Source organism: Indicator indicator, chromosome 20 (assembly GCF_027791375.1).
Source record: "Indicator indicator isolate 239-I01 chromosome 20, UM_Iind_1.1, whole genome shotgun sequence".
NCBI lineage: Eukaryota > Metazoa > Chordata > Aves > Piciformes > Indicatoridae > Indicator > Indicator indicator.
Window position 1 is genome coordinate 20432676 of NC_072029.1, and position 61231 is coordinate 20493906.

Genomic DNA, 61231 nt, shown 5'->3' on the forward strand with positions numbered 1-61231 from the left:
AATGTTCTTAGCAGGGGTAGGGCTGTTAGAGCATGAGAGATCACAGCTCACAAGCTCACAGGATGGTAAGGGTTGGAAGGGACCTCTGGAGATCTTCCAGTCCAACCCCCTGCCAGAGCAAGACCATAATATCCAGCACAGGTCACACAGGAACACATCCAGACAGGGCTGCAAAGACTCCAGAGAAGAAGACTCCACAACCTCTCTGGGCAGCCTGTTCCAGGGCTCTGCAATCCTCACAGTGAAGAAGTTCCTCCTCGTGTTGAGGTGGAACCTCCTGTACTGGAGTTTATATCCATTGCTCCTTGTCCTATTCCAGGATGCAACTGAGCAGAGGCTGTCCCCTCCCTCCTGACCCCCAGCCCTTAGCTATTTATAAGCATTTATTAAATCTCCTCTCCAGACTAAACAGCCCCAGGGCTCTCAGCCTCTCCTCACAGATGATTTGCATTTGGCAGACATGCCCCTCAGCTCTTCCAGCTCTCCCTGTCCTTGTGGCACTCACACGGTGATGATGTGTGGTGGGCTGCCCTGGATGCTTTGCTTGCCACCAGCTGCTCTGCAGGAAGGGATTGTGCAACAGTCAGGCTGCTGGGCTGCAGGAAGAGGCAGGGATCATGCAGTCAGATCTCCAACTCCAGCCGAGGAAGCCTCTTGGTGCAGTGAAAGAAGCTGCTTAAAAGATGGATAATCTGCTGCCTGAGTCTGTCTGCTCTCTCATAAAGCTTCCCCTCCATCCAATCTGGAAACTTGCATTGAAGGCAAGAGCCAAGAGGACTGAAGAAAAGGTAAAAGCAAATGAATAAAGCCCTTCAATTGCCACCCTGGGGGTGCCCCAGCTCTGTCTTATGGGGAGAGGGTCAGAAGTGGAGCTGATTTTAGAATGTCAGTATCTAGGAGTGTGGCTAAGATTAAGTTTTTGAGATTTTGCCCTGAGAATAAATCTTTGATTCTGAGGACATCAGTGGACACTTAGAGCAATTGGGGGCTGAGACTGTGAAGCTTTCAGTTGCTATTACCTGTCTAAGGATGCCAAAGCCTGTACTTAACTGCTGTCATCAGCTGGCTTTGGTCTAATTCCAGTTCATCTTCAATTGTTCCCAGCTGGCTGAAGAAATTGTTAAGCTTCCTTTTACTTATCATCATCTTGAGCCTGGTTTGTGACATGAAGTGGGGTACATTTGAGAGTATGAATTCCTGGGCATGTACAGGAGACAAACCAGATTGCCCCTCTCAGCTCTGCTCTTGGCCATAAACTCCATGCTCTGCTGTTCTGTGGGCTGCAAGGGCTTCGTCTGCTGAGAGGTGAGGAGCAGGGACTGAGCTGGATCTGAGCTCTTTGTGTTCAACAAAAGGCTGAACTCTTGGCAGTAGGGCTTCTAACAGGGCCTTAAATGTTTTGGTGGATCTTGATTGCTGGAACTGACTGCAACATAAGTATCCCCAGGAGAATTGATTTGTTACCTGGAGTATCCCCAGGAGAATTGATTTGTTGCCGGGAGTACCCCCAGGATCACTTTGCTACCTGGAGTATCCCCAGGAGCGCTTTGTTGCCTGCCTGGGCTGCAGTTTCACAAGGCAATGGAAGTGGCCTCGGGAGGTCGAGGGGTGCGTGTGGAAGGGGCCAGCTCTGCTGAGTTGCTGTTGCTGCCCCCAGCGCCTGCAGGATGTTTCAGTGCTGTGATGAGCGCTCAGGGGCAGCCTGTACCAGGAGCTGCAGTCCTGCACTCCCTCCCCACCGCTCAAGCCCTCTCCTCTCCGTGCTCCCAAGGCAGTGGGAGCTGCTGCTTCTCCAAAGCAGCGGCCAGCCGGCGGAGCCAGCCACATTCCTTTGGCATGAGATCCTTGGGAAGGGAAGGACCCGGGCAAGCGCTGGTGGGAGGCTGGGGGTGGGGGAAGGTTGCTTTTGCTGGCTGGCTGCAGCGATGGTCACTATTTCCTTTGCTGCTGCTGAGGGCTCCGACGCCTAGCAGGCTCAGCGCTGCCCAGAGAAGCAGCACCTTCCTTCTCCTAGGTTTTGCTTGGTCTAGGCAGGGCTGGCACTCAGCCAGCACCCACGCTTGCTGCTTTGACTCCACAAACATTGCAAGGGCTGGGAAGTGCAGCTGAGCTCAGCAGGCTGCCCTGCATGGTGTTGAGATTAAGCTTTTCTCTCTGAGGCTCACATTCTTTCATCCAGCAGGGTAAGTCCTTGGGGCTGTTTGCCTAACACTGGCTCCATGCCTTTTGATAAACATTACCAGCAGATCAACTGCTTTTTCTTTGAGAGTTTCTTCTTGTTTTCTCAATGTTCACCCACTGCTCATCTGGACAGCTGTTAAATTAAAGCTCAGAAGGGCTGCTGGCTCCATGGTAACAGTGTCATTGTCAGGTTCCATTCAGGTCGTTGTTTGGTGCTCATAGTGCTGCTTGCACAGTCTGAGATGCTTGCAGGGCTAGCTGGATAACAGGATCATAGAAATCGTTGAGTCAGAGAAACACAGAAACATAGGATCACAGGATGGTCAGGGTGGGAAGGGACCTCAAGGATCATGCAGTTCCAACCCCCCTGCCATGGGCAGGGACACCTCACACTACAGCAGGTTGCTCACAGCCACATCCAGCCTGGCTGCAAAAACCTCCAGGGATGAGGCTTCCACCACCTCCCTGGGCAACCTGTGCCAGTGCCTCACCACCCTCATGGGGAACAACTTCTTCCTAACATCCAATCTGAATCCACTCACTGCTAGTTTTGCTCCATTCCCCCCAGTCCTATCACTACCTGACACCCTCAAAAGTCCCTTTCCAGCTTTGTTGTAGTCCTCTTCAGATACTGCAAGGCCACAAGAAGGTCTCCTCAGAGCCTTCTCTTCTCCAGACTGCACAACCCCAACTCTCTCAGTCTGTCTCCAGAGCAGAGGAGCTCCAGCCCTCTGTTCATCCTCGTGGCCCTTCTCTGGACAAGAAAGATCTGGAGGTGCTGAAATGTGTCCAGAGATCCCTTCCAACCCTGACAGTTCTCTGATTCTGTCTGAGAATATCTGAGGGCTGGGGGTCAAGAGGGAAGGGACAGAGACAGCCTCTGCTCAGTTGCACCCTGGGACAGGACACAGAGCAATGGATGGAAACCACAGCACAGGAGGCTCCAACTCAACATGAGGAGGAACTTCTTCACTGTGAGTGTCCCAGAGCACTGGAGCAGGCTGCCCAGAGAGGTTGTGGAGTCCCCTTTTCTGGAGCCTTTCCAGCCCTGTCTGGATGTGTTTCTGTGTGACCTGTGCTATGGTCACACAGAATGGATGTTATGGTCCTGCTCCTGCAGGAGGGTTGGACTGGGAGATCTCCAGAGGTCCCTTCCAATCCCTGACATCCTGTGAGCCTGTGAGCTGTGAGCTGTGATCTGTGAATGTTTTTTGAGAGCTATTACCAAAAAATGAGGCAATGTTAGCAACCAGCTGTCCTGTAGAAGAAAGAGCCTTTATTATTTTTGCCTTAGAAACAGGAAGAAAATCTTTTATCTTGTAAAAGAAACCATGAGTTGAAAGTTCTGACCCTGACCTGTGCTGGATCCTATGGTACTGCTCTGGCAGGGATGTTGGTTCCAACCCCTACCATCCTGTGAGCCTGTGAGCCTGCCAAGCTGGCTTCCCACCCCACCAGCTGTACTGAGCACTTGCTGCAGGGAGCAGTCCTGGGCTCAGGGGCACTCAGCAGCATAGGTATCAACTCATGTTTCTGACCCAGGAAATGAGACACAAGTAGAGCAGCCTCATTTCTTTACTGTGGTTCAAGATCAATTAGAGCAGAAAGTGCAAGTGCATAAGAGGCACTAAAGAAGTCTAGTTGAGAATGCTGCTGAATGCTACAAATCCCAGCAGTGTCAACCCCAACAATCACAAAAGTGGTTTAAGCCTTGAGGGTTCAGAGTTCTTTTCACTAATTCTATTCAAGTTTTGAGCTCCATGCTTAAAGATTGTTTGGGTTTTGTTTTTTTTTTAATGCAACTAAATGGCTTAGAAACTCTTTCAGCATAGGCAAACATCTTGGATCCAACTGAACAGCTTCAAAAGCAAACATGTAACACCACATACATATATAGGGGTCACAACAGCCCCATGGGGAGCTGCAGGCTTGGGGATGTGTGGTTGGAAAGCTGCAGCTTGCAGAGGGACCTGGGGGTGTTGGTTGGCAGTCACTGCCCATGAGCCAGCAGTGCCCAGGGGGCCAAGAAAGCCAAAGGCATCCTGGCTGGGGTCAGAAGCAGGGTGGGCAGCAGGGCCAGGGAGGAGATCATCCTCCTGTGCTCAGCACTGGGGAGGCCACAGCTGGAGTGCTGTGTTCAGCTCTGGGCCCTCACTGCAGGAAGGACATTGAGGGCCTGGAGCCTGTGCAGAGCAGGGCAGCCAGGCTGGAGAAGGGCCTGGAGCCCCTGGGCTAGAGGAGGGGCTGAGGGAGCTGGGGGTGTTGAGTCTGGAGGAGGCTGAGGGAGACCCCATTGCTCTCTACAGCTCCCCGAAGGGAGGTTGCAGTGAGCAGGGGGCAGCCTTTGCTCCTTGCTGCCAAGCCACAGGAGCAGAGGAAATGGTTCCAGGCTGTCCCAGGAGAGGTTCAGGCTGGATCTCAGGAAAACTTTCTTCCCTGCAAGGGTTCTCAGCCGTTGGAAGGTTCTGCCCAGGGCAGTGCTGGAGTCAGCATCCCTGGAGGTGTTTCAGCAGTGTGTGGAGCTGGTGCTTAGGGACATGGTTTGGTGTTGACCCTGCAGTGCTGGGTGGAGGGTTGGCCTGGGTGAGTTTGGAGATCTCTTTCAAACTGATGTGTTCTGTGAGTCTGTGATAATGATCCTGAGGAACACCACTGCACTGCACTGTTGATCATGACCCTCTGAGCTCTGTGGTTCAGCCAGGTCTCAACCACATCACTGTCCACTCTTCCAACCCACACTTCCTAAGCTTGCCTATGAGGATGTCATGGGAGACAGTGTCCAAAGTCCTGTTGAAATCAAGGTGTAAAACATTCACTGCTCTCCCCTTATGTAGGCAGTTGGTCAGCCCATCACAGAAGACTTCAGACTGTTCAGGCATGACTTCCTCTTTGTGAATCCGTGTTGACCATTCCTAATAACCTCCTTCTCTTCCATGTGCTTAGAGATGACCTCCAGAATGAGCTGGTCCATCACTTTCCCAGGGATGGTGGCCTTTCAGAATGCCGTGTGGCCTTTTCAATGAGGGCTAGCACAACCCCACACCTCTGCAACCATCCTAGATCCAGAGGCCCTGGCACTCGAAAATCCAACAGATCTGACATAGCTGCTCCATCAGTGGCAGTGCTGCAGTGCTGATCTGCCATGGCTGGACAGGATGTTGTGCCACAGCTGCTTTCAAATGACTGGACTTGTGCAGAGTCCTGCAAACAGAACAAGCAGCCAAAAACCTGTGTAAAGCTACATCCTGTGGAGCTTGAACACCTGCAGCAGACCTGCAACTCACCAGAAAACCTTCACCTTGGGATCAGAAGCAGCAAGTCTTAGAGACTGCAGTGTTAAAAGGCTGAAGATTCATTGAATCACACAATCACAGAATGGTCTGGGTTGGAAGGGACCTCCAAAGCTCATCCAGCCCAACCCCTCTGCACTCAGCAGGGACATCCTCCACTAGATCAGGTTGCCCAGAGCCCTCTCCAGCCTCACCTTCAATATCTCCAGGCATGGGGTCTCAACCACCTCCCTGGGCAACCTGTTCCAGTGTTCCACCACCCTCCTGGTGCAGAACTTGTTCCTCCCATCCAATCTCAATCTGCTCTGCTCTAGTTTGAAGCCATTGCCCCTGGTCCTGTCCCTGCAGGCCTTTGCAAACAGTCCCTCTGCAGCCTTCTTGTAGCCCCCTTCAGGTACTGGCAGGCTGCTCTTAGGTCTCCCTGGAGCCTTCTCTTATCCAGGCTGCACACCCCCAGCTCCCTCAGCCTGTCCTCATAGCAGAGATGCTCCAACCCCCTGAGCATTTTCATGACCCTCCTCTGGACCCTCTCCATCAGGTCTATGTCCTTCCTGTATTGAGGGCTCCAGAGCTGGACACAGCACTGCAGGTGAGGTCTCCCCAGAGCAGAGCAGAGGGGCAGGATCCTCTCTCTCCATCTCTGGCCATGCTGCTTGGGATGCAGCCCAGACTACCATTGGCATCAAGCTGTTTTTTCTTGTCTTCAGACTGGAGGCTCTTCAAGTGGCCTAGCATTCAGGAAAAAGTTTTGGGTTTCCTTTGGTCACAAACTGCACCAGAAAAAGCTCTGTTAAAGCTTTCTGGCAAATCTGGAAATGGACCTTATCTTTTCTCCCTGATTTCAGTCTCTCTGTTGCAGTTCTGCTTTCTTTGTGTTTCCATCCTGCAAGCAGGCTCTTGATTGACTCTGTAGGGTGTGGTGGCTTAATTGCTGCAAAGCTTCAGTTCTTCCAACCTAACTCTCTCTTTAGGCTTAGAAAGGACAGATTCATTAACAGGAAAACCCAAACCACTAAGGTTAGTTTATGTAAAATCTTTTGTAGTCTGTTCCAGCAAGTGCAGCCAGCATCACACTGCATCCTCATGCTGGAGGTGTGAGGCTGCCAGCAACCAAAGAGCAATACTTCAGAAAGAAGAAACAATCTGGGATGAAAACTATGGAAGGCATCAAGCATACATTGATAAAAGCCCCTGGTGCACTGGGATCTGTATCTACTGGAGAACATTCCTTAGGAGTCCTGTGCTGCACGTGCAGGATCAGCAAAAGTCAAGTTTTTGGTTCCCAGTGCAGACAGACATCAGTAACTTCTGATCCATCCATGTTATCCCTACAGTGTCAGAGCCTTCCAGGCATAGCTTTGTTTTTTTTCCCCTGGATGGATGATTGTCCACAGATTGAGGGAAACATCAGAAATGTTTAATTCAGCATTTTAAAGGAAACATAGATACATGGCTGGATAGATATATGATTAGGTGGAACTTACTGATAGACAGAGACATAGATTCATGACTAAGTCAGTCATAGATGAGATAGAAATCGTGGAAATGTGAAATGTAAACTGTCTTCAAGGTGATAAGATATAAACCATGATCTCATAAGGTAGTATCATGATATATCTCATAATATGGCAATATCATCATCTCCTGACCTTAAATATATCACAGATTGCATTGCCTTGGAAGGAACCCTCCTGGGTCATCTTGTCCAACCCTCCTGCAGACAGCAGAGACACCTCACACTCCATCAGGCTGCCCAGGGACACAGCAGGGCTGATCTTGAATGTCTCCAGGGATGGAGCCTTCACCACCTCCCTGGGCAACCTGCTCCAGTGTCTCCCCACCCTCATTGTGCAGAACTTCCTCCTGATGTCCAACCTAAATCTGCCCTGCTCCAGTTTCAAACCATTGCCCCTTGTCCTATCCCCACAGCCCCTTATGAACAGTCCCTTCTCAACCTTCCTGTAGGTCCCCTGCAGATACTGAAGTGCAGGTCTAAGGTCTCCCTGGAGCCTTCTCTTCTCCAGTTGGGAAACCCCCAACTCTCCCAGCCTGTCCCCATAGTAGAGGTTCTCCAGCCCTCTGATCATCTGTGTGGCCTCCCTTGGATCCACTCCAGCAGGTCCAGGTCCTTCTTGTGTTGGGGGCCCCATAGCTGGACACAGCCCTGCAGGTGAGACCTCAGCAGAGCAGAGCAGAGCAGAGGGGCAGGATCCTCTCTCTCCATCTCTGGCCACACTGCTTTGGATGCAGCCCAGGCTGCCCTTGGCCTTCTGTGCTGCCAGTGCCCATTGCTGGCTCCTGTCCAGCTTCTCCCCTACCAGCACCCCCAAGCCCTTCTCTGCAGGGCTGCTCTCAATCTCATCACCCCCAGCCTGGACTGATATCAAGGGTTGCCTTGACCCAGGTGCAGCACCTTGCATGTTGCCTTATTGACCCTCATGAGATTTTCCTCAGCCACCTCTGCAGCCTGTGCAGGTGCCTCTGGATGGCATCCCAACAGAAGTTACACTTTTGCTTAGGTATAACCAGAGTCCAGGTTGTTTTCAAACACTATGTTGAGTCTTTAGGGTTATAACTGACTTTAGGCTGAACAAGCTCCTGGCTGATCTCTCACTACCAGTTTCTGTAGTCTATAAATAGGGCTGGGTGGTCAGAGCACCTCAATAGGTCTGGATTCCATTGGAGGCCTTTAAAGATGGGATGGGAGCTGCCTAATATTTTCGCTGAATGAGAAACTTCCTTTTTTTCCCTTCTGACTAGGCAGTTGGCATGCTGAATTTGTACAGAACATCCCCAGCAGGCAGGTGGTGGGGAAGAGGGCACACAGGTACAAGTTTCAAGCTTTGCCTTTAAATCCCCCTCTGGTACTTCCTGGCTTGTTGCAGATGTACAGAATCCAGCTGAGGCTAGTCCCTGATGAACTGGAAAGGAGAGACAGGGACAATTCAGGGCCCTTTTAACCCTCCTGCTGTGAGTGGCTGGTGGCATAAACCCTCCCAGTTCATCTGATACAGCAGTAGGGTTTGGCCCTCTCGTGGTCACTCCTGCCAGAGTCAGCTGGGGCTGTACCCAATGCTTGGTACTTGAGTTTCTGATCTAATATTTCAAAAGCAAGGCTAAGATGTTTCATAGGTTCATGGAATGCCAGGTTTGAAGGGACCCCAAGGATCATCCAGCCCAACCTGCCAGGGTAAGAATAGAGTTGAAAGGAGCTGGCCCAACACCCTGTCAAGCTGGGCCTTGAAACTGTCTCATGTAGGGAAATCCACCACCTCCCTTGGGACTTTATTCCAATGGTGAAAAAAATGTTTCTGGCATCCAGTTGAAATCTCCCCAGTAGCAATCTGTCCCCATCACCCTTGTCTTTGCCATGGGACTCTGTCCAAAGGGAGTCTCCCTCCTCATGATAGCCACTCTCTGAAGGTCACCCAGTCCAACCCCTCTGCACTCAGCAGGGACATCCTCCACTGGATCAGGTTGCCCAGAGCCCTCTCCAGCCTCACCTTCAATATCTCCAAGCATGGAGTCTCAACTGCTTCCCTGGGCAACCTCTTCCAGTGTTCCACCACACTCCTTCCAGTGTTCTGCACCACCACGGTGCAGAACTTCACATCCAATCTCAATCTGCTCTGCTCTAGTTTGAAGCCATTGCCCCTGGTCCTGTCCCTGCAGGCCTTTGCAAACAGTCCCTCTGCAGCCTTCTTGTAGCCCCTTCAGGTACTGGAAGGTTGCTATTAGGTGTCCCTGGAGCCTTCTCTTCTCCAGGCTGCACACCCCCAGCTCCCTCAGCCTGTCCTCATAGCAGAGCTGCTCCAACCCCCTGAGCATTTTCATGACCCTCCTCTGGACCCTCTCCATCAGGTCTATGTCCTTCTTGTGCTGAGAGCTCCAGAGCTGGACTCAGCACTGCAGGTGAGGTCTCCCCAGAGCAGAGCAGAGGGGCAGGATCCTCTCTCTCCATCTCTGGCCACACTGCTTTGGATGCAGCCCAGGCTGCCATTAGCCTTCTGTGCTGCAAGCTCACACTGCTTGCTCCTGTCCAGCTTCTCATCTATCAGCCCCACCAAGTCCTATTCCTCAGGGCTGCTTTCTGTCACTCATCCCCCAGCCTGTACTGACAGTGAGGATTGTACCATGGTTAGGAGGTCTCCTCTAAGCCTTCTCTTCTGCAGGCTGAACCAACACAGCTTCCTTCATACGGGATCATAGGATGACGATGCTGGAAATTATTCTGCCACCTCTTTCCAAGGCAGACAGAAGCCTTTTTGTGCCTCTGTGAAATGGATGTTTGGGTTTTAACCTCCTTGTGTTAGAGTTTGCTGTTCCCCAGCAGTGGTATGTGTATGCTTGCTTCCACCTTCACTTTGTAGCTGGGTAGGGAGCCAAGGCCAGAACAGCCTTGTTAAACTTGGGTATTTTTACTACATGTACTTTACTATGTGTTACGTAACCTGCGTGTACAGCCTTTGCTTCTCCCCTTGCAGCCTTTCTGTTGGGTGCCACTAAGAATGCCTCTGAGCACAGCTTTAGTCTTTCTGTGCAGCACCTGGGGCTACCTGCAGGTCTATTGTGCCAGTTGCAAGAGGAACTCGCAGCATTAATTGCTTTTGTCAATCACCTCTACCAGCCTTAAAAATGTGACCTTGAGCTACTTCCTTTTTTTTTTTTTTTTTGACATAAGGGAGTAAAAAAAGTCCTCTGAATGCCTGCCTTTCATTTACTTTCACATAGCAGAGGCTATGAAAATAAAAAGGCAAGTGGAACTCTCTTGCAAACCAAAATTTCCTAATGGGTATCTCCCAAGCTGAAAAGCTACCACATGCTTTCACCTGATAAAGCTTTTGGCTCAGAGTCTGAGCAAAATTACACAGCCTACCACATTAAGCTTCAGTGTCTTACCAAACAAATTATCTTATCGTTGCCAGGAGCTGAAATCTTGTAACTGCATAAACATCTGTTTGGTAAGTGCCAGCTCCTTACTGAGCATTACCTTCACCCTGCTTTACCCCACTCAGAGTCTCGAGGAAGGATTTCCAAGTGCAGAGAGACTTGGCAACCTTACCTGGCTGTCATGGATTCAGCATTCCTGAAATTCTTGGCACCTTGGTCTTGAATCAGGTCAAACTAAAGTTCTTCTCTTTCTCTGGGTTTTTGAACTGTTCATAGCTGCATTGTTGGTATGTCTTTGGTCTCCACCATAACTGACAGTGTGAGCCTGCAGCACAGAAGGCCAAGGGAAGCCTGGGCTGCATCCCAAGCAGCATGGCCAGAGATGGAGAGAGAGGATCCTGCCCCTCTGCTCTGCTCTGGAGAGACCTCACCTGCAATGCTGTGTCCAGCTCTGGAGCCCTTGATACAGGAAGGACATGGACCTGATGGAGAGGGTCCAGAGGAGGGTCATGAAAATGCTCAGGGGGTTGGAGCATCTCTGCTATGAGGACAGGCTGAGGGAGCTGGGGGTGTGCAGCCTGGAGAAGAGAAGGCTCCAGGGAGACCTAAGAGCAGCCTGCCAGTACCTGAAGGGGGCTACAAGAAGGCTGCAGAGGGACTGTTTGCAAAGGCCTGCAGGGACAGGACCAGGGGCAATGGCTTCAAACTAGAGCAAAGCAGATTGAGACTGGATGTGAGGAACAAATTCTGCACCATGAGGGTACTGGAACACTGGAAGAGGTTGCCCAGGGAGGTGGTTGAGGCCCCATGCCTGGAGATATTGAAGGTGAGGCTGGAGAGGGCTCTGGGCAACCTGATCTATATATATACAAGCTGTGTGGTGCTGCTGACAGGCTGGAGGGAAGGGATCCATCCAGAGGGACCTGGACAGGCTGCAGAGCTGGGTCCAAGCCAACCTCTTGAGGCTCAACAAGACCAAGTGCAAGGTACTGCAGCTGGGTCAGAGCAATCCCAGGCACTGATATAGGCTGGGCAGGGACTGGCTTGAGAGCAGCCCTGAAGAAAAGCCTTTGGGGGTGCTGGGGGAGGAGAAGCTCAGCAGGAGCCAGCAGTGAGCACTTGCAGCCCAGAGAGCCAAGCAGAGCCTGGGCTGCAGCAAGAGAAGTGTGGCCAGCAGGGCCAGGGAGGGGATTCTCCCCCTCTGCTCCACTCTGCTGAGACCACACCTGGAGCTCTGTGTCCAGTTCTGGAGCCTCTGTTCCAGGAAAGATCTGGAGGTGCTGGAAGGTGTCCAGAGAAGGGCCACGAGGATGAGCAGAGGGCTGGAGCTCCTCTGCTATGAGGACAGACTGAGAGAGTTGGGGTTGTTCAGTCTGGAGAGGAGAAGGCTCCAAGGAGACCTTCTTGTGGCCTTCCAGTATCTGAAGGGGGCTACAGGAAAGCTGGGGAGGGACTTTTTAGGGCGTCAGGGAGTGATAGGACTGGGGGGGATGGAGCAAAACTAGAAGTGGGGAGATTCAGATTGGATGTGAAGAAGAACTTCTTCCCCATGAGGGTAGTGAGAGACTGGAAGAGGTTGCCCAGGGAGGTGGTAGAAGGAGGTTTTTAAGGCCAGGGTGAGATCATAAAATCACAGAATTGTTAGTGTTGGAAGGGACCTCAAGGCTCATCGAGTTCCAACCCCCCTGCCATGGGCAGAGATGTGACTGTGAGCAACCTGCTCTAGTGTGAGGTGTCCCTGCACATGGCAGGGGTGTTGGAACTGTATGAGCCTTGAGGTCCCTTCCAACACTAACAATTCTGTGATTCTATGATTCTCTCTATAAATGTGTATATGTCTGTATATATATATGCATATATATGTATCTACATGTATATTACATATATATATCTATAAATATATAAATATTTAATATGTATTTCTATTTTATAGAGAAATACATTTTATATTTATATACAGATATATAAAACTATGAAAAATTTAGGTGGAATTACCATGTATTTTATATATAATTTACATATATATATACACAAACATACACCCCCCCCATATATATATATATATATATACAGACATATAAAGCCATTTATATATTAGGTGAAATTACCATGGATTTTCCTCTGAATCCATTTCAGATTTGAGGTGTTTGCTTCTCTCAGCTATCAGTTGGGCAGCATGGATGCGAAGGATGTGGGGAGGAAATAGGCAGGGCAGGCTTTCTTAATTACACAGAATATAATTGTGTAAAGGAGAAGCTCCAGTGCCACCCCTGCCTGTCCTGACTCCACTCACACAAGCACTGTGTAGAAGACTGGAAGAGCACTGAGGAGTTTCTGATATCAAGATGAAAGACAAATAATCGTCTTAAATCCAATGAATGTCCATCTTCCCAGGAGGTAATTTTTTCCTTCCAGAAAAGCTAATTTGTGCTCAGCATCTTGGGAGTGGCTTTAGAGCTGCAGCGAAGGAAGCAAAGAGCTGAGAGGCCCATTTGGACAGGGGGATCACATCTTAGCCTTTTCTGCCCCAAACTGAAGTGCTGCTGTAGAAATAAACTTGAAATGAACAAGTGACAGTAGATTTCACTGGCATTAGTCATCACTGACAGAATTTAAACACAGCAGTCTTGAAAAGGATCCTTTCTATCCTCCTTCCAGAGGTGGAAAAAATACTCTGTGAGAGGTCTCACCAGTGCAGAGTAGAGTGGCAGAATCACCTTCCTCAACTAACACTGTACAATGAGGCTGGTGAAACACTGGAACAGGTTGTCCTGAGAGGCTGTAAATGTCTCATCCCTGAAAACGTTCAGAATCAGGCTGGATGGGGCTCTGGGAAACCTGATCTCGTTAAAGATGTCCCTCCTCACTGCAGGGGATGAGCTTCAAAGACAAAAAATAGCAAAGTCAGAAAATAACTTGCAGTAGATTTCATTAGCATTACTCATCACTGACACAATTTAAACAAAGGAATCTTTTAAAGAGTCCCTTGGAAGGATCTGGAAGCTCACTTTGGAGCAACCAGTGTTTCAAATGGTACTATGGTCTGAAAAGTGACTTCACCAGAGTTCTGTATCATAAATCATAGAATCACAGAGTGGTCTGAGTTGGAAGGGACCTCCAAAGCTCATCCAGTCCAACCCCCTGCACTCAGCAGGGACATCCTCCACTTGATCAGGTTGCCCACAGCCCTCTCCAGTCTTACCTCGAATGTCTCCAGGGATGGGGCCTCAACCACCTCCCTGGGCAACCTGTTTCAGTGTTCCTCATATCCAATCTAAACCTATTCTCCTCTAATTTGGAGCCATTGATCCTCATCCTGTCACTGCAGGCCTTTGTAATGAAGTCCAAATATGCTGTGGATGTGAAACAGTATCAGGGTCTGTAGGCTTTGGGGTTTTTATCCATGAAGACATTCAGGTTTTTCATATTTAACAGTAACATCTGATACTGAGAGCAAGACCTGCCTGTTTTAACAAGGTGACTGCACGTTTTCTGCACCAGTTTTGTGTTCAGACTGGGGCATCACAGAATCACAGATTGTTAGGGGTTGGTAGGGACCTCAAAAACTCATCCAGTCCAACCCCCCTGCCAGAGCAGGATCCCCTAGAGCAGATCACACAGGAACACATCCAGGAAGGTTTTGAATATCTGCAGATGGGGAGATGCCAAACTCCCCTGGGCAGCCTGTTCCAGGGCTCCAATACCCTCACAAGGAAAAAAACCTTCCTCCTGTTTCCATGGAACTTCCTATGTCTCAACTTCCACCCCTGCCCCTTGTGCTGGCATTGGGCATCACCCAGCAGAGCCTGGCTCCAGCTTCTGGGCACTCACCCTGAACATCTTTATCACCAGCAATGAGCTCACCCTCAGGCTCCTCCTCTCCAAGCTCCGGAGCCCTCAGCTCCCTCAGGCTCTCCTCATAAGGAAGATGTTCCACTCCATCATTTTTGAGGCTCTGTGCTGGCCTCTCTCAAGCAGTTCCCTGAGATCCTTCTTGCACTGAGGGGCCCAGAACTGGACACAAGACTCCAGTTGCAGCCTAGCAACTCAGAGCCAGCATCACAAGTAGCTCAACACAGTTCTTTGCCTTTACAGACAAGTTAACAGTGGTGTCTTGGAGAAAAGCCACTGCTACAGTGACAATGCTACCTGCTTGTAGTGGGATCCTTCCTGGAGTAGCCATGAAGATGGCATTCAGGTGATATGGCAGCTCCCTGGGGCAGGTCAGAAATGATGCATTAGGCATTCTCAAGCAATTAGCCTGCTTGGTATTTCATTTTCCCACATGCAAATAGCTGAAGCCCACACTTTAAATCACCACTAGGGACTTCTCTTTACCTCTCAACACTTAGGTAAATTCATATTATTTTAGCACTCATCTTCGTCTCCAAGAGCTTCAAGAGAAGGCAGCAAGCTCTCTAAACTCGCCTTGTTCAGCTGAGGGATTCAAGAGGCATGCTATTATGGGTTGGCAAATTAAAGTGTTTAACATTTAGTTCTGCTAAACGAACTGACAAAGACTGATTTGGGTTCCTTCTGCTCCTTAGAGAAAAACCAAGGCAAGGTGACAGGTCGTTAATCATCAGCTGTCAATGCAGCTGCACTTCTCCACGTTGTCACTCTTCCTTGGAAACCTGTAAGGCCTCCAATTAGCATGTCTCCATTAGATTTTGTCCTTGAAAGGCAAAAGGCATTTTGTTCTGATTGCTGTGCATCATACCTGGATATAAAATGCATTATCTCAGTGGAAACTACTTTTGTTTAAAATCTCCCCCAGCAGTGGAACTGTAGTTTCAAAACGGGACCCTTTGGTGCTGGGTAAATGTGGTGGTAAGGTCATGACACATGGCCCAGTACAAATCCAGACAGGTCTCAAGATGTCTAGACAGGTCCTTTCCCTCCCCTCCTTCCCACCACAACAACAGGGCAAGGCGGGAAAAGGAACAAAGGGGACAGGCTCTTGCCTGTCTGGTAAACAAGATGCCTGCTGGGGTCAGAGCACGAAAGCTTCCCCAGATACGAGGTCCTGGCCTCTGCCTTTGATGGTCATAGCCTGGCAGAAGGCTTCCCATTGGGCAGCTCCATGTTAGCTTTAGTGCCCCATTGGCCCAAGTGACCTCTGGCATTTTGTATATATGCAAGTGGCTGGGGAGCCTGGGGGCTCCTGCTCAGATCTGCCCTTGCTGTTGCTTGCTCAAGCCTTGCTCAAGCCCTGCTCACGCCTCTCCTCACTTCAAGCCTTGTCATCTTGAGTGTCCTGCCTTGTTTCGAGTGCCTGCTCCAGGGCCCTGGGATAAAGCCTGAACCTGGAACTGGATTACAAACCGACAGTTTCTGGAGCCTGTCAGCAGAGAGAGCGAGCTAGGGACCACCTCCAATTTCTGCTCTAATCCTCATGAGTAAATCCTGGCCTGCTCCTATCTTCCTAAGGGTTATTGGTTGGCCTTTGGTTTATAAGTGGGTGAAGCTATTTGTGTCATAGCTTTTTCCAGTCTCTGAACTCTCTAAATTGTGTCAAAATTGCCATAAGCATCCTGGAAGAATTCACGACCCAATAGAACCTGTAAATAATTCTATCAGTTTTGTACAGAGTTTTGGGGTGGGGTTTTGGGAAAATAAAAATAACTATATTTTATAATTCCCACCTCGTTAATTTAACCCAAACTAATACAGTAAAGAGTGGAATTGGTAAAGTTTTGGGTTTTTTTTCTCCACAGTACTTCAGCAGCAATAAGGGCTGGTAGGTACATTTGTGGTAGCTAAACCCAGGTTTGACAAGGAATCACAGGAATCCAGCTTAGGCTGGAAGAGACCTTAAAAACCATCTACTTCAACCTTCCTGCCATGGGCTGGGACACCTCTCAACCCAGGTTACTCAAGGCCTCATCCAACCTGGCCTTGAACATCTCCAGGGAGAGGCCATCCACAACCTCTCCGGACAACCCATTCCAGAGTCTTACCACCCTTGTAGTGAAGAATTCCTTGCAAAAATCCAATCTAAACCTATTCTCCTCAAGTGAGTGCAGGACACCACACAGCTTTGGTGTCAGTGCCACACCTGCTGAGCGTGCCCCTGATGCCCCTGTCCATGTGGCTGCCGAAGAGCAGCACCAGACCGAGCACAGACTCCTGAACTGTTGAAGATCTTGTATTGAATCTCGGGGGTTTCTTTTATTGTATTTTATTTGAAGCGCCCTGATGAATGTCTGGTGATTCAAACCTGGCCCACTCCTCGTCTGGGAGCAGTGGAGCTCAAAGCACAGCCGCTGCTCTCTGCGACGCCCAGCTCCACACCTGTCCCGCTGCGGGGCACGGCGGGCAGCGGGCAGAGCGCTGCAGCCAGCAGCCGTTACCGAGCCGGGGCCGCGCTCGGCCGTTTGCCGAGCCCGGAGCCCCCGTCAGCAGAGCCCAGGCCCTGCTCTCCGTTCCCGGAGCGTTGCCCGCGGCTCCGTGTCCTTCCCGGTAACCTGTTGTCCCTGCCCGAGCCGCGGGATGAGGAGACCCTGCCGCGGAGGTGGCCACCGGAGATCAGCATCCGGAGTCTCCCCTAAAGATCCTACAGGCAGCGGCTGGGGACTATTTTCAAGGCTCGCGCTGCTGTATCGGGGCTCCCTGCGGCTCAGCCTCACTTTCCCAGCACTAGGCTGGGACACGCAAGGGTCGAGCATCGCCTCCCGCCTGGGCTGTCAGGGCGGAGGCGCTGGTGCGCGCAGCGCAGCGCCGAGCCGCCCTTCCGCCGCGTCGCGGCGCTCCGCCCCGTCCGCTGCCGCCTGCGGAAGTGAGCAGAGCGGGAACGCGGCGGTGCCGCCGCAGCCCCGAGCCACGGCCGTGAGAGCGAGGCCAGGTGACGGCGACGAGCGGCGGTGGCGGTGAGAGGGCCGCCGCTTGCGTCTCAGCGCGGCGCCACCATCCCGTACTTCCCGCGGCCGCCTGTTCCTCAGGGTGAGCGGGAGGGCCGCGGCGGGGACTGCGGCGGCCGAGGCAGCCGCCGCGGGGCGGGGGCCACCGCGCTCCGGGACCCTCCGCTTTCTTCGCCGCGGTCTCCGGCGTGCGGGCGGGGGTTGGGCCCGGGGTGAGGCTTTATTTTCAGTCGCAGGGCGTTCGCTCGGTGCGCGGCCCCTCCCCAGGCGGGACGCGGCTGCTCGGGGCGCTGGCTGCTCTCTCTACGGAGCTGTTGGGCCACTGATTTGGGTCCTCTGCGGCCTGCCTCTGTGCGTGTGCCAGCGCCGCGCTGCCCTGAGGGGAGAGGCGGTGCAGACCTGCAGGGTCCGGCTGTAGTGTTCTATTTTTGTTATCGTCATATCTTTTTCCACCTTTAGCGTTGGTTTCTCTTGCAGATGTTGCTGCAGGTGGGGGCAAAGGGAGCAGTGTGATTGCCTGGCATCTTGGGGCATCTCTCTCTTCACCTTTCAGCTCCCGCTCCGGCGCTGCTGTTGCTAAAGAGTTTTGTAACTATCGACTCAAGTACGATTTCGATGGAAAATGAAGGTAAAGGTCTCACCCGAGTCACTTACCTCCTTGGAGCTAAGAGGAGTTTTGCATGCGGTTTGGTGACAGCTCCGACGGGTGCGTGTGTACGTTTTACCCTGCCAGGGGCTCGCAAGGTTGCTCTCTGTTCGTGTCGTGGTAGGAATTCTGCCCTGTATCTTGTGGTTTAAGAGCTGTACAGCCATCGTTTCCCTTTGTTTGCACTGCTGCTTGCTGAACTAATTCTGAGACAGATTTTATTGTCTCTGGACAGGTGTTCAGAAGGCCAATTGCATGTTTCGGTGCTCTGTGTGTTTGTGTCTAAGCATTAGTTGCTTGGTGTTTGCTTTGATTATGTGACTTTGTATCTTTAAGGATAAAATTGAGAAGAGTTTAGTTGCATTGTGTGTTAAAATATTTTTGTGCATGTTTTGTACTCTTAAATGACTTCTTTGGTTACTCTTGGTACCAAAGTTTTGTGTTGTACCACTTGAAAGACCTGGTATCTGTAAGCAATGTGTACTGACTGCAAGAAGTTGCTTTCCCCTTCTTGTCTAGTTTGAAATGACTTATTCCAGGGAGTTATTTCACTTTTCTGTGTTGGTCCTCAGTTGAAGCTCCTGGAATCTTGCAAGCCCCTTTACATTGGCAGTAGTGGCTGTGAACTTAATTGATTTAAAAAAAATACATTATTTTTTAGTTGTTGTTTTATTCCTATCTGAGTGCTGAAAAATCTCTGAAATGTATTCTTTTTATTGCTATATCTGTCAGAAAAGAACTGTCAATTCTCCCTCCCACTTATGTCATCTGTATTCTTTGAAGGTATTAGATGGATTATTTTTTTAGGTGGCTACTGGATTTCCTTTGCTACCTGCGCTCTGTCAGCTCCTTTTCCTCCCACCCCATTTGAAGGAAGGTGCCTTTGTAAGAGTTTGACATAAAGAACCAGGTTGAATTTGTGGGTAGGGCTAACTACGTTGTTTTCTGCAGCTGGATATTGTCCTGCTTCGAAATAGCTTCATGACTGGATAGTTGTGGTCTTTGTGGAGACCAACCTGTGTTGAAGACTATGTAGGTTGTTATGATTATCATTTTAGGACCCTTTTTGCCCCTTAATGGGAGAATTTTCTTAATTCTGTGGATCATGTCTTCCAAATGAAGAGCATGGAACTTGTTGAGCAGAAGGAGTTGTGGAACCTGAGGGAGGGTTTGCAGATGGATCTTGGCTGTGAGGGGCTGGAGAGCTGCCTGAGTGGTTTTGGTGCCTCTGCCTGGGGCAAGTGGAAGGTTTCCCACTGAGGTGGGGTGGGGAAGGAAGAGCAGATTTATTGCCATTGAGTAGCAACGCAGTTTGATGGGGTAGAAAGAGTACCTCTGACATTTGTGTGCTGGAGCTGAGGCAGTGAGAAGACTGCTAATGCCTTTTGGTTCTCTTACCTATTACATTGTATCTCGTGCCTGGAGTTTGTAACCAAGTTACATGTGGTCTTACTGCCTGTTCCAAGGCTTCTGGATGCTGGTAGCACCAGGGTGGCATTTCTGAAGTTTCATAGAATTAAAAAACATCTTAGGCTGGAAGAGGATTTAGAGATCTTCTAATCCACCCTCCCTGCCAGGGGCAGGGATGCCTCTCAACTAGCCCCATGCAACCTGGCCTTGAACCTATCCAGGGAGGGTCCATCCACAACCTTGTAGTCTTGTAGTTTCTTACGCTATACCTAAATTATGTTTAAAAATTAGCAATATTTCTACAATAGAAGTAATGTAAAAAAAACCCCACCTTTATCTAGGGGAAAAATACTCTAAATGATGCTCAGATGCGTATTTCAAAGGCAGGACGAAATGCCATGGTTTATTGAGGGCTTTCAGAACGGAGTGGGGCTCCAGGGGCTAGGAGGAGAGTAACACATTAAACTTAAGTGTGAATAAAAAAAGAGGCTGAGCTGCTTCTCTTAACATTGGATTTGTTTCCTCTTCACAGTTTCCATGTGTGTCCCCTCCCCCATCTCATAATTGCATCTCCAGACAGGCACATCTGTCTGCAGCTATTTACTCTGCTTTTTGTTCTTGCTATATCTGAACTCTTTCTATCCATTCTATTCTATCTTTCTATTCTGAGACAGCTAGACACCAGCAGCCTGCACTTGGGAACCTCTCAGCACTCATGAGAGGATCCATCATGTGCTTTCTTCCAGGAGACAGTTGAAGAAGCTCTGTAGAACAAAGATTGCAGTTAGAATATCTTTAAACTTTATTGGTTAAGTTTGCTTTGCAAGTTTCTGTTCGAAAGGCCTTTTTAGTTTGGATATTTAGCAAGAGGAGATAGATGATTTTCTCCTTCCTCTGAGATGAATGTTCAAGATTGTGAAGTGATAAACTGCTTGAAAAGCTGCTGCTTTGCTGTGGTAATTCAGTGTTCATAAGACTATGGAAAGCTGGGAGTGTTGGTTGGCAGTCACTGCCCATGAGCCAGCAGTGCCCAGGGGGCCAAGAAAGCCAAAGGCATCCTGGCTGGGGTCAGAAGCAGGGTGGGCAGCAGGGCCAGGGAGGAGATCATCCTCCTGTGCTCAGCACTGGGGAGGCCACAGCTGGAGTGCTGTGTTCAGCTCTGGGCCCTCACTGCAGGAAGGACATTGAAGGGCTGGAGCCTGTGCAGAGCAGGGCAGTGAGGCTGGAGGGAGCTGGGGGTGTTGAGGCTGGAGAAGAGGAGGCTGAGGGAGACCTCATTGCTCTCTGCAGCTCCCTGAAGGGAGGTTGCAGTGAGCAGCCTCTGCTCCTTGGTGGCAAGCCACAGGAGCAGAGGAAATGGTTCCAAGGTGTGCCAGGAGAGGTTCAGGCTGGATCTTTCCTGATTTCTTTCTGAAATGTTTCTTTCTTGCAAGGGTTCTCAGCCATTGGAATGTTCTGCCCAGGGCAGTGCTGGAGTCAGCATCCCTGGAGGTGTTTCAGCAGTGTGTGGAGCTGGTGCTTAGGGACATGGTTTGGTGTTGAGCCTGCAGTGCTGGGTGGAAGGTTGGACTGGATGAGCCTGGAGGTCTCTTCCATCCAGATGTGTTCTGTGAGTCTGTGTTTAGCCTGGGGTATTTAAGGTTTTGTCCCAGGACTTTGTGGTTCCTGCCTCTTGTGTTGGGATGATTAAACTTCTGCAAAAAATCATTTGTCTCATGGTAATGGGGAAGAGAGAATTTCCCATAGGAAGACTTCTGCTTGGTTGAGTAAAGCTGTGACTTAGAGGAATGATGTTTGTATTTCTGTTTGGAAGAACAAAACTTTGGGACTTTTCTCCATAAGTGCAGCTTTTTCTTCAACTGTAGGAAGTTAATAGTGCTTTGATTGATGAACCCTAATTCTGATTGCAAAGCAGACTTTGTCATTCTTCTTCCCTGGAAGGGTTCTCAGCCATTGGAATGTCCTGCCCAGGGCAGTGCTGGAGTCCCCATCCCTGGAGGTGTTTCAGCAGTGTGTGGAGCTGGTGCTTAGGGTCATGGTTTGGTGTTGAGCCTGCAGTGCTGGGTAGAGGGCTGGACTGGATGAGCCTGGAGGTCTCTTCGGCCCTGATGTGTTCTGTGAGTCTGTGATTTTTGGATCTCTCCATTTTTGCCTTTGGTCATATTCAGTCATTTTCCATAATCATAGTCTGAATTTTTTATTTTCTTTTATTTCCATCTTTTGGATATTGGCAGGTTCTTCTCCTGAGAACTGTCTTGTAGAAGGCTGCCTTTTAATAGAAAAAGAAAGAATGCATTTGAGGTTACATCAACCTTGAGCTTTTCTTCTGTGAGGGCATCCTGTAATTCTGGCTACCAACCCTTAAACAGAGGAGGTTTTTGTTACCAAGGCCTTCTGTAGCATTTATTTTCCAATCAGAAGAGGTCACAACAACATTTTCCCACCTATAAACCTAAAAGATTTTCTTCAAATCATGTGGGACTTCGTCACAAAAACTCAGACCAGACTTCATCCAAGTACTACAAGCACCATGTGGAGATTGGGAAATCCTCCTTAATTTTCATTGTTTTGAACCCTAGTTAATTGCAGTTAATCTTCAAAGACTCCTGCTAACTCCATCCTGCAGTTTGTCAGTAACGATTTCAGGGTAATGCTGATAATTGAGGGAGTAATCAAGACACAAGTCAAGAAAAACGTGCTTTAGTCCTTCACCTAGTCCTGAGAAGACAAATGAATGGGGTGCCTGCACTGAAGGTGCATTTCCTGGTGAGTTCCATGGTTTTCTTAAATAATAGAAAAGGGCTGGGTTGCTAGAGGAGCAAATTGAAGATGAGTGAATAGATCTGGGGTTTGGGACAGTAAGTTACAGAATCACAGAATCAACCAGGTTGGAAAAGATCATCAAGCCCAGCCTGTCACCCAGCACCATCTAATCAATTAGACCATGGCATCAAGTGCCTCATCCAGGCTCCTTTTAAACACCTTCAGGGACAGTGATTCCACTACCTCCCCAGGCAGCACATCCCAATGGTCAGTCTCTCATCCTGGGAAGAATTTCTTCCTCACATGCGGCCCAAACCTCTTCTGGTACAGCTTGAGACTGTGTCCTCTCCTTCTGTCCCTGGTTGCTTGGGAGAAGAGACCAACCCCCACCTGGCTACAACCTCCCTTCAGGTAGTTGTAGAGAGCACCAAGGTCTCCCCTGAGCCTCCTCTTCTCCAGGCTAAACACCCCCAGCTCCCTCAGCCTCTCCTCACAGGGCTGTGCTCCAGACCCCTCCCCAGCCTTGTTGCCCTTCTCTGGACACATTTGAGTTAGCTCAACATGGATTGGGTGGCTAGGACAGCAGAGGGGAAGGGATGCCTGTGGCAGCAGGGACCTGAAAACAGGTAAAATTGGTCTAGAGTGGCTCCTCCAGTTGTTCATGAAAGGAATACACAAAATAGTGGGAAGGAAATTTGTGATGGACAAACGTTAGGAATTGTGAAATGGACTTGGGGGCACCATAGCAGTTGATGTTCCTTTTGCTGTGTGGGTGATTTAAGAAACTGATAGGTGACACAAGGATTTCCATTTGATTTGGTTGCTGCCTCTTACACATGCAGCTTGCAGAAAGTTGGACCCCAATGCTTTACATTTACATTGGCAAAAAAAAGTCACATCTCTTCTGCTCAACTTGGAGGACAAGGTGAGAGAAGGGACTTTTGGTGATGTCTTTTTTGTGGAGTCTTCATTAAAAAACAGTTCTAGCAGGTAACTTCCTGCCTTTTAGCAGTGCTTTGGCAGTGATCTTGCGTTAGAAACACAGCTAGTGAGGTGGGGTTGGTCCTTTCTCCCTACTGTCAGGTTGATAGGAGTGGAAATGGCCTGAAAGTGTACCAGGGAAGGGTTAAATTGGAGATAAGGAAAAACTTCTTTGTTGCAAGAGTGGTCAGAGATTGGAACAGGCTGTCCAGGGAGGTGGTGGAGTCCCCATCCCTGGAGGTGTTCAAGAAAGGTGTGGCCATGGCACCTGGGGACATGGTTTGGTGGCCATAGTGGAGTTGGGTTGCTGGTTGGACTGGTTGAGCTTAGAGGACTTTGCCAACCCAAACAATTCTCTGATTCTGTGAATTCTTTGTAATTGAATGGTCAGTGTCATCTTCCCATCTGTTGTTTGGATGATGAAGCATTAGGCTGGTTTAGTCTTTCCCCTTTTTTTCCCATGCAGATAACTCAGAAATGTTAATGTCTAGTAATCTGCTGCCTACTTGAGTTCAGATGTTGCAGGAAGGACATTGAGTCATTTTGCTTTGTCGCTCTGTTACATGGAGAGTCCATGGCTGAGCTCTGTTTTCTGAGTCAGGAAAACAGTCCTGTAAGGAGAATGCAGGCAGTTACCCAGGGCAGCTAATCTAACAGGAGAGAAACAGGGTTTTTTCACCTGCTCTTTTGGTGAAGAGTGGCAGGTGTGGTGGTGCTGGGATCTGTGCTGTAGGACTGGATGAACTGGTCTCCTTGCTGCTGAAAGAAGAACCTACTCTAGCATGATCCTGCTGTCTGTGGTGGTGACTGTCAGGGTGGTTGAGGTTGTCTACCCTGGCAGGTGGTTAGCCCAGCCCTTCTGTCCCCTTGTGCCATTGGAGCCCTCTCTGTTGAGTTAGTCAATTGAATAGGCTCAAAGTCTCCACTTAATCAGTGGGGGCCAAAGGAGTGACTCCTTTTAGCATGAGCAGGCTGTTGGGGTGACTCAGTTCTTCTGCAGTTGTAGCTTCAGCTCAGTAGAAGCTCTCTTGTGAACCACAGGGGAATTTTGCAAGATGGAACAAGTTAATAGATTTAGTTGTGGGACCTGCTTTGGAGTTTGTGAAAGAGGCCAGATAACACCTCATTGATGCTGGGTGCCACTTGGCATTTGCAGTGTGGTTTGTAGAAGATGGAAGGAGTGATAAAGGCAGAGAAGGCAAATAAGATACAATAAGCAAGGTATAAATCTGGGACAAGACTCTGTTTCTAGTTAGTTGGTCTGCTCTAAGCAACTAGAAGGCATAAAATGGCTAATGGGGGTTAGCAAAGGTAGCCTCTGGAATCTTTTACAAGGGCTTTTAAACTATTTTTACTTCATAAATTTTCTGCAGCAATGTTGCTGCTTTCTTGATACAGAGTCTAGTTGAAGGCCTTTGTCTAGTGGGGTCCCTCAGGAGTCAGTAGTGAGACCAGCAGTGTTCAACATATTCATCAGTGACCTGGCTGAGGGCACAGAGGGCACTGCCAGCAAGGTCGCTGAAGACACAAAACTGGGAGCAGTTGTGCCACCCCTCAGGCTGTGCCACCTGGACAAGCTGGAGAGCTGGGCAGGGAGAAATGGAATGAAATCCAACAAGGGCAAGGGGAGAGTCTGGCATCTGGGAAAGAACAACTCCAAGGACCAGGATAGGTTGGGGACTGACCTGCTGGAGAGCAGTGAAGGGGAAAAGGACCTGGGGGTCCTGGTGGATGGGAGGTTGACTATGAGCCAGCAATGTGCCCTTGTGGCCACGAAGGCCAAGGGCATCCTGGGGTGCATCAGAAGGGCTGTGGGGAGTAGGTCAGAGAGGTTCTCCTCCCTCTCTGCTCTGCCCTGCTGAGGCCACATCTGGAATATTGTGTCCAGTTCTGGGCCCCTCAGCTCAAGAAGGACCTCAGGGAACTGCTTGAGAGAGTCCAGCACAGAGCCACAAAGCTGCTGCAGGCAGTGGAACATCTCCTGTGAGGCCAGGCTGAGGGAGCTGGGGCTTGGAGCTTGGAGCAGAGGAGCCTGAAGGCTACCCTCATTGCTGGAGATAAAGCTGTACAGGGCTGGAGCCAGGCTCTGCTCAGGGATGTCCAAGGACAGCACAAGGGGCACTGGGGTCAAGGTGGAGCAGAGGAGGTGCCACAGGAACAGAAGGGAAAACTTTGTCCCTGTGAGGATGCTGGAGGCCTGGAGCAGGCTGTCCAAAGAGGTTGTGGAGTCTCCTGCCCTGGAGACTTTCTAACCCCACCTGGATGTGTTCCTGTGTGACCTGCCCTAGGTGCTCCTGCTCTGGCAGAGGTGTTGGGCTGGATGATCTCTGGAGTCCCCTTCCAATCCCTAAAACTCTGTGATTCTAGGAAAGTTTCATCCTCAGAACTTTGTAAGCAGTGAGTTCAGGGTTTTTAATTAGAATTTGAATGTGTCACATTGTGTAGTAACTGCACAGCTGTCAAGGGCAGAATCAATGATTTGTCCTGGAGCTTCATTCATTATTCTAAACAAAGAAATACCAAGCAAGTCTTCCTGCTGGTGTTTTTGCTTGGGAGGTCCAGTCTGCAGGTGTCATGGGCACGCTGGTGGTGTGTCACAGGCTGCTAAAACTCGTTGTCATTATTTGCTGTTCAAGTGCTGGCCTTCATTTTGTGAAGCTCAGCAGCACTTCAGAGTGTTACGAGATAGAAGCAGACTGTTGGAGAGGAGCCATATGATCTTATTTCTAAGCTTAAATGTTCTCTTCTAGAAAGCTAGCAACTCTCTGGCAAGATGAATGAGTGAGCCTTAGAATCAAAGTCTTTTGGCCTTCAGCTTCTAAACCCATCCATGTGAGGCAGGATTTAAGCAGATGTGGAAGCCTTTTGGAGTCAAGTGAGATGTGGCCATGGGTGCTTGGTTTCCTTGGGGCACTGGTGTTGGTTTGATCATCTCAGTGTATGCTCAGCATTCTGTATCTTTTTGTTCTTGTGGTTAGCACAGAGTCATGCAATGCCAGGCTGGAAGGGGTCCCAAGGATCATCTGCTCCAACTTTTCTATGTGGTGATGGAGTTGCAATGAGCTGGCCCAGCACCCTGACAAGCTGAGTCTCAAAATTGTCCAGTGTAGGGGACTCCACTGCTTCCCCTGGGAGGTGATTCCAGTGTATCAGTCTTCTCATGGGCAAACATTTTCTTCTGCAGTCCAATGGGAATCTCCCCAGCAGTAACTTGTCCCTACCAGCCCTTGTCTTTGCCATGGGACTCCTTGTACAAAGGGAGTCTCCATGTTCCTGGCAACCACCCTTTATGTCCTGGTCTGTGGCAATAAGGTTTCTCCTGAGCCTCCTCTTCTGAAGGCTGAACCAACCCAGCCCTCAGCCTTTCCTCGCAGGGCAGGGCTGCCAGGCCTGTGATCATTCTCCTGGCCCTTCTCCGAACACTTCCCAGCCTGTGCATATCCCTTTTGTACAGCAGGGACCAAAAGTGCAGGCAGTGCTCCAGGTGTGGTCTGACCAGCACTGAGTGGGACTATGACTTCTGTGTCTCTGCTGGTGATGCCCTTGGAGATGCAGCCCAGCACCCTGCTGGCTTTCTTTGCCCCTGCAGCTCACTGCTCACTCATGCTGAGCTTTTGTCCACCAAGACCCCCAGGTCCCTCTCCACAGGGCTGCTCTCCAGCCAGGTGGATCCCAGTCTGAGCTGCACTCCTGGGTTCTGTATTGCCAGCTGCAAGACCCTGCACTTGTCCCCATTGAACTTCACAAGGTTCTTGCCAGCCCTCTCCTGCAGCCTGTCCAGGTCTGCCTTCTGGAATGTCAACCTCCCTGCTCATCTTGGTGTCATCTGCAAACTTCTCTTGATCCCAACACCCAGATTATTCAGGAAGGTATTAAACAGTGTTGGGCCCAATGCTGATCCCTAGTGTCTGAGTTTTGAGCCAGGAGCTGCCCAGGTCCAAAGGACAGAGAAGATCTTTTAGCCCTTCCCAAGGAGTAAATAAAACTGCTCCATGCTGACTGTAAGTTTAAATGGAAATTCTGTTTACAAATCCATACCAAAGGCATTCAGGTGGAAGGAATACACCTGAGCCTACCAGGCCAGAACCTTCCAGAGCCTTCCAGAAGCCTCCACCCCCCTCAGCCTCAGCAGCCCAGGAGCAGCCAAACTGCTCCCCCCCAGCCCCAGGCCTGCCGCAGGCTTCCCCAGGCCCTGTGGTGGAGCTGGGAATTGGCTGCCAGCCAAGGCCAGGAGAAAGCCTCTGCCCCACACACCAGAGGAGAACAGCACAGGGCCTGAGATGGAGAGGAGAGAGAGAGCTTTGGCTGTGCACTGCCTGCAACAGAGAGATACAGGGAACAGAAGAGAACAACAGATTGCAATAGCCTGGGACAAGCTGCCTGTGCCCCTGGCACTCTCCAGCCTCTGCAGGACTTTCCTTGGTGGTTACACCAATTGACTCTGGACTGCCCTTAACCTACCACACTGAGGGGACCCCACTTGTGCCTGGCTGCCAGGTTGAGAAGGAACCATTGACTGCCACCCTCTAGCACCCACCCCACAGCCCACTTGCCTAGGCCATCACGTGTGGGTTTCTGGAGGAGGAGGTTATGGGGCCAGTGTTTGGGTAGTTCAGGTCACCCAGAAGAACCAAGTTTTATTGACCTGAAGCTTGCTTAAGGGACTCAAGAATCCCCTTGCAGGTTTTGTCATTTCAGTTTGGGGGTCAGTAACAGATGTTACTGTAAGGCCTCCCTTGGAGACAACCCTTCTGATTCTGACCAGGGCATTCGATACAGCTTCCACAGTTGACTTCTGTGCTTTCAGGCTTCTCTTTCCTAAGTAATAACAAATGCATGAAATATTCAAAGAGACTTTTCCAGTGTTGAAGGAGGTTTTTTTGAACAGGAAAAAATAAAGCTGCGTATTTTGGCCAACCAGATGCAGATTGGTCTGATGTTTGTCAATGCATCCTCAGTAACTATGATGCCATCTCAAGGCTTTCAGCAGCCAGACTTTAAGTTCATCACAGTGTGTCCTCCAGAGCAGGCAGAAGTGCTCTAAATGGTTAGAGTTAGGGTTGGGCTTGGTGGTGACTGAACACAAGGTTTGAATGTTTGAAAGTTTCTCCTCCATCAGTGAGCTAGAGGAAGGTATGGTGGTGTTGAGGGGTTAGTCTGACATTGTAGTGGTTTGAAATTACCCCCCAACTAATTTGGAGAACTACCCCCAAAATAAAATTGCTGGACCAGCTCAGTTTGGGATGGAAGCAAATGAAGCTCTATTTACAAGCAAACTGCCATCTAGAAATATGAAATGCAATGAATATGTACAAAATATGCAATATTTGCATATATTTGTGATTTATAAACAACACAAGGACCCCCCCTGGACATAACCAGGGGGTTACCAACAGCTTCCTCCTCTCTGCCCCCTTCCCCCTGTACAGGGGAAAAGAGAAGTGCAGAGAGTAGCTTGGTAGTTACTTAGCCACAACAAGAACACAGCCAAGCAAAAGCCACCAGCTGGTATCAGCTAGAGCTAGAGCAAAACAAGAGAGAGAACAGTTTATGCAACTAACTTTATATTAGTTATCAGACCAATGGGCTTAATTAGAACTTATCATTATTTTCCCTTTACATCCAATGGTAATTTATTTACATTCTGTGGAAAATTTCCTAGGCATCAGCCTAAAACTGCTGCAGAAGTCTACATCACTGCAGTCAGGTCAGGCATCATTATTTTGTGCAACACTTCTCTAGGTGGAGAGCAGGCAGGTGTCACTCACAAGGCATGGAGGACAACCAGGTGGAATACACTATGGTGAAAGAAGATCACCTCTTTACTGTCCTCCTGGTAGCCTCTGCTGAGCTGGATTCATAGAATGCCAGGTTGGAAGGGACCCCAAGCATCACCCAGTCCAACCTTCCTGGGTAAGAATAGAGTTGAAAGGAGCTGGCCCAGCACCCTGTCAAGCTGGGCCTTGAAACTGTCTCATGTAGGGAAATCCACCACCTCCCTTGGGGCTTTATTCCAATGGTTAATAGTTGCAATGAAGGAAAATTTCTCTGGCATCCAGTCTGAGCCTCCCCAGTAGTAACTTGTCCCCATCACCCCTGGTCTTTAGCATGGGACTCTGTCCAAAGGAGTCTCCCTCCTCATGATAGCCACCCGTTATGTACTTGTACATGGTTAGGTGGTCTCTGCTAAGCCTTCCCTTCTCCAAGCTGAACAACCCCAGCTCTCTCAGCCTTCCTTCATGTGCCAGGGCTTCCAGTCCTCCTATCGTTTTTGTGGCCCTTCTCTGGACCCTCTCCAGCCTGTCCTCATCCTTCTTGCACAGGAGGGACCAAAGCTGTGCACCGTGCTCAAGGTGTGGCCTGCCCAGCGGTGAGCAGAGTGCGACAAAGACATCTTTATCCAGGCTGGTGACACCCTGATCAGTGCACCACAGCACCCTGGTGGCTTCCTTTGCCCCTGCAGCACACTGGTCACTCATGCTGAGCTGTGCTGTTTCCCTTCCTGCTTTCTAAATTACAAAAGACATTGTGAAAGATACAGAGGAGTCAGCTGTGTTGTGGGTTCTGGAGACAGGTTTCTCAGGAGGGGCTGTTCAGAAGTGCGGGGGGTTGAAATTAACACACCCCCCCCCCAATAGAATTGCCAGGCCAGCTCAGTTGGAAAGAAAATGAAGCTCTATTTACAAGCAGACTAAAATCTAGAAATAGGAAATTCAATGAATATGTACAAAATATACAATATTTACATCTGTTTACAATTTATAAGCAGCACAAGAACCACCCTGGACAAAACCAGGGGGCTACCAATAGCTTCCCCCTGTGCTCCCAGACAAAGGAAAAAGAAAGAGGAGAAGAGCAGAGAGTAATTTGTTAGTACTCAGCCACAAGAAGAACACAGCCAAGGTCAGCAACAGCCAAGCAAAAGCCATCAGCTGGAGTCTGCCAGAGCAAAGAAGCTAGAAAGAGCAAGAGTTAGTTTATACAAGTAACTTTATGTCAGGTATCAGACCAAAGGGATTAGTTAGACCTTAGCATTATTTTTGTTTTACATCCAATGGTCATTTATTTACATTGTATCGCTTTTCTACTCAATCTGTAGAAAATTTCCTAGGCATCAGCCTAAAACTACCACAAGAAGTTACTTTTAGTACTTAAGATAATCCTTGAGCTTTGTAGACTTCTGTGGAGTTAATAAATTGGGTTTTTAAATGGAGCATCATAGTCTTTATCACTCTGCCTGAAGTAGGTAGGATTGAGGATAAGTCTCTTCTTAAATAATTTGCAACCCTGGGATTTGGGGGTGGGGGGGAGGGTTGGTGACAGCATTCAGCTGTCTGTGTCTGGTTGGCCAGAGATGTGGAAGTGTTGGGTACTGAGGAGTCCAGTTCTGCCTCATGGCTGATGGGTGGCCATGTAGACAACCCTGACCTCTGCTGCAGCAGGATTTGAATCCAAGGCAAGGCTTCTCAGGTTGATGGGGCATCTTGTTCTCCTGGCTTTGGGTATTTCTGTGGTGGCTGTGCCCTTTTCCTGTAAAGCCTGAGGAAACAGCACACAACAGCAAGGGGCTGAAACTGTGACCTTCCAGGGGAGCAATGACTCTGCCAGGAGAACTCATTAATACTAACCTGTGGTTCTCTTTTCTTCCGGCTTTTTTAGAGGCAGAACTGTTCTGTGTGACTTCCTTTGATGTGAGGACTCCTGGTAAATGTAAAATACTGTTGGATAGGAAGAAATGTCTTTGGCTGTTAGAATGCAGAACTGCTGCAGTTCTGCATTCCCAGAAGTGAAAAATGGCCGAAGTCTATCCAATGAAGGCAGGAGAGAGTAACCTCAGAGCCTTCAAAAATGTTTCTTATCCTGAGCAAACAGTGCCTGGTAGAAAACAAACAACTCATTAGTCTGCAGGCTTCAAGCTTTTGGGTGTGGGAAGCGACAGCTGTTTGCAGTGGCAAGGACAGTTCTGTTGGCAAATGAGCCATGGCATGGTGCAGCCTTATGTCCCATGAAGGAGTTGCTAAGAGTATGATGCTCCTTGACCAGCATCTTCCAGATAGTCCACATGTAGTACATAGTATCATCTGTGCATATGTGAAGATATTTCACAGACTCACGGATTATGTCCAGCTGGAAGAGACCTCCAGGCTCACCCAGTCCAACCCTCCACCCAGCACTGCAGGTTCAACACCAAACCATGTCCCTCAGCACCAGCTCCCCACACTGCTGAAACACCTCCAGGGATGGGGACTCCAGCACTGCCTAGGGCAGAACATTCCAATGGCTGAGAACCCTTCCAGGGAAGAAAGATTTCCTGAGATCCAGCCTGAACCTCTCCTGGGACAGCCTGGAACCATTTCCTCTGCTCCTGTGGCTTGGCAGCAAGGAGCAGAGGCTGCCCCCTGCTCACTGCAACCTCCCTTCGGGGAGCTGTAGAGAGCAATGAGGTCTCCCTTAGCCTCCTCTTCTCCAGCCTCAACTCCCTCAGCCCCTCCTCTAGCCCAGGGGCTCCAGGCCCTTCTCCAGCCTCACTGCCCTGCTCTGCACAGGCTCCAGGCCCTCAATGTCCTTCCTGCAGTGAGGGCCCAGAGCTGAACACAGCACTCCAGCTGTGGCCTCCCCAGTGCTGAGCACAGGAGGATGATCTCCTCCCTGGCCCTGCTGCCCACCCTGCTTCTGACCCCAGCCAGGATGCCTTTGGCTTTCTTGGCCCCCTGGGCAGCGCTGGCGCATGGTCAGTGACTTCCAACCAACACCCCCAGGTCCCTCTCCAAGCTGCAGCTTTCCATCCACACATGGTTGGGATTTGTGGGATTTGTGATTCAGCAGGACATGTTTGTGCTGGTTTCAGTGTATTTGGTAAGCTTAGCAGAATGTAGAAATTGCAGTATCCAGTTCCAGTATGGCAGTGCCAGTGTGATTCCCAGTACTGGGGTCTGTAAATGCTCCCTGCCATGATTCTGGGCATCCCAGCTCCCTGGAAGGGACTGTATGTGTTAAGCTAGCTCAAGGTTTCTTCTCCCTTTGAAATGTTGTTGCTTGGTCAGTTACTGTGTTGGGCTGAGCCAAGCCTCCATATCAGTCCAGGCTGGGAGATGATGAGTTTGAGAACAGCCCTGGGGAGAAGGGCTTGGGGTTGCTGTTGGGGGACGAGCTAGACAGGAGCCAGCAATGGGCACTGGCAGCACAGAAGGCCAAGGGCAGCCTGGGCTGCATCCAAAGCAGTGTGGCCAGAGATGGAGAGAAAGGATCCTGCCCCTCTGCTCTGCTGAGGTCTCACCTGCAGGGCTGTGTCCAGCTATGGGGCCCCCAACACAAGAAGGACCTGGACCTGCTGGAGTGGATCCAAGGGAGGCCACACAGATGATCAGAGGGCTGGAGAACCTCTACTATGGGGACAGGCTGGGAGAGTTGGGGGTTTCCCAACTGGAGAAGAGAAGGCTCCAGGGAGACCTTAGACCTGCACTTCAGTATCTGCAGGGGACCTACAGGAAGGTTGAGAAGGGACTGTTCAGAAGGGGCTGTGGGGATAGGACGAGGGACAATGGTTTGAAACTGGAGCAGGTTTAGGTTGGACATCAGGAGGAAGTTCTGCACAATGAGGGTGGGGAGACACTGGAGCAGGTTGCCCAGGGAGGTGGTGAAGGCTCCATCCCTGGAGACATTCAAGATCAGCCCTGCTGTGTCCCTGGGCAGCTTGCTCTAATGTGAGGTATCCCTGCTGCCTGCCTGCATCCCTGCACCTTGGGATGGTTCCTTCCAACATTGTGCAGTCTGTGAGCCTGCAGCCCTCCAGGCTGCTCTGGCTGAATCAAGCACTCTCATTCTTGTGATGAAGTCAGGGTTTACCACTAGCTGATCTGCTCAGCTGGCAGATGTTTCTCCAAAGCTGTCTTGAGGTGCTGCTGGCCTCTGCAGTCATACCCCGTGCTGGAAGGTGTCCAGAGAAGGGCCATGAGGATGCGCAGAGGGCTGGAGCTCCTCTGCTATGGAGACAGACTGGGAGAGTTGGGGTTGTGCAGTCTGGAGAAGAGAAGGCTCTGAGGAGACCTTCTTGTGGCCTTCCAGGATCTGAAGGGGGCTACAAGAAAGCTGGGGAGGGACTTTTGAGGGTGTCAGGTAGGGATAGGACTGGGGGGAATGGAGCAAAACTAGAAGTGGGGAGATTCAGATTGGATGTTAGGAAGAAATTCTTCCCCATGAGGGTGGTGAGAGACTGGCACAGGTTGCCCAGGGAGGTGGTGGAAGCCTCATCCCTGGAGGTTTTTGCAGCCAGGCTGGATGTGGCTGTGAGCAACCTGCTGTAGTGTGAGGTGTCCCTTCCCATGGGCAGTGACAGGAGAAGGTATCCACCACACTTCCAGGTGGTTCTGCTGTTAAGAGAACTGCTGAATTGCTCTGGAAATAGAATTGCTGTTAAAATCTGGTGGAATTTCCTGCAGGAGATTACATCGTAGTCAGTGCCACATTGGGTGTGGCTTGTTCCTGACTGGTCTGAAGGCTCTTGGTGTGCTCTTCTCTGCTCTGCCTCCACGTCTGGCATCCTGGCCTGCATCCATTGCTGGGTGTGTCTGGGTGTGCAGCTGGTGTAGGGCTTGCTGTAATCTCATCAGCAAGGGGCAGTGCTTGTGCCTGCCTGCTCCCTGCCCAGGAGCTCAACCCCTGACCCTAGGTGGCCCTGCCTCTCCTCTCGGTCTCCAGAGCTGTTTTCTTAGACCTGCAGTGAAGGAGCAGGTCCTGCTGGTCCCTGTTGCACTGGGAGCCAGGTGGCACCTGTGGGGTTCCAGAGATTTCTCTTAGGAAGAGAATATGCTAGAGTTCCAGTGCTTGCGCTTTCACTTTGCTCTTTGTTCCCTTGGGCCCCTGGGGTGAAGTTTTTGTGGAGTCTGTATAGGTAGGCAGCCAGAAGAACAAAGGTTGAGTGAACTTCCTCTCAGCTATGGTATTTGAGTAGGTGGCCAGCCATGTGTCCCATGTGGTTAGGGCACAGGAAGGCTGGGCTCCTCTTAGTGTCATCCTGAAGGACTCCCACATAGATTTGAAGCCTCAGCATCCATAGAGGAGATTTACAGAATCACTGAGGCAGGAAAAGACCTCTGAGGTCAAGTCCAGCCTATGACCTCACACCACCACATCAGCTAAACCATGCCACCAAGTGCCACATCCAATCTTGCCTTAAACACATCCAGGGACTCCACCACCTCCCTGGGCAGTCCATCCCAGTGTCTGATTTCCCTTTCCCTGAGGAAGTGCTTCCTAACATCCAACCTAACCCTCCCCTGACACAGCTCCAGGCCATGCCCTCTCCTCTTGTCACAAGGTGCCTGGGAGCAGAGCCTGACCCCCACCTTACTGCAGCTTCCCTTCATTGTAGAGTCATTGTAGAGTGTGATAAGGTCCCCCCTGAGCCTCCTCTTCTCCAGGCTGAACACCCCCAGCTCCCTCAGCCTTTCCTCATCAGACTTCCCCTCCAGTCCCTTCCCCAGTCTGGTTTCTCTCCTCTGGACCTGCTCCAGCACCTCAAGATCTTTCTGGCAGTGAAGGACCCAGAGCTGCACACAGTGCTGGAGGTGAGGCCTCACCAGTGCCTGGCACAGGGCAGAATTCCATCCTTGCTCCTGCTGGCCACACTGTTCCTGATCCAGGCCAGGATGCCATTGGCCTTCTGTGCCCCCTGGGCACACTGTTGGCTCCTGTCTAGCTGCTGTCACCCAGCACTGCCAGGTCCCTCTCTGCCAGGCTGCTCTCCAGCCACTCACCCCCAGTCTGTAGCCTGCATGGGGTTGTTGTGGCCAAAGTGCAGGAACCTGCCCTCAGTCTTGTTGAATCTCATCCCACTGGCCTCAGCCCATTGACCCAGCCTGGCCAGATGCCTCTACAGCATCCTCCTACCCTCCAGGAGCTCCACACTGCCTCCCAGGCTGGTGTCATCCCCAAATTCACTAACAGTTGATTGGATCCCCTCATCCAGGTCATCCATAGAGATGTTGAATAGAACTGGCCCCAGTACTGATCCCTGGGGTCACCACTGGTCACTGCACACCAGCTGGATGTGGCACCATTCACAACCATTCTCTGTGCCTGGGCATCCAGCCCTGTTTTTAACCCATCCAAGGGCAATAATGAATTTTGAAACTGTAAACCCAGCTATTCCCACTGTGTGCAAGTGAAGGGGGAAGGCCATTCCTGTGGTGTACATGTTTGGTGTCTTCCAGTTGATGGAGGGGGTAGGTGTGCATGGCACAGTGCATGAATGTGGGTGCAGTATGGCAGGGAGAAGGAAGAGAATCCGTGCAGCTACTCCTCAGCTGAATGAGAACTGGGGAACTCCAGCAGTGAGAAGGCAGGAAGAGAATCCCTGCAGCTACTGCTCTGCTAAACAAGAACTGGGAAACAGCAGCAGTGAGAAGGAAGGCAGAATCTCTGCAGCTACTCCTGTGCTGATCAAGAACTGGGGAATAGCAGTGAGAAGGAAGAGAATCCCTGCAGCTACTGCTCTGCTGAACAACTGGGCAACAGCAGCTGCCTTGATTACCAAGGCAGCACTGAGCTGTGTGATCAGTGTTGCTGTTGACCTGTTCTGCAGTTCACAAAGTTTTAGCTTCTTAGAATGAGAGGCAAACATGACTTTTTATACCACTGACTTGGAGCTTTTGTTCTGTGGTCAAGTTTTCTGACTTCACTGTGTGCAGTGCTGCTGTGCTCTTCTTGGAGGTTTTCTTAGTGTCATTTCTCCTTTGTGCACAAGCAAAGGTCCTGCTTAGGCCACCTTCATTCTGGAGGAGGAAGTAGGGGCAAGGAGTAAAGTTTATCTGGAGTGACTACTTTCTGCCCAGGTGTTTCTGGTAATGAGTTTAAGGATTATGAATATGTTAGCTGTTAGGATATTTGGTGTCACTGAACATGTGGGTACAGAAATTAGTCTGCTGCCTGTCCAGTGTTCTCTTCTGTTATTGCAGGTAGCACTGCATGAAAACAAGCTGAATTGTGGATTTATTTATTTTTCTTAAGTGCAAAAAGTCATAAAAAACTACTTTTCAGTGGCATCAATACTGTCTTGCTCTTGGCTGTGCTGTTCAAAATGAAATGTTGCTGCTTTCCTTCCCTTCAGGCTTTGGTTTTTGTTTCTTAGGTTGCACGTCTTCAAAAAATCCCTGATGGTGACAATGAGACAATGATTCCTGTACTGTCCTCCAAAAAAGCAAGTGAACTGCCAGTTGATGAAGTAGCCAGCATTCTGCAAGTGAGTGGTGCTGCATCTCTGAAGGGTGTGGTGGTGTTACCCAAGAGTGTTGATTTACTCTGGACAGCTCCTGTCCTGGAACGTCTATCCAGGATTGTGCAGTTTGCTGCTTTTAAAAGCATATTGATGTTTAAATGCTCTGACCTCTACCAAGTTCCAAAGATTTGGGTATTTGGAGGGGATCTGAGATAGAATTTTAAAATGTTTGGATTTCTGTGTGCCTTGAAAATTGCTTTTTGTTAATTGAAAAAATCTCCTAGGCTCAATCTTCCTACCAAACTGTTGTATTTTCAGAGCTGTTGTTTCCTTGTCTCTGAGGAATCCTTCATGTCCTTAATTGGTTTTGGTAGCCTCCATTTGAAGTGGAGGAACTGGAAGGCTGCCCATTGGCTGATTTATAAACCATTCAACCTGGGTTCATTTTCATGATAGATGTTCTTTTTTCATTTTCTGTCTGCTGGACTGTTTGAGGAGTACACCATGGGAAATGCCGGTCGGTGACGGGTCAAGATTGCAGGTCATCTGCCCGAGGAGCTGACCTCCTGACATAGCCCTCAACAGTCTGAACCATGCCCACAGTTTGGCTTGTGGAGGACTTCTCTGCAGGGAGGATTGGCAATCATTCAGAGATGTGGAACAGCATCTCTGAATGTGTTGAATCTCTTCAGCAGCCCCAAACCAAGACTGAAAGCAGGAGAGGAGTTCTGTAGCTTGCTTTGTCACACAGGCATCAGTCCCCAGCTTGTCTTCTTCATGGTGGCCAAATCCAAGGCTGCATTTTGGTGCTGGTATTTTGGAGCCTAGCTTCTCAGTGGCATTGCTGACTCTGTTCCCCGCTCTGTGTTTTATTTAGGCCAATCTTCAGCATGGCTTAAAAAACTGTGAAGTTTGTCACAGACGAGCATTCCATGGCTGGAATGAGTTTGACATCAGTGAAGATGAACCACTGTGGAAAAAATACATTTCCCAGGTGAAGTTTTTCTCCTTTTTGCTTTCATACTTGGTCAGTAGTTTTGCTCTCTCAGTATAGGAAAGACATGGTCCTGATGGATCAAGTCCAGAGGAGGGCCACAAAAATGATCAGGGGATTGGAACACCTCTTCTACAAAGTCAGGCTGAGGGAGCTGGGGGTGTTCAGCCTGGAGAAGAGAAGGCTCCAGAGAAACCTAATAGCAGCCTGCCAGTACCTGAAAGGGGCTACAAGAAGGCTGCAGAGGACTGTTTGCAAAGGCCTGCAGGGACAGGGACAGGACCAGGGGCAATGGCTTCAGACTGGAGCAGAGCAGATTGAGATTGGATGTGAGGAACAAGTTCTGCATCAGGAGGGTGGTGGAACACTGGAACAGGTTGCCCAGGGAGGTGGTTGAGGCCCCATCCCTGGAGATATTGAAGGTGAGGCTGGAGAGGGCTGTGGGCAACCTGATCTAGTGGAGGATGTCCCTGCTGAGTGCAGAGGGGTTGGACTGGATGAGCTTTGGAGGTCCCTTCCAGCCCAAACCATTCTGAGATTTTATATTGCTTAGCTTTCTTGTGCTTTCACATGGGGATATGGCTTGGGTGTGCCTAAGGCAGATTTTCAGGAAGAAAAATCAGCAGCTGGCTTTTCTAGGAGTTATTGAGTCCTGGTCCAGTAGTAGCTGTGATGAGCTAGAAGAGTGAAGGGAAGTTGAGAGTCATTGAATCATTTCGGTTGGAGAAGCCCTTTAAGCTCATCCACTCCAACCATTCTTTAACTCTGCCAAGGCTGGGGCTAAACCATCGCCCTCAGCATCACAGCTCTGCCTCTTGGAAACACCTCCAGGGATGGGCATTAGTCACCTCCCTGGGCAGCCTGTGCCAGCATCTGAGAACCCTTTCAGTCAAGAAGTTTTTCTAATATCCAACCTGAATCCCCACAGTGCAACTTGGGGCCATTTCCTGTCCTGCTGTCACTTGTGACTAGGTACAAGAGAGGCTTTCAATGATTCTTCTCATGACTTTATAGGGAAGCTAAAACAATGTGCCTGAGCTTGAACCTGGTTCTTTAGCAATTACTAAGCACCTGCCCAGCTGAATGACTGGGTTCCTTGAGGGGCTACCAGAGGGCTGGGACCATGAGTAGTTACTTTGCTCTTGTGAGATCCCTCCTGTCCAGTTTGGATATCCCCGTCACAGGAAGGATATCTCTGAGTTGAGAGGAGGGCCACAAAGGTGATCCAAGGGCTGGAGCACCTCTGATCTGAGGATAGGCTGAGGGGGAGCCTGGGGCTGTTCAGCCTGGAGAAGCAAAGGTTCCAGGGGGACCTTAGAGCTGCCTTCCAGTACCTGAGGGGATTCTGCAGGAAGGCTGCAGAAGGACTTTTGCTGAGGGTGTCTGGAGACAGGACAAGGGAGAATGGTTGGAAGCTGAGGCAGAGCAGGGTTAGACTGGAGCTGAGGAAGAAGTTCTTCGGTGTGAGGGTGGTGAGACTCTGGCACAGGCTGCCCAGGGAGGTTGTGGATGGAGGTGTTCAAGGCAAGGTTGGATGAGGACTTGAGCAGCCAGTTCTGCTTGAGAGCTGTCCCTGTCCATGGCAGGGGGGTTGAAATGTCTGTGAGGTGTCTTCCAACCTGAGCCATTCTAGGATTGCAACATGCACTTAGCTGTGCTTAGAAGGATCTGATCAATGTCTATCAATAGCTGAGGGCTGGGGCTCACGAAGGAAGGGACAGGGACAGCCTCTGCTCACTTCTGCGCTGGGATAGGACAAGGAGCAAGGGATGGAAACTACAGCACAGGAGGTTCCACCTCAACATGAGGAAGAACTTCTTCACTGTGAGGGTCCCAGAGCCCTGGAGCAGGCTGCCCAGAGAGGTTGTGGAGTCTCCTTTTCTGGAGCTTTGCAGTCATGTCTGGGTGTGTTCCTGTGTGACCTGTGCTGGATGTTATGGTCCTGCTCTGGCACAGGGGTTGGACTGGGAGATCTCCGAAGGTCCCTTCCAATCTCTGACATCCTGTGAGCTGTAATCTGTGAATGTTTTTTTGAGAGCTATTACCAAAAAATGAGGCAGTGTTAGCAACCAGCTGTCCTGTAGAAGCAAGAGCCTTTATTATTTTTGCCTTAGAAACAGGAAGAAAATCTTTTGTCCTGTAAAGGAAATCATGAGTTGAAAGTTCTGAACCCTTTTGCTGCCTTCATCAGTTGCTGGGAACAGAATTAAAGCATTTTGAATGTACTTCAGGCTTCCTTTTGTGTATTTAAATGCAGTATAAACAAATACGGGAGATGAATCTTTTTGTCTTACAAATGTGAATCAAATGTAAGAAGCAGTTGTCCTGTTTCTGATGAATGCAGCCTGGGATGGTTAAAACCCCCTCAGGTAAAACATCTGGACTGCAGTCAGATTTTGTTTGCACTGGTGGGTTAAAAACATTTTAATTCTAGCATAAGGTGCCTCCAGAATAGGTCAGAGGTGCTCTGGGGGGTATGTGAAATGGTCTTGCTGTCAGGAGTGTTGCTGAATTACTGTTGTGTTTTGTTGCAGTTTAAAAATCCTCTCATCATGCTCCTCCTGGCATCTGCAGTCATCAGTGTTTTAATGCATCAGTTTGATGATGCTGTCAGTATCACTGTGGTAAGGAACTGAAATCCTACTGTTGTGGGCAGTATTCCAGAAGGTGGGACCATGTGAATGGCAGTGTGGGATGGGGTTGCTTGACTCTAGTTGATGAATTGGCTTGGTGTACTGTCATCAAACCTCTTTAGTTTGTGACTGGGCTTTGCTTTTTGCCCTTGACCAACAGCAGTAATACAGAGGAAAATAACTCAGAGAATGATCATCTCCTGCATCCTGCATCCTAATTCCTGCATTGATTGAAATGTCTGCCTCTAGGCATTTCTTCAGAGGGACAATTTTTGGTGCCTTCTATGCAATTTTTGCCATAAATTATGCTTTAATTTCAAATTAAACTCAGCATTAAGCCTTCTGTGAATGTACCTGAAAGATGGAAAATGTGAGAAAGAAATGGAACCTGAGCTCTCTAGATACAGCAGCAAGAAGATAGAAGCTGAGATAATATTTTACAGGAGTTGGCAGTTAAAGAGGTGCTGAGCTAGGGAGCCAAATCTAGTACTGCTATCCATTTGTCACTGCAAATGAGACAGAGAAGAAAATCGTCCCTATGAGCTCTTTTTTGATGGTAGACAACTGAAAATTGGGGGTTCTGTATGCTCAGAGGCGAAGCCTTGCTCTGCTTTTCATGGCAGACCTGCACGCTGGCTCTGTTCAGTTTTACTTTGGTAATTGAGGTACCTGGAGGCTTGCTGCTAACCCCTCTGATGCTTTAGATAGATGATTTTTCTGTGGCAAGTAATCCATATGTCTTCTTTAATTAAAAAAGATGCAATTTGGAATGTCAGTGTCAGTTTGGAATGGCCTGGGGTGTTTGTAAGTTGGATTTAGGTAAATGACTGTATTATGAAATGTTTTTCATTCTTGTGGCTGCTGAAGTTGAGAGTGTACTGAAGGAAAGGGGATGCTTGCTTAACACAACAGTCATTGATCTTTGCTGCTTCCTCTAACAGCTTTCCTTCGTCTCCTCACTTCCATGTCCCCTGCTTGCAAGCCTCGTGCTGCCTGTGTTGAAGGCTGGTGACCAGAGCTGTGTGTGATATGGGGGAGTGCAAAGGCTTCCTCTGGAGGCCTTGGTACTGCTATTGAATTATTCCTAATGGGCACCTGGGTTTTTGCTTTTTTGTTTGGGATCTCTGGCATCTTGGCTCTTGGGGATGCGCTTAGTGTCCTGTTCCACTCCTTGGGAATCTTGGCCAGAGTTCCTGAGTCTCATCCTCTTCTCATTCTCCTTGCCAGGGTATTTTATGCTCCCAAACTGTTCTTCAGTTTATTCTTAGTCTTTCTGTTATCTGATTACTTGAAGGAAGCCACATCTGTGATGCTTGTGACAGCTACAGGTCACTCCCCACCTTTGTTATTCATGTTTTTGTTTGTCATGGGTCTTTCTCCACTGCTGCCTGTTGCTCAGCAGCAGAGGAAGCTTTTCTTTCATAATGACTGTCTAGTTATTAAGCTGATTTTACTACAATAAGATTATCAAGCTGTTGGACGTCACTAGAGCAGACACAGATAGATAATGAGGTTGCTTTTGTAACACAGCCAAGGGATGCTGAGTGATTTTGAGCATGGGGAAGTTTGTTTCCAGATCACCTTGTTGCTATATTAATGTGCTATGGCTGAGCAAACCCAGGTAGGATCAGTTACTTCCATGGCCTTGGAATTCTTTCATGTCACCCACTTCTGTTTTCTTGCAGGCAATACTGATTGTTGTGACAGTTGCCTTCGTTCAGGTAAGACAGCTGCAGGAACAAGGTCACTGCTTTTGTGTCACTTCTGCCTATAAAGCTGATGAAGGAGTTCTGCTGGGAATGGTTGAGTTAGAGAGCTCTGTGCTCCCCAAGTCTTCTGCCTTTCCTGTAGTCCATGATTTGCTCTGCTTTAGCTGTATTGGCACTTTGGTGTCTCTCTTGGAGTTATCCAAGTCTTCTGTGCTCATCAAGTCTTTTGCCTTTCTTGAAGGCCATGATTTGCTCTGCTTTAGCTGCACTGGCATTTTTGTGTCTCTCCGGGAGTTAGCCCTAAAAGAGAGCTTGGAAGCAGCACTCAGAATTGTTGGAGTTGGCCATAAAAGAGAGCTTGGAAAAGCAGCACTCAGAATTGTTGGAGTTGGCCATAAAAGAGAGCTTGGAAAGCAGCACACAGAATAAACAGTGTAGAAGTACTGAAATACTTAACTTCATCTAGAAGAGATTTTGGAAAATGTAGCTCTGGCTTCAATTTTGTAGAGAAATTAAAAAAAATCAAAAGGATCTTCAGAGTAATTTTCTAAAGTCATTAAAAAATAGTTGTAATTGCGTAAGTACTCAGTGTATGCCTGAGCCCAAACTGCTTTGTGTTTGTGCTTCCTAGCTGAGTTTACCTTAACTCTGAGCTGTTGATTGAGCTGGGGGTGAGCTGTGCTGCCTTAGTTCTCCAGGGGCTGAAAGCCTGACCACAGTAGTTTTGCTACAGCAAAGAACTCAGAGCTTCTCCTTTGTCTGATCCTTGCAAGTGTTGCCAAGACCTGAGGATACTGAAGGGAAGTGCAGAGGCCCTGTGCTGCTCTTCCAGCAGATCTGTACATTTCCAGTGCTTAGAGCATGTTTGCTTTTTAAACTGCCTAGTATGGAACTGCTGAAAGGCATCTCCCATCTGGGTGTTACTTTAATACAGCTTTACTAACAAGATACATTTCAGTACATGTCCACAGATCTTCTTGTGGGGTAAATTCTGCCTGCTTTAAAAATACTACCTGCCTGATAGTTCGTTTATTTTCCAATGTCTCTGCAGGAGTACAGATCAGAAAAATCTCTTGAAGAGCTTAGTAAACTTGTGCCTCCAGAATGCCACTGGTATGTAATTGCCTGTCCTTCCTGCCCTAAGCTCAGTCACAGTAAGTTTAATCTGATATGAGTACACAGGAGAGATTTGACTGAATTACAATGTTTGTATCAACCTCTTCTGCTGACTTAAAGCCTGCCTTGCTTTTGCTCATTTTGAAGATTGTTTTATGAGCCTAAAAGCTGCCTCCACATTGTGCCCCTCGGAACTCTCTGAAGGGTGCTGCTGATGTGTAACTCCTAAGAAACAATGTGGGGAGTTGAAATTACCCCCCCAAAATAAAATTGCCAGACCAGCTCAGTTGGAAGCAAATGAAGCTCTATTTAGAAGCAAAACTGCAATCTGGAAGTATGAAATGCAATGAATATGTACAAAATACACAATATTTACATTTATTTACAATTTATAAACAGCACAGAATTCCCCTGGACAAAACCAGGAGGTTACCAACAGCTTCCCCCTCTCTGCTCCCTTCCCCCGCCCTATACAAGGTAAAAGGGGAGGGAGAAGAGCAGAGAGTAGCTGTTAGTACTTAACCACAGTAGGAAAGCAGTCAAGGTCAGCAACAGCCAAGCAAAAGCTATCAGCTGGAGTCTGCCAGAGTGAAGAGCTGGAAAGAGCAAGAGTTAGTTCATACAACTAACTTTATGTCAGTTATCAGAGCAAAGGGATTAGTTAGACCTTAGCATTATTTTCCGTTTACATCCAATGGTAATTTATTTACATTCTACTACTTTCTACTCAAGGGTTGTGGAAAAGTTCCTAAAACTGCCACAGAGAATTAGGATAAGAGCTGGCTGGGGGCTGGAGCACTGCTGCCATTCAGCAGCATGAATGCTGTTCTCAGCTGAGGTGTGAGGGAAGGCCCTGAGTGCTGTGCCTGTTCTTGCTGCAGCGTACGGGAGGGTCGGCTGGAGCACACCCTTGCGAGGGATCTGGTGCCCGGGGACACCGTCTGCCTGGCTGTGGGGGACAGAGTCCCAGCTGACCTACGCTTGTTTGAGGTGGGTTCCTCAGGCTGCTATGGGGCAGAGGGGAAGAGAGGACAGCTGCTGAATGCTGAATCCAGAGCAAGTCCTGTTGCTTGGAACTCACAACTGTTTGGAGAGAAGCTGTGAAACAGTCACTTCCCAAATGTCGTTGTGCAGTCTTAGTGTGTGGAGTTCCTTACTGCACACATTGGCTCTGAGCATGGGAGAGGAAAAGTGGTAATTGTGCCAGTGGGAGTTTTCCTCCTGACACTTTCTCATCAGTCTGTCCTGTGGCCCTCTAGGTGTGGCCCTACTGAACAGTCCCTCCTCAGCCTTCCTGTAGTTCTCCTTCAGATACTGAAACGCAGCTCGAAGGTCTCCCTGGAGCCTCCTCTCCCCCCAGGGCAATCAGGTGACCTGCTTATAGAGGATATGGAAAAGGTTGAAGAGCTCAGTGACTTCTTTCACAGAATCACAGAATGTTAGGGGCTGGAAGGGACCTCATCCAGTCCAACCGCCCTGTCAGGGCAGGTCACACAGGAGCACATCCAAGTAGGTTTTGAATATCTCCAGAGAGGGAAACTCCACAACCCCCCGGGGCAGCCTGTTCCAGGGCTCCAGCACCCTCACAGTGAAAAAACCCTTCCTCAAGTTTCCATGGAACTTCCTATGCCTCAGCTTCCACTACTGTCCCTTGTACTGTCGTTGGGCATCACCCAGCAGAGCCTGGCTCCAGCCTCTGGGCACTCCCCCTGCACATCTTTATCAGCAGCAATGAGCTCTCCCTCAGGCTCCTGCTCTCCAAGCTCTAGAGCCCTCAGCTCCCTCAGGTTTTCCTCATAAGGAAGTTGTTCCATTGCCTTACTTCCTCCTTTGCTTCAGTCTTCACTGATAACCAGTTGAGCCACAGCACTCAAGTCACAGAGGGCAATGGCTGGGTCTGGAAAAAAGGAGAACACCCACAGTAAGTGCAGATCAGGTCTGAGAACACCTAGAGAACCTGAAGGTGCACAAGTCCCTGGGACAAGGTAATGTGTGACAACCTACAGGGCAGACTAATCTGGTGGCCTTTTACAAGAGAGTTGCAGTTCTGGACTCAATGTCCAGGTGCAGACCAGTGCCAAGTGGAGTTCCTCAGGGATCTGTACTGGTTCCAGTGCTGTTGAACATCTTTGTCAGTCATGTGAACAGTAGGACTGAGGCACCCTCTGCAGGTTTGCTGATTACACCAAGTTGTGTGGAGTCCTGGACTCCCTTGAGGGCAGGGATGGCATTCAGAAGGATCTTGACAGGCTTTAGAAGCAGGCCAGAGCCAGCTGCATGAGGTTCAACAAGTCACAGTGCAAGGTCCTGCAGCTGGGTCAGACGAATCCCAGGCACAAATCCAGGCTAGGTGCAGAGTGGTTGGAGAGTAGTCCTGAAGAAAAAACCCTGGGGGTGTTTGTAGCTGAGCAGCTGTCCAGGAGCCAGCAGTGCCCTCATGCAGTCCAGCAGGCAGCTGTTTGCTGGGCTGCAGCCAGAGGAGTGTGGGCAACAGGGCAAGAGAGGGGATTCTGTCCCTTGACTCTGCTCTGCTGAGACTTCACCTCCAATCCTGTCTCCAACACCTTCACCTTCACCTCCAACACCTGTTCTGGTGTCCCCAGCATAAGAAAGACACAGAGCTGCTGGAGTGAGTCCAGAGGGGAGGACACAAGGCTGGAGGAGGTTGGAGCACCTCTGCTATGAGCATAGGCTGAGGGAGCTGGGGGTGTTCAGCCTGGAGAAGATAAGACTCTGGGAGGACCTTCTAGCTGTCTTCCAATATCTGAAAGGATCCTACAGGAAGGCTGAGAGAGAGCAGGGTTAGACTGGATCTTAGAAAGAAAAAGAAGTTCTTCAGTATGAGGGTGGTGAGACCATGAAACAGGTTGCTCAGAGAGGCTGTGGCTGCCTCCTCCCTGGAGCGGGTGTTCAAGGCCAGGTTGAATGAGGCCTTGAGCAGCTGAGTCTAGTTGAGAGGTGTCCCTGCCCATGGCAGGGGGAGTTGGAACAGATGGTTTCTGAGGTCCCCTCCAACGTCTGAGCCATTCTGTGATTCTCCAGGCTGAACAGCCCCAACTCTCAGCCTGTGTTTGCAGGAGAGGTGCTCCAGTGCTGTGATTTGTCTGGACCATCTGTTGTTGGCCCCTGTAGCACAGTTAATACTTGAGCAGGTTGTTTGTGGTGACTGCAAACCCTTTCTCCTGCCCTCAGCAGTTGTTGCAGCAGTTGCTGTTGCAGCAGCATCCACCTTGTTGCTCAGAAGCTCACACATGCTCTGATGGCAGCATGCTTGGGCCTCTTAGGGAAGCAGAAATGTCATTAGAAGTTCCTTGGCTGTCTGTAGCCCTGCACCAGTGACCTACAGACATCTGTAATGCTTTGTGCCTGTGCTGCTTTCACAGGCTGTGGACCTCTCTGTTGATGAATCCAGTCTCACAGGTGAGACAGCTCCTTGCTCCAAGTCTACAGCTCCTCAGCCAGCAGCAACCAATGGAGACCTTACTTCCAGGAGCAATATTGCCTTCATGGGAACGCTGGTCAGATGTGGGAAAGCAAAGGTAAAATCCATTGCCAAGGAGGTGTGTTCTCCTGTTTCAGCTCATTTGAAGCAGCTCTTACTTCTAGAGGTCACCTATCCATTCAGAAATGGACTTCAATGTGCATGTCTGGTTTGAGTTTCCTGAAACAGCAGGAATGGAAGAGATGAAAATGTTTACTGAAGAAGACTTTGCTGTGACACACTGCGGAGCTTTTCTCATTCTGCTTTTTTCAGACACAGAAAACTAACATAAGTCTGGGAGAGATCCAACTGATAGGGAGCGGGTGATGGGAAACACTTCCATCTAGAATTTGGCATTTAGCTTCTAGAACTCCATTCAGGTGTTTGAACATCTGTAGCTGTTGGTAGTGTTAGGTAGTTGTTGCCTGTTTGTTTCACAGAAGCAAAATTCTTTTAGCAAAAACTTTCCCTATTTGTGCCAAGAATTTTATAAACCAAGCTAACAAATGGGAGTGCAGGCTAAAGGGCCTTTGCCCTCTATTGAACAGCTGCTAACATGAAAATGAAACTTCAGGTTTGAATTGGCTTCATTTTTGCCTTTTTTTTTTTTTTAGGGGATAGTTATTGGAACAGGAGAAAACTCTGAATTTGGGGAGGTTTTCAAAATGATGCAAGCAGAAGAGGTAAGATTGATGTTTAGAAGCAGAAGTGCATTTGTAAGTGTCTGGTTGATGGATTACAATTGAATGTCTGCCCTAGAAACTTAAGTTCAATTACACTGATTTAGGATTTTTCCTTAGTGTGGCTTTAACCCTTGAACTGAAAATGAACAGGACTTGGTGCCACAGAATGTCCATAGCTGACCTACAAATGTTCACCTAGGAAATGACATTCATGGTAGAAACCTCACTGCAGCTGGTGGATGTGAGGTTTTTAGGAGCTGTGTTTGTGCAGCAGGGATTTGCGTAGCAGATCTGAGTGCACAGGACTCTACTTCCCCTTGGTTAGCAGCATGCTTTGTGACTGTTTTATGTGTCTTCTGCTGCTTCCTCATCTCCACCCTACCCTTTTATAAGCTTCCTTTGACTCTTGTCCATCAAACTCCCGCACTAAGAGCTTCCTTCCACTCTTGTCCTTTGAAACTCCCACAGTGATTTCTTGTTGTTGCACATGGGATCCACATGGGAATTCAGGCTCTTGAGTGCTTTGTGTGGCTGGGGCCTTCTAGCCTCTGCTCTAGCTGCCTGAGCAGTGTAGAGTCGGAGGGAGACCATTGCTCTCCAGCTGTCAGGACTCAGCAGGCATAGTACAAGCACTGCTTGCTTGCCCAAATATTCAGAGTTCTGAAATCTGTCCCAAGAGGCTGAGTGAGGGCATCAGCTAGGAGCACAGCAGCAGCTTCAAGCAGTTAGCTGTAGGCCTCAAGGCAACACTGCTGTCCAGTCACCAAAGGAGAATCTGCTTTAATACCCCTGGGTGGGAAATGTGATCACCTCTTCAGTAACATTGAGTCTTGTAACAAGTGTAATTGTTAGTGAAAAAAGTGGACAAGACCAAGGGTCCTGGCTGACCATTCCACACCAGCAAGGTTCTGACACAGCAGAGCACTCCAGGGTTATTTTTCATCTTTATATTCCAGCCATCTGAACTGAATAGTTTTGAAGGTTAGAGTAAATCACACCTGACAGCAGCTTCCTCCTGCAGGTTGTACACACTGTGTTCAGAACATGTCGAACACAGATGATTTGACAGTGACCCTGGGTTATAGCTCAAGAGTCCTACCAGAGAGGTAAATTCCTCTAGGAGATAGGGAGTACCAAGGGGCTGGATGGTCCATCCCAGAGGGTGGACACAGGAGCCTGTGATTTGTTATTCCTGCATCCCTAATCTTGCATCCTACATAAGCAGGCTTCACAGCCAGCACTCCCTCTTTGTCTCCCCACTCTCCTCCCAGTGCTGGGGCTGCTGTTAGCCCTCTGGGGGTGGCAAGCTGTTTGCTTGCTGTGTCACTGAGTGCCATTGAGACCTCTGGGCCTGCTGGGGCTAGTGTGGGGAAGGGGCTTGGCCTGGGGGGCTCAGCTAGGCCCAAAGTGATTCTGAGTGTGCGTGGATGATAAACCTTTCCCTGAATACCTTTTGCATTTGTAAATAGTATTTCTATTTAATCTCTGGTTCTGTGCAAGTGTATGGGGGGATTTTTTTGGCTACCCTTTCTGTAATGTCCTGCACCATATATTGCTACTGAAAACCCCAAACTGACTGGCATCCAGTGTGAAAATCCACAATTCAGGGCTTGTTTTGACTGGGTTCAAGGGAAAGGTTTTGCTCTGTGTCCCCTTCTCCTTTCTATGCTTGTTTGATGTGGTTTGGGTTGGGTTTTTTGTGGTTTTTTTTTGTTTTTTGGTTGGTTGGTGTTTCTTTGGGTTTTTCTGTTTGTTTGGGGTTTTTTGTGAGTTTTTTTGTTTTGGTTTGGTTTGGTTTGGTTTTTGTTTGTTTTGTTTTGGCACAAGATTGCCTTAATATTTCCTTGGTTTCTTGTTTGGCTAAAGTGAATTTTCTGGAGGTGATTAACAAATTCCTTTTGAAATACAATTCATCTGCCAGGGCTCTAATGCCTCTGTCTTGAAAAGTTGGTTTTATTCTTCCTGGCAAGGACTTTTCAGTCTTGGAAGGAGTGCTGTGGCTTTGGACTCGTTCCTAGTTATTTATTTATTTATTAATAAAATCTTTGATAAGACTTTTTGGATTAGATATGCTGGAGACCTCACCAACCTCCCCCCAGAAATCACTGATAAACATTTCATTGAAGTGTTCTTCTGTCTTCTTGACTTCTACACAAGAATGGAACGCTGTGGTCCGGAAACTTCACCTCACTGACTGACAGGTTGTGGCAGTTTGAGGCTCTTGGTGCCTTTAGGAACCACAAATTTGTAGACCTCCAGAGGAGCCAGAGTGTCCAGGAGGTGGACTGGAAGATGGATTTCATTCCCATAAGTCCTGCATCCCTATCAATCTGGCTGCAAAACCAATTTTCTTCCCTTTTCCCTCCTGTCTCCTCCTGGGAAGGATGCCCAGGCTGGGGGAGTGAGGCCTGCTGTTGGCCTTGGCAAAGCTGCCATTGAGGCCTGGAGCTGCCTAACTAGGGCCTGGAGCCGCCAAGCTGAAGCTTAGCTGCATCACGAACGGAGTGGTATGGAGGGTAGAGAGGCTTGGTGGGGAGGGGCCATGAAGAACTGGGTTTGTTGGCCTGGTTTAAAGGGAGGTTTGTGTGAAGCTTTGGCTTAATGTGGTTCAGTGTTAAGCCCAGACTATGGATTTTGTGTATCTCATCTGCTTTGTACTGTTGGGGTAGCTGTGAATGGCCTTTCTGTTTCAACTTTCCAATCCTATCCAATCCTTTGTGTGAGCAATTTTCTTTTGCCCCTTCTGGAAGAGGTAAAGGAGCATCTGTCTGGCTCTAAACCACGACACAGGGGCTTCAAATTTGCCCCTGTGAAGTAAGGGCTGATACAGTTAATGGGTTTTAACCTGCACTTGCTGACTGCTGCCTGTTTGCCATTCCTCAAGGCTCCAAAGACCCCTCTGCAGAAGAGCATGGATCTCCTAGGAAAACAGCTCTCCTTGTATTCCTTTGGTATCATAGGTAAGAGCAGCTCTGCACAAGACTGACAAACTGTGGTGTGTGAAGCTGCCAGCTGGGCTTGGGAAGGCAGAAGGACTGTCATTCTCACCTTAAAATGCTTTGACTTCTCCTTTATTGGTCACTTGGAGTTCATGCCACTGATCACCTGAAGGTTACTCAGGTGGCACAGCTTTCCAAATGAAAGTGTTGTCTTGCTTCCTCTGCACACACATGCTTCTCTAGCTTAACCCTGTGCCCTCTGAATGCCTCCTTTGAAGCTGTTGGTACAGCTGGGCAGCTTGGCTGGCAGAAGCACTCTTCACTTTGCTACACCAATGGGATCATGTTCTGGCAGTGAAAGAAATGGGAGATTTCTAGAGTTAGTGCAATGCTGAGCTTGGGTTTGGGTGTTTGCACTTTTTGAGGCTGGTGCTGGCCCTGTGTTTATCCTGAGGATTGTTTGCTTTCCAGGTGTTATTATGCTGGTTGGCTGGCTGCAGGGCAAGCACATCCTTGATATGTTCACAATTGGTGTGAGGTAAGAGTCTGGAGTTTAACCATTGCAGCAAGTGTCTGAAAATTAATGATGTTACAACATCCTTGCACAGCCTCCTGTGCATGGCATCAGACAGAGCTGAGGTGACTACAGGCCTTGTGTTCTGTAGTTTGTTCCCTCCTTTTCTAGTGTGTTAGGGAAGCTTGATCCCAGGGGGTTGTCTGCTGGGAATAACCCTGAATGGAGCTGATCTCACTCTGCACTCTTAGAGAAGCTGCTGAGTTGCTAATGACCCAGACAGTGCACAAGACAGAGGTGTGTCTTTAAATGACAGGGTCACACTCTGGAGATTCATCCCTTTGGGGAGGGGGGGACAAACAAAACCCACCAGCAACTGCACCTCTGAGCATTGTGTAATGAGTTAGTTGTTGTATCATTAACACTCAGCACTGTGTAATGAGTTACTGTGATAATCATTCTTTACCACAAGGGTGGTGGAACACTGGAACAGGTTGCCCAGGGAGGTGATTGGGGCCCATGCTTGGAGATATTCAAGGTGAGGCTGGAGAGGACTCTGGGCAACCTGATCTAGTGGAGGATGTCCCTGTTGAGTGCAGAGGGGTTGGACTGGATGAGCTCTGGAGGTCCCTTCCAACCCAGACCATTCTGTGATAGCACTGAGCACTGGGTGATGAGCTATTGTGATGCCATTAACACTGTCAGCAGAGTTAATATGTATTTTTAAATGACCTTCCATGCCATCCTCGCACATGGCTTGCTGCCACGTGGTAGTCAAGAAATGACAGCAGTGGTTCAGGGATCTCTTGAAGCAGTGGCATTTCCCATTGCACTTACCCTTCACAAGCAGGGCTGCTCTGCACAGTGCTAATTACTGCAAACCAGATGTACAATGGATTTCTCCACCTTCCTCCCTTTTCTTCCTGTGTAGTCATAAGTAAGGAGTAGGAATGTCCAAGCTGTGCACTTTGTGCTGTCTGCAGTGTGCATCTTACAGTGCCTGGAGGGCAGCTGGAATCACATGGCAGCTGCTGCTTTTCCTCTCTAACCTCATTGACCAGGGAGCTGCAGCAGCAGTGCTCCAGGGGTGAGTGCATGGTGACTGTGTACTGCTGTGAGATGCTCTCAGACAAGAGCTGTGTTGTTCCCATTACAGCTTGGCTGTGGCTGCAATCCCTGAAGGACTCCCAATTGTGGTGACAGTGACCCTGGCCCTTGGTGTGATGAGGATGGTGAAGAAAAGAGCAATTGTGAAAAAGCTGCCGATTGTGGAGACTTTAGGTAGGACTGCCCTGGGGGTAGTGTTTTGATACAGATGAACACAAATCTTGATGAACAGTGGGGAGCTCCAGACCTGGGGAATTGTGGTTGGAAAGGTGTGACTCAGAGAAGGACATGGGGGTGTTAGTTGGCAGTCACTGCCCATGAGCCAGCAGCACCCAGGGGCCAAGAAAGCCAAAGGTCTCCTGGATTGGATCAGAAGCAGGGTGGGCAGCAGGGCCAGGGAGGAGATCATCCTCCTGTGCTCAGCACTGGGGAGGCCACAGATGGAGTGCTGTGTTCAGCTCTGGGCCCTCACTGCAGGAAGGACATTGAGGGGCTGGAGCCTGTGCAGAGCAGGGCAGTGAGGCTGGAGAAGGGCCTGGAGCCTCTGGGCTAGAGGAGGGGCTGAGGGAGCTGGGGGTGTTGAGGCTGGAGAAGAGGAGGCTGAGGGAGACCTCATTGCTCTCTACAGCTCCCTGAAGAGAGGTTGCAGTGAGCAGGGGGCAGCCTCTGCTCCTTGCTGCCAAGCCACAAGAGCAGAGGAAATGGTTCCAAGCTGCCCCAGGGCAGGTTCAGGCTGGATCTCAGGAAGTCTTTCTTTCCTGCAAGGGTTCTCAGCCATTGGAATGTTCTGCCCAGGGCAGTGCTGGAGTCAGCATCCCTGGAGGTGTTTCAGCAGTGTGTGGAGCTGGTGCTTAGGGACATGTTTAGTGCTGACCCTGCAGTGCTGGGTGGATCTATTCTGTCATTCTGTGATATAAAACATACAAAAATAAACAGAAATGCTAAGTTAAACAAGGGGCTGTGCTGCTTTTGGGAGTCCTGCTGCCCTTACCAAAAATGCCATGATGCTGAAGCTCCCTTTGCAGAGCCAGAAGGCACAGACAAATCCCACCTGTCTGTCTTCTTATTACATGCATAGGTTTAGTTTCAGGTCACATTGTGTGACAAGGGCTGTGGGTGGTATTAGACAGATGCTGCACTTCTTAATGAAGCAGGAGTGCTGCAAAGCAGGCCCTTGGTGCTCCTCCTTAGCAGCAGTCACAAGTGAGATGTCAGGAATACAGTTTGAGATGCATCAAAATAAAATGAAGAAGCTGAGGTGAATGGAAGCAGTTTTGGTGCTCCCACTACAGGAAAGACATTGAGTTGCTGCAGGGGGTCCAGAGCAGGGCAATGAAACTGGGGAAGGGTCTGGAGAACAGGGCTGGTGAGCAGCAGCTGAGGGAGCTGGGGGTGTTTAGTGTGGAGAGGAGGAGGCTGAGGGGAGACCTCATTGGTCTCTACAGCTTCCTGAAAGGAGGTTATAGTCACATAGGGGTAGTCTCTTCTCCCTAGTCTCAGGTGCTAGAAGGAGAGGAAATGGCCTGAAGCTGTGCCAGGGGAGGGTTAGGTTGGAGATGAGGAAGAACTTCATTGCTGCAGGAGTGGTCAGGAATTGGAACAGGTTGCCCAGGGAGATGGTAGAGTCCCCATCTTTGGAGGTGTTCCAGGAACCTGTTGCCATGGCACCTGAGGGCATGGTTTGGTGGCCATGGTGGGGTTGGGTTGCTGCTTGCACTTGGAGGTCTTTTCCAACCAAAATAATTTTATGATTGGATGATTACAGACAAATTGTGAATTTTGGATTTTAATTTTTCCTATGTCTTGTAATTTCTTGGTCAGACTTGTGAAGAGCCTTACATACCTGTTCATGATAGTCTGTCCTGAACTTCCCTTTGGTTTTTTAGGTTGTTGCAACGTAATTTGTTCAGACAAAACTGGAACTCTGACCAAGAACGAGATGACTGTCACTCAGATTGTCACTGCAGACGGGCAGCATGCTGAGGTAGGTGTGTGGGGAGACTCTGAACAGGTCTCCTTTTTCCTTTGTGCTGTGTATCAGCTGAGACATGCTGGGATATACTGCAGGTAAAGGATCAGTTAAAGCATACCTTTGGAAGAGAAGAAAGGGAAAGGAAAGAACATGCCCTGCATTGAACAGGGTAAGGAAAGAACATGCCCTGTATTTCAAGTCCTGCACCTGGGTCGCAACAACCCCATGGGGAGCTACAGACTTGGGGATGTGTGGTTGGAAAGCTGCAGCTTGCAGAGGGACCTGGGGGTGTTGGTTGGCAGTCACTGCCCATGAGCCAGCAGTGCCCAGGGGCCAAGAAAGCCAAAGGCATCCTGGCTTGGGTCAGAAGCAGGGTGGGCAGCAGGGCCAGGGAGGAGATCATCCTCCTGTGCTCAGCACTGGGGAGGCCACAGATGGAGTGCTGTGTTCAGCTCTGGGCCCTCACTGCAGGAAGGACATTGAGGGGCTGGAGCCTGTGCAGAGCAGGGCAGTGAGGCTGGAGAAGGGCCTGGAGCCCCTGGGCTAGAGGAGGGGCTGAGGGAGCTGGGGGTGTTGAGGCTGGAGAAGAGGAGGCTGAGGGAGACCTCATTGCTCTCTACAGCTCCCTGAAGGGAGGTCGCAGTGAGCAGGGGGCAGCCTCTGCTCCTTGGTGGCAATGGACAGGGGCAGAGGAAATGGTTCCAAGCTGCCCCAGGGCAGGTTCAGGCTGGATCTCAGGAAATCTTTCTTTCCTGCAAGGGTTCTCAGCCATTGGAATGTTCTGCCCAGGGCAGTGCTGGAGTCAGCATCCCTGGAGGTGTTTCAGCAGTGTGTGGAGCTGGTGCTTAGGGACATGGTTTGGTGTTGAGCCTGCAGTGCTGGGTGGAGAGTTGGACTGGATGAGCCTGGAGGTCTCTTCCATCCAGATGTGTTCTACAGTCTGTAATAGGGGAAGAACATGCCCTGCACACTTCTCTGTGTTAAGGAAGCAGATTGTTGCATTAACAGGAGTGTCTTTCTCATACCTCACTTGCCCCCAGTGTTTTTACCCCTCAGTCTCCTGCCTGCTCCATTAGAAGCTGAGTGGGAGAATTCATTCACACTGAGTGAAACCAGACACTGTGAAAGGCCTTGCAAAAATGTTCTGTAGTTTGCAATAAAAAGCTGAGTTGAAACTAGTTCCTGCACCTGGTGCCTGTTGCACTGCATGCTGCCTCTGGCTGTTTGTCTTGCAGGTTACTGGAGTAGGCTACAACAGGTTTGGGGAAGTGCTGCTGGAGGGTGAAGTGATTCATGGTTATAACAACCCATCCATCAGCAAAATCGTGGAGGTAAGGTCCTGGCACAGAGAGCTGACCAGCACGAGAGCTGACCAGCACAAGTTCTTTCTATGGCATTGGCTTTGTCTTCTTTCTTCTCCCCTTCCTCACCTCCTAGGCTGGCTGTGTATGCAACGACGCTCTGATCAGGAACAACACCTTGATGGGGAAGCCAACGGAAGGGGCTCTGATTGCGCTCGCCATGAAGGTGTGTGCCTGGTGCTGCCTTTTGGGGTGATGGCAGCTGGGTAGACATCTTTGGGTGCTCTGAAAGATGAGTGGGACTGTGCTGTTTAATGTTTTTATCATGATATAGACAGTGGGGTCAAGGCACTATGAGCAGTGTGCAGATGCACCGAGCTGAGTGGTGCTGTCGATACCCCAGAGGGACAGGATGGCATCCAGAGGGACCTGGACAGGCTAGAGAGGTGAACCCAGGTGAACCTCATCAGGTTCAACAAGAGCAAGTGCAGGGTCCTGCACAATCCTCACTGTCAGTACAGGCTGGGGGATGATGTGCTAGAAAGCAGCCCTGAGGAAAAGGTCATGGGGGTGCTGGTGGTGAGAAGCTGGACAGGAGCAGGCAGTGTGAGCTTGCAGCACAGAAGGCCAGTGGCAGCCTGGGCTGCATCCAAAGCAGCATGGCCAGAGATGGAGAGAGAGAATTCTGGTCTCCTCTGCTGAGATCTCACCTGCAGTGCTGCATTCAGGTATTTAGCCCTCAACACAAGACAGAGAGGGACCTGATGGAGCAGGTCCAGAGGAGGGTCATGAAAACGATCAGGTGTTTGGAGCAGCTCTGCTATGGGACAGGCTGAGGGAGCTGGGGGTGTTCAGCCTGGAGAAGAGAAGGCTCCAGGGAGACCTAAGAGCAACCTGCCAGTACCTGAAGGGGGCTACAAGAAGGCTGCAGAGGGACTGTTTGCAAAGGCCTGCAGGGACAGGACCAGGGGCAATGGCTTCAAACTAGAGCAGAGCAGATTCGGATTGGATGTGAGGAACAAGTCTGGGATGTTGTTATGAATAAAGAGTGGTGAGGCAGGGAATTAATAAAAATGTAAATAATTTATTAATTTACCTCTGCCACCCACTTAACTATATCCGGCAAGGTCTGGATGGGTCAGCAATGTGCCCTTGTGGCCAAGAAGGCCAATGGGATCCTGGGGTGCATTAAGAGGAGTGTGTCCAGCAGATCCAAGGAGGTTCTGCTCCCCCTCTACTCTGCCCTGGTGAGACCTCACCTGAAATATTGCATACAGTTCTGGGCTCCCCAGATCAAGAGGGACAGGGATCTGCTGGAGAGAGTCCAATGGAGAGCTACCAGGATGATGAATGACTGGAGTATGTGCCCTGTGGCTGTTTAGTCTGGAGAGGAGAAGACTGAGAGGAGATTTAATAAATGTTTATAAATATCTGAGGGCTGAGTCTCAGGAGGGAGGGGACAGGCTCTGCTCAGTTGCACCCTGGGATAGGACAAGGGGCAATGGATATAAAGTACAGCACAGGAAGTTCCACCTCAACCTGAGGAGGAACTTCTTCACTGTGAGGGTCATGTGCATCCACCAACCACAGCCATGGGGAAGGGGAGGTGCCTTCCCCCTGCTCCCTTTTCCCACACCTCTGTGTTTTCCCTTGTCTGGCTCCACAGGGGCCAGGTCAGGGAGGGGTTTTGGATGTACTGCTGCAGAGGTCTCAGCCAGTCAGCAAATGACATAGCTGTTTGCCAAGAGCATGGTAATGGTACTTCTGTTCTCTGCAGATGGGTTTGGATGGACTCCAGGAAGACTACATAAGGAAGGCTGAGTATCCCTTCAGCTCAGAACAGAAGTGGATGGCTGTTAAATGTGTTCACAGAGTGCAGCAGGTAAGCTTCAGTGACTGTTCCTTGTGCACTGACTCTGGAGGGTGGTGTTTGCCTTGGCTAACATCCTCATGTTTCACCTTAGGGCAGGCTGGTGGTAGTGCACAGTGCTGGGGATGTGGGTGCAGCTGGTCAGGTGTTGAGCTAAGACCTTTAAATCTCTCTGCAGGTTTAATTTCTGTCCTTAGCATAACCTCCTTCAGTCTACAGACTGTGACCTGTCTAATGTGTGTTATGTCTGCTGAGATGAGAGAGTGATTATTAGGTTGGCACTTTTGACATGGCCACTTTGGGACATACCTGAATAGATACAGTCAAAGGAGCAGGTGTTCAGGTGCAGAAGCTGTACTGCTTTCAGAGGAACACCCAAAGCCCTGGTTTGAGATAAGGAGTTTGATAGCAATAATCCCATGTGCAGATCCCTGAGCTGTTTCCCAGGAATAATCCCATGTGCAGATCCCTGAGCTGTTTCCTAGCAATAATCCCAGTGCAGATCCCTGAGCTGTTTCCTAGCACTAATCCCATGTGCAGATCCCTGAGCTGTTTCCTAGCACTAATCCCATGTGCAGATCCCTGAGCTATTTCCTAGCAATAATCCCAATGCAGATCCCTGAGCTGTTTCCTAGCAATAATCCCATGTGCAGATCCCTGAGCTGTTTCTCAGCAGTAATCCCATGTACAGGTCCCAGAAAAGCAAAAGCAGAAGCAACAGCAGAAGCACAAAACACCCCCCAGCCTGCAGCCAGCCCAGCAGAAAATCCTAACACCCAAACCCAGAAACAGGCAGCAGCAGGGGGAGCAGGAAGCCTCTCATGTTGCAGTCTGAGCTTCAAGCTGCACTCTGATTGTGGAGAGCACCTCCCATGTGAAGAGAGACTGAGAGCCCTGGGGCTGTTTAATCTGGAGAGGAGAAGGCTGAGAGGGATCTGATCAATGTCTATCAATAGCTGAGGGGTAGGGGTCAAGTGGAGGGAGCCAAGCTCTTTTGGGTGGTGCACAGGAATAAGCCAAGGATAAGTGGATGCAAACTTGAACATCGAAGGTTTCACCTCAACAGGAGGAGAAACTTCTTTGGTGTGAGGGTGCTGGAGGCCTGGAGCAGGCTGCCCAGAGAGGTTGTGGAGTCTCCTTCTCTGGAGACTTTCCAAACCCACCTGGATGTGTTCCTGTGTAGACTACCCTGAGTAATGCTGCTTTTGGCAGGGGGTTGGACTGGATGCTCTCTGGAGGTCCCTTCCAACCCCTAGCATTCTGTGCTTCTGTGCAGCTGGCCTGGGGGCAGCAGGGGCCTGAGCCTGAGCAGCAGGTGAGGCCAGGGCTGTATGTGTGAGCTCTATCACACCTCATTGCTTTCTCCTTCCAGGACAAACCTGAAATGTGCTTTATGAAAGGTGCTTATGAGCAAGTCATCAGGTACTGCACATCCTACAACTGTAAGGGGCAGACCCTGCCTCTTGTGCAGCAGCAGAGAGAGCAGTACCAGCAAGAGAAGGCATCGATGGGCTCTGCAGGACTTAGGGGTAAGGCTGGTTCAGTCTCTCAGGTGGCATCACATGGCTCTGATTGTCTTAAAGAAACCTCCCAAGGTCCACCAAAACCACCAGGAATGGATCTTTGTTCAGTGAGTGCCACTGGCTTGGTCAGTGGATTGAGAGGCAGGTGCAGTGGCCTAGGGCCTGTGTGCATGGCTAAAGCACTAAGGCACTGCTGGGCTCTGTCATCTCTTGCATGTGACCATACCTGGCAGCTCCAGTGCTACCTAAGAGCTTCTGTGTTGCAAGAGAGATTGCCCCTGGGGACTTGTATCAGATGTGAATGTGCTCATTGGTTTATTTCTTTGGCTCCTGGCACCTGTGGTGGGTTGAAAATCCCCCCCAACATTAATTTGCCAGAGCAGCTCAGCTGGAAGCAAAAGAAGCTGCATTTACAAGCAAAACTACAATCTACAATGGAATGCAAGGAATGTGTACAAATAGACAATATTTACAATATTTACAGGGATTGACAATTTATAAACAGCACAAGAACCCCCCTGGACAAAATCAGGGGAGACAGCAAGAGCTTCCCCACCCCCTGCCCCTTTCCCTCCCCTTGTACACAATAGAGGGGAGAGAAGAGCAGAGAGTTGTTTGTTAAGATACTCAGCCACAACAAAACTTTAACACAGCCAAGGTCAGCAAATGCCAGCAGAGCACAAGTTAGTATCTGTTAGAGTGAGGAAGCCAAAAAGAGAGAAAGTTAGTCTAAACCAACTTGGTTAGTAGTCTATCCAATGGATTGTTTAGAACTTAGCATCGTTTTCCTCTTTACACCCAATAGTAATTTATTTACATTCTACCACTTTCTGTTCAAGATCTGTGGAAAATTTTCCAGGCACAGCCTGAAACTATCACAGCACCTTTGTGAGTCAGGGTAGCACAGCTGGCTGCAGGTCAGCAGATGCTGTTGTAGTTAGCACAAGGTGAGAAGCTGGGCAGATCTTTAAATATAGCAGAAAATATTTTTCACAAGGTGACTGATAGAAGGTGGTTGTGGGCAAGCTTTAAACCAGGCTGAAGATGAGCCAGCTGTGTGCCTAGGTGGCCAAAAGGCCAACAGCATCCTGGCCTGGATCAGCAATGGTGTGGCCATCAGGAGCAGGGAAGTGATTGCCCCCCTGTACTCAGCCCTGGTGAGGCCATGGCTTGAGTGCTGGGTTCAGTTTTGAGCCACTCACTCCAACAAGGACATGGAAGTGCTGGAGCAGGTCCAGAGAAGGGCAACCATGCTGGGGAAGGGTCTGGAGAACAGGGCTGGGGAGGAGTGGCTGAGGGAACTGGAGGTGTTTAGTCTGGAGAAGAGGAGGCTGAGGGAAGACCTCACTGCTCTCTACAGCTCCCTGAGAGGAGGTTGCAGTGAGGTGGAAGTTGGTCTCTTCTCCTTAGTAACAAGTGATAGGATGAGAGGAAATGGCCTGAAATTGTGCCAGGGGAGGTTTAGGTTGGAGATGAGGAAAAATTTCTTTGCTCTAAGAGTGGTCAGGGATTGGCACAGGCTGCCCAGGGAGATGGTGGAGTCCCCATCCCTGGAGATGTTCTGGAAACCTGTGGCCATGGTACCTGGGGATGTGTTTTGGTGGCCATGGTGGGGTTGGGTTGCTAGTTGGACTGGATGAGCTTAAAGGCCTTTTCCACCCTTAAGTTTGTATGGTTGGCTGCCTGCCTTTGGCTTCTGTAGAGAGACCTCTAGGCTGTGGAGCAGCATTTGCAGGGTTTTTTGGAGGCAGGGGCAGTGTGTGGCTCAGGAAATTCCTAGGATACACATTACTGGAACTGAGAGGATATGCTGGGAGTGGTGTCTCGTGGTTTTGTTCAGTCAGGCTTTGTTTCTGCTTCAGACCAACCTCAAACTGAAAAGTCCAGGGTATTGTTGAAAAAAGTGAATTTGCCTTTCCCTTCCAATCCTTGTGACACTTAAACATCTTTGGGGTAAGGTTCTATTGTAAGAGACATTCCAGACAGTATTTGACATGTATTGAAGGAAATCTGCCTCTAAAAGAGAAAAAGGTGAGAGCAGGAAATAAAGCTGCATGAAACAATCCTCCCTTGCATCCTCTTGCATGAAAGGCCACATGAGAAACCACAAAGCCAGCTGCCATTCTCCTGCCACACACTGAAAGTGAGACCTTCACCTGAGAACAAGCAGGGCAGGTCCTTTCCAGCCCTGGGGTGAATGTGTGTGGTGAGGAGATGAGAGGAAGCCTGCAGTAGGACCAGGGTGTTGTGAGTCCCCAAGGTGACAGAGACTGCTACCAAGGGTTGGAAACAGAAAATGGCAACTGCCCTCCTTTGCTTGATGCTGAGCTGCTAGTTTCCAGCAGTTGTTGTAAGTGCTGATGTAAACATTCATTTCAAATCTTAACCTGAGTGTTTTTGGCTTTGTCTCCTCCAAGTTCTGGCCCTGGCTGCTGGGCCTGAGTTAGGGCAGTTGACCTTTCTGGGGCTGGTGGGAATCATCGACCCTCCACGGACTGGTGTGAAGGAAGCTGTTACTACCCTGATCACCTCAGGAGTTGCCATCAAAATGATTACTGGGGATTCCCAGGAGACTGCAGTTGCCATTGGTATGAACAATCCACTGCCTTTGTTCTCTCTTGTGCTCAGCTAGTTGTTGTGAAGAGTGGCCCTTAGGTCTTCAGCCTTTGTGAGCTTCGTGCGTGGGGTTAATGTGGCACAGTGGAATTAGGAGGAATAAGAACCCCCAAACCCAACACCTTAGCCTGGAGTGATACTTTGGGTTCCTTACTGTGGCTCCCCCATTTAATTTTTCATTTTCTGTCCTGTACTTTTGAACTGTGAATTCCTTGGAGAGGAAAATAGAAGTGGGGAGATTCAGACTGGATGTTAGGAAGAAATTCTTCCCCATGAGGGTGGTGAGACACTGGCAGAGGTTGCCCAGGGAGGTGGTGGAAGCCTCATCCCTGGAGGTTTTTGCAGCCAGGCTGGATGTAGCTGTGAGCAACCTGATGTAGTGTGTGGGGTCCCTGGCCATGTCAGGGGGGTTGGAACTGGATGAGCCTTGAGGTCCCTTCCAACCCTGACAGTTCTATGATTCTATGACTGAGCTGTGGTGTTGATACAGAGCCTGACACCTTCAGACCTAAACAATAGGTCAATAAATACCTGAT

General features: G+C 49.5%; 1 protein-coding gene across 1 annotated transcript; it reads left to right on the top strand.

Annotated features, from left to right (window-relative positions):
* Positions 1-17826: 17826 nt before the first annotated feature.
* Positions 17827-60667, top strand: LOC128973722 (calcium-transporting ATPase type 2C member 1; the record flags this gene model as incomplete). The annotated part of the gene is made up of 18 exons (XM_054390112.1): positions 17827-17849; positions 36151-36261; positions 37115-37231; positions 39766-39855; positions 41550-41585; positions 42625-42686; positions 43571-43679; positions 46073-46228; positions 46785-46853; positions 49738-49813; positions 50264-50330; positions 51463-51587; positions 53300-53397; positions 54621-54716; positions 54823-54912; positions 56464-56568; positions 57929-58085; positions 60497-60667. Coding segments are annotated over exons 1-18 (1741 nt in total), but the record flags the coding sequence as incomplete, so codon positions are not given.
* Positions 60668-61231: the final 564 nt, after the last annotated feature.